This window comes from Triturus cristatus, chromosome 12 (assembly GCF_964204655.1).
Source record: "Triturus cristatus chromosome 12, aTriCri1.1, whole genome shotgun sequence".
Taxonomy (NCBI): Eukaryota; Metazoa; Chordata; class Amphibia; order Caudata; family Salamandridae; genus Triturus; species Triturus cristatus.
The window spans coordinates 629,275,134-629,347,222 of NC_140595.1; the positions used below are offsets into that span (position 1 = coordinate 629,275,134).

Sequence of the window (72,089 nt, forward strand, 5' to 3'; positions counted from 1 at the left end):
TTCATTAATTGGTACATATTACTATATACTAAGAAATATAGATACAGCATGCTACATTGATTAATCATATACTGATTGTTTACATTTGCATGTTCTTCGTCACAATCTCTCCGCAGAGTTATTCCAACATGTACGTATAGAGTACTGAGAGCGTTGCTTCGCCCCCGATCGGCACATTTAGCCACTGATATCTGACACTGACTCAACCAGAGGTGGATCGCAAATGTTACCCCTGAAAGTATTCCATTTTCCCCACACCCGTGACCATTTCTTGGGGCACCCTCTATTCACACATACCACTTTCTCTGCTATCATTGTGCCATACATATCACAGCACCACTGATGATAGTGGGAATTAACCTCGCTCCCCAGTGTTGAGCTATGTTTGGTTTAGCTATCATCATACCTAGTGTCGCCCAGCCTTGGGCCATTTGGTTAAGGTCCGTTGGCTCCCAGATATTTAGAAGACATCTCTTGGGTTCCAGTTCAACGGTAGCTCCACCCACCCATGAGATGGTGCACATGATAGCTTCCCAGTATGGTTTAAACTCCGGGCAGTCCCACAGTATGTGGTAAAAGGTACCCAGCCCCCCACATTGCCTCAGACAGAGTGGTGTGTCAGCGCGACTCATTCGATGAATAGTTGTTCATGTGTAATAGATTCGGTGGAGGATTTTCAGTTGCACTACCTTTAATTTAGAGGGTATTGCAACCTCTCGCGGGGACGCAAGTGCCTCCTGCAAGTCTGTCTCGTCCAGTTCCCCAACGTCAGTCTGCCATCTTTCCCTAAGTATTTTCGTGGGGTCTGGTTGGTTATTTATAATTTTACGATAGGTTTGGGAAATAGCTTTTTTGGTCAAGCGTCTGTCAACAGTCTATCCTCTAATGGTGAGGCCTCTGGGAGCTCATTTCCCGGTGAGATAGTTCTCATGAGTGCGTGTCTAATCTGCATGGAACGAAAAGTTTCCGTTGATGCCATTCTATATGTTTCTTGGATCTGAGCAAATGCGATGACCTTGCCCTTACTCCACAGAACCCCCACCGGGAGATACCTATTCGGTCCCATTGTTTAAATCCTTTGCTATTGCATAATTTGCCTAATCGCCAGGTTTCCCAGAATGGTGTGGCCTGTGTTAAAACCCCCTCCCAACCAAGTGTGCGGAGTGCAGTGAACCATATTCGTACAGTGTGTGCTACTGGTCCAATGAGGGTAGACCCCCAATACTTATTATAGAGTGCTCACATGACGCCCTCTGTACCAAGGACATATCTATCCATACGTAGCACCGGCTCCTCTTGCGGGGCGTGGAGCCATTGGTTTATCACGGATGGTAGTTTACCAATGCAAAGCTGAAATACTGTTTCTGGAGTATTAAAAGGCTTTCTGACATTTTTAAGCTCAGTGTGGATGACTCTGCTAATGCTATGCTTTACAACTCTGCTAGAAAAACAGACATTTGAGGATGAGCATATTTAGAGTGTTGATGGTGTTGTAGAGTGCTCCATATAAACGAGGTGCTCTCCACTTAGAGCTTGGGACCTACCCAGAGTTCCCTACTTCCTTTTTTGCATCATTTATGTGGCACTCTAAGCATAAAAAGGGATACCTCTATCCCGCTGTGTGCTTGTGTGTGTGTGTGTGTATATATACTATGAAGCAATTACAAGATAGGAAATGCTATTGTAAATGTGATCAACTAACCCTTAGAAATACCTATAACATCTATAGGATGAAATTAATTGCTTGGAAAAATGCAGGGTTATTGACACAAGAAGAATATCTGTACTTGCAATTAGGGGTGGGCGGAATTTGCGAAATCCACTTTCGCAAATTATCGCGAAAATGTTTAAAATTATTAGGCCTGGGCGAAAATTTCGTTTCGTTTGCGGAAATTGCGATAATTTGACATTTTCGCGTTCCGCAGAGAGCGCGAAAATGTCAAAATTTCCGCTTTCCGCAGCTTGGCGATAATTTGTTTCTTGCTCGCGCTGTAAAATAATACATTCGCCTTACCTGAATCGCTGTGTTCGCAGACAAGTTTTCTTGATCCGGTCGCGTTCTCCATGAGATGTTGGATTGTTTTTAGCCATTTGCGCTGTCTCGCGAAAGTTCGCGCCCGTAGTGACATCTTGCATCGCGCGATCATGTCTTTCTTCTCGCGATCATGCACCGCGAGACAACTCAAAACAAGATGGCCACGCCTGCGAGCAACCACATGGGTAAGTTGGCGACCCGCAACCATGCAGAAAATCTCGCGAACATGCGGGAAAAAAAAATACGGATCTTCGCGATATTTCCGCTTGTTTGCTATAATTTTAAAAATTTTCGCGATAATTTGCGAAAGTGGATTTCGCAAATTCCGCCCACCCCTAAGATGTGGAATTTTTTCAACATCTCATGGAGAACGCGACCGGATCAAGAAAACTTGTCGGCGAACGCAGGGTTTCAGGTAAGGCGATCGCGCTCGCGCGAGAATGTATTATTTTACAGCGCAAGCAAGAAACAAATTATCGCCAAGCTGCGGAAAGCGGAAATTTTGACATTTTCGCGCACTCCGCGGAACGCGAAAATGTCAAATTATCGCAATTTTAGCGAACGGAACGAAATTTTCACCCAGGCCTATTTGCAATATGATCATCCTGTAACACCCATTATGTATTTTATTCCCAAAATACACAACGATCCCAAAAATCCACCTGGAAGGCCAATCATTTCGGCAAGAAACAGTCTCCTAGAACGAACTTCAATATATGTGGACTATTTCCTTCAGGACTTTGTGCAACATCTACCATCCTATATTCGTAATACAGGAGACTTCTTATCAGAAATTAAGGACTGTAAATGGAACAAGGATTATCTCTTAATTACATTGGACATCTCCTCGCTATATACTTCAATCAATCACCAGGATGGAATGAAGGCATTGCAATATTACCTTGACCAGAGATCACCAGAATGTTTACACCACAACAAAATGCTTAGAGATATGATAGAGTTCTGTTTGAATAATAATATCTTTATGTATCGAAATATGTTGTATCAGCAATTACGAGGTGTTGGATGGGGGCCAGCTTCTCCCCCAGCTACGCATGTCTTCACATGGGCTGGTGGGAGGAGCTGGTCCTCCTCAAGGAATATGCAAGAATAGTCAATACACACATCAAAGTTTGGCTAAGATATATTGATGATCTTTTTATCATCTGACAGGGGACCCAGCCAGAGGCAGAAAGATTCAACAAAGACCTTAATTCCAACAACCTGAATTTAGAGTTCATGGCTAATATAAGCGATCAGGCACTCGAATTCCTAGATGTACAGGTTTATATTAAAGACAGAGAAATTGTCACAAGATTATACCGCAAGAAAACTGCCGGAAATGCTATCCTGCATGCTACCAGCGCTCACCCCCAACATCTTATACAAAGTATACCATATGGTGAGATGCTCAGACTAAAACGCATAAGTAGCAATGATGAAGACCTACAGATTGCTCAGGCAGCAAGTCAAAAAGGATTTCTTGAGAGAGGATACTCCAAGAAAACAATCGCTAAAGCTATATAAAGAAGTAACAAAATTAGCAGAGATAGCCTTCTAACCATACAGACAAGGGCCAACACTACCAATATTACGAATAACCAACAGAATCTACGCAAACTGCAGAAACGTTTAGATTCATCATAATTGGTTATAGTAAACAAGCCAAATTTATCAACAACATCATTAAGAAAAATTGGCCCCTCATACTGAGTGATCCTTTTATAGGCCATTCATTACCAGGCAGACCAGAAATTACATATAGTAAAGGACCTTCGATGAGGGACGGATTGGTCCATAATGACCCATGGGATTGCAAAAAAACTACCTGGTTAAACCAAAGAAAGAGTTTTTTCAAATGTACATCATGTAAAGCATGTCAACATGGGGAGAATAAATCTTCCTATAAAATACCTTTCAGTGATAAAGAAAAATTCATATACAGAAATTTGACATGCAAAACAGAATATGTAATTTATGTGCTGGAGTGTCCGTGTGGCCTACAATATGTTGGGAGCACAGTTCTCCAAGGCTACAAGAGGATACTCCAGCACATAAGAGCCATAAAAAACAAAGATCAGACTTACCCTGTGGCACGCCATTTTGAAGAGTCACACAATGGAGACTCAAAAGATCTAAAATATTTCCTAATTGACTGCGTACCTCACAACAAAAGAGGAGGCAATAGAGAAAAAGCCCTTAGGAAATTAGAAACCAGATATATTTTAGAACTGGATAGCAAACAACCAGCGGGTCTCAATGGAACGGAGGATCTGTATACATGCCTATAATAAATGTTGTACAATTAAAGAGTCTTAAACTAAAATAAATCAGTAATACATATCAGCAAAAAGAAATTTAAAATGCCAAGATTTCAGTAACTACCTCCCTTTTCCCTTTTTGTCACAGTCGTTTTTATGGGTTTTAGTCTTTTTTAGTGTTTATATACACATTGAAACACAGTCACAATCAAATAGACACATGTAATTTTATAAAAATATCGCAATTATTAGAATTAGGAGTTTAAGGCTTGGGCATTATAATCATGACCACTATTAGGCAATTTTAACCCAATAATAAGATCTATTGACAAAGCCTTGTTTGCACATACTCTATCCAACTAAGGAAGAAAAAGTGTATACATACCAATTGGTGTAAAAACGACACTTTGTCATGAATCAGGTCACAACATAATGCTTGTATTGTGATATTGCATTTTATGCATGTATTAATTTATTTATTATATTGAAATCAATTGTGTTTTTAATATATTTATATATTTATAACTATCAATGATTTTATTATAACTATTATTGTGGTTTTAAATATGTGACCAGTTGTAAGTATGTCTATTATGTCTACTCCCATCCTATTTGCGATACACTTAGACTTGTTTTGCACCTGTCACTTTAAAAATGAAAAAAACACTAGTTGAAAAAAATAGTTTAAAAGCCCTGCATTGACTGTGCATCGCGTCATGTGATCAAGGGCCTTTGGGCTCGAAACACATCACGGCTGTGCTTTGTTGGAGCAGACAATAAAATAACACTTACAGCACCAAATTGCGGTCCGAGCTCCTGTCTTCGGCGGTGAAGCAAGTGTGAGAGAGGAGTTTCAGTTATATATATATATATATATATATATATATATATATATATATATATATATATATATATATATATATATATATATATATATATATATATATATGTATATATATATATATATATATATATATCACAAGATTTTCCCTTTTTCCCAAAGAGAGGTTGCCGCACACCACAACGTTGATAAAATTAGTTTAATACCAGCACAGCATTGGCAGAAATCCTGACATGTTTTGGTCACCATTGACCTTTCTCAAAGGTTCGCCATTGACATCGAGGAGCTGAGCAGAAAACCAACAAGTCACTTGCACATATTTATAGTCGTTTGCCCCCTAATGGACATCCTGATGGGTTAGTATATATAAGTGTTGCTTATGACCTCACATATGGTATCGTTCTTGACATTTAATGACATAATTGATAACATCTCAAAAGACATCATTGATGACATCACTGATGATATCACTAATGATATTACTAATGCCATAATCCAAGCTTCATTTTCCTGCTTACTGCTGTATAAATTGCTATGGCTTTACATTTAGGATAGTTCACATTAACAATCAACCACAGATATATGGGAAACCCTCAATGAATATGGTGTTCAATCTGTAATACCAAAAGAGAAAGCCAAAATTGTGAATGACAATTCCAAAACAAATGCCCTTCTAAGGACAGCATTTATCTGTGTCAAACCCTTGAAACACATCGACCTTACATTAAGAAATGAAGTTGATATCTGTAGGGACCTGAGTACTGTTCCTTCTATACTACACTGATTGCAAACAATGAAACTCTCATGAGAAATACACCACAGAGTATTCAAAAGAATCCGACTCAGAACAGTGAACATTATATGCATCAGTTTTAAAAAAAGACACTATTTGCTAAAAATAACTAAGATCTGAAGGTGCTAAAGATTAGGGGTGGGCAATAAATTCCGTTCCACTGGGGGAGTTCGCTAAGTTTTGACCACACCGTGTTATGCTTGTAACTCAGAGTTCTAGCCAACCTCCGCCAACCACCGCTTGGTGAAATTTCTTTTTGTGCGTTGACGAGCGAGAACTGGTGTCCCCTAGTGCCATTTTCGGGTGCTAGGAGGGCATCCGGCAAGATTTTTCCAAAACGTTTGGTCACGACCGTTCGCGGTGAGAACGCTGCTGCGCTAGTTGGAAAACTGTAGCTGTAGCAAAGAAGCAACATCCTCTGGCACACCACACGCAAAAAACTCAGTGTGAGCAGCATAACATGCTGATTTCCGCCCATTCGTGAAACTCCACGGAATCTCACGGAGTCTTCATGTAACTCCGCAAGATTCCATGGAGTGAAACTCCATGTGTTCCACTGATCCCTACTAAAGATCATACTACCTGCACCCTTGATATTGTGGTGAAAACTTTACAGATAGCCCTTTCTCTGAAGCAAAACAAGCACGCATACATAGGTTAGTACCTGGTGCACACACTCTTCCATGTTAAGTATAAATTATCATGCTGACACAATTCTCTTTAATAACTTAAGGCTGCTTACAAAAGTTAGTATCTAATATGTAGGATCTTTCTCCTGTTGGAAACACTTTCTGCAGAACCAAAAAGTTGTGTGGAGCATAATGATTACAAGTCAACTGTCACTTGCACAAAGTGTTCCTCTTGAGTGCAAACATTTAAACATGTTGAATACACAGCTAAAGTGCATTAGGAGCACACACATTTTGTAAACATTCACACCCATTCGCTGTACCCAAGCTGTACAAAATTACAAAGAATTAATATAGTAGTTATTTGCCAGTATGTAAACTATAAAACGAGCTTGCACACTCATTGGATGATGACACCGGTGATGCCTTCAATGATGTCATTTGTGATGTCATCAGTGATGTCATCAATGATGTCATAGAACATGTCATGACTCATGTCATATGTGAGGTCATAAACAGTGCATGGCGTCAGCACAGGTTATAGTTAGCGCTGCTAACTATAACTCATACCTATTTGTGCTTTTTAGTTCAAAACATTAATGTTGCCACTGAGAAATTCATCTAGCTATAACCCTACTTTGACCTTTGTTTTTTTTCAGAGAATTTCTAAGGTTATCTTTAGCACAAAACCAGATCTTTTTTATCACACCTAACTATAAGGTTACTTTAACCTTTGTTTTTTTCAGTGAATTTCTAGGGTCTTTTTAGCATAATGCAACCCATGCTGGTGTGCGTAGTAGAGTGTGTGGAGGGTTTGGCCTCTATGCTGACACCTCTCTCTGTAATGATAGGTGTGTGTAGTGGGTTGTGGAAAGAGACTGGCCTTTCCTTTCAGATCCCTCTCTCAAATGACAGGTGTACATAATAGGGTGTGGAAAGGGAATGTCCTTACATTCAGATGTCTCCCGCATAGGACAAGTGTGTGTAGTAAGGTGTTTGTGGAGGGACTGACCTCTCTCGTGAGACCTCTCACTCTTTAATAATGGGTGTACATAGTAGGGTGTGGGGGGGAGGGACTGGCCTCTACGCTAATACCTCTCTTTGTAATGAAAGGTGTGTGTAGTAGGGTGTGTCGGAAGGGACTGGATTCTCCTTTCTGACCCCTCTCTCAGATGACAAGTGTGCTCTGTGGGGTTTGGGGAGGGACTGGCCTCTCTTCTGAGACCTCTCTCAGTGATGATAGGTGTGTGTAGTATGGTGCGGGAGGGACTGGCCTCTCCTTTCAGACCTGCCTCTCAGATGACGGGGGTGCATAGAAGAGTTTGGGAAGGGACGGGCCTCTCTGGTGAGACCTCTCTCTGTAATAATGGGTGTTCATAGTAGGGTGTTGAGAGGGACTGGCCTCTCCTTTCAGACATCTTTTTCCAATGATGGGTGTACATAGTAGGGTCGGTGGAGAGACTGGCCTCTCTGGTGAGACCACTCTCTGTAATGATGGGTGTACATCGTAGGGTGTGGGGAAGGACTGCCCTCTCCTTTCAGACCTGTCTCTCAGATGACAGGTGTGTGTAGTAAGGTGTGTGTTGGGGGTTGACCTCTCTGGTGAGGCCACTCTCTATAATGATGGGTGTAAATAGTAGGGTATGGGGAAGGACTGCCCTCTCCTTTCAGACCTTTCTTTTAGATGACAGGAGTGCTTAGTAAGAGACTGGTGTCTTTGCTGGACATCTCTCTGTAATGATAAGTGTGTGTAGTATGGTGTGGGGAGATACTGGCTTCTCATACCAGACTCCTCTCTCAGATAACGGGTGTTTATACTAGGGTGTGGGAAATGAATGGCCTCTACTTTCAGACCTCTCTCTCTCTCAGATGATGGGGTGCATAGTACGGTGTAAGGAGGGACTGCCCTTTCCTTTCAGATCTCTCTCTCAGATGGTGGGTGTGCATAGTAAGGTTTGTGGAAGGACTGGCCTCTCTGCTCAGACCTCTCTCTGTAATGTTGGCTGTGCGTAGTTCGGTGTGTGGAGGAATTCGCCTCTCTGCTGAGACCTCTTTTTGTAATGATAGGTGTGCGTAGTAGGGTGTGGGAAGGGACTGGGTTCTCCTTTCAGACCTCTATCTCAGATGATGGGTGTGCATAGTACGGTGTGTGAATGAGCTTTAATTCAACTCTTCTCAAACCGATGAACATAAATAGTAGAGTCTGATAAACAACATCTCCGGTAAGACTCCTTCATACAGTAACAACTGTACCTAGCAGAGTGTATTCAAACATCACCTACTCATTCCTACTTCTCACAATCCCCCCAAATTCTTGTGAGATTTCAACCTTAAAAAAAAAAAAGATTTAACCATCTAATCATCACAGTACTTATCTGTCACACACTTCCTCTAAAAAACAAGGACCACAATATGCATTCCTACTAATAGAGTTTTTTGGGAACTCATTTGTTCCTTTATATTATTCACGATCCCGCAAGAGTCCTGCAAGATCCTAAAAATTAATTAAAAACAATATACATTTATTATCTTCACAGTAGTAATCTCTTAGGCACCTCCTCTCTAAATCGAGGTGGGGTAGCATTCCTTTCTACTGTCCCCTTATATAGCTTTTTTATTTCATTTCCAGAACACCTCAAGTTTTTCATAGTAAACAGTAATGGCTGCCATTTCACTTCTAACATTCCAAAAGCCAGCCAACCAGAGTGCTCACTCTCACGAGACTCACGGGTGCCTCTCGCTCCCACGAGAGCATGAAGGCTCACAGGAAAAATGGGCCTCTCAAGCAATCATGGGGATTCATTTTTGATTTTGCACTCTCGCTGGATGTCCCCAGGACTCATGCGAGCCCAACTGCCAAAATATACAATTATTTTTTACCCTTAATATCTCAAAAACTGCTGAACAGATTTTCACCAAATAATAAAAAGCAATCTGCAGACCAAGATCTAGCTTTCTGACGAATTTAGTGTAATTCCGTTCATCAGTTTATGCTATAAACTGTCTTAAAGATGTCTATGGAAAATGCATGAGGACTTTACGTTTTGGGACCCCTCTTTTTTCTCGGCTCCTGCTTGATGGATCACTCTGAAACTTTCTGTGAAAATTTGTTAAATGGGGCCAAAGTTATTAGCAAACCAAAAAACACTTTGTCTATGGAAAAGCAGACCTAACTATAACTACCTAATGGTGACTGCCAATAGGTTTTATTTTTATATATATTGTAGAGGTCTCCAGTGAAGATACCAAAGATGTTTTCAGGTACCAAAGATGTTTTCTACCCATTGTGTATTGGGGTAAAAAAGCAGGACGTGGACTGTGTCTTCTTTGTTACTTCCTATGCACAAATAATCAAGGGCTAGCTTATTCCCTTCCAGTCTTTTTTCTTGCCAGAGATGTATCCGCTAGGGAAATTTTCCTAATATGGCCCTTGTTGCAGTCATGTGATCCATTTTAACATCGATTACTACTCTCTATGGTTCTATACTGTTCGATGTTATCAATAGTAAATATTGCACATATGATCAGTTCTTAGTTTGAGCCAGGGGTTTCAGCTGGGGTCCACCGGCATCTATTTTTGGGGGCCGGACCTATTTTTCCACATCAGACTTTGACCTAGAGAAAGAGGGAGAAAAACAAACAAGGGGGAAAGAAGGAGAAAAAAACAAGGAAAACTATGACAAAGTGAAAAAGCACAGGTCTGCAAAAGTGGTTAAATAAGAAGGGAGTGTCTGGGGGTGGATCAAAGAGGCATTATGTGGACTGTGCAGCCTTGTTATTTGGCAAGCCGACATTCAATTACACTGATCCCATGTCTCAATAGAAGACAGCTTGAACAGACCTTGGGAGGCTTTTCTTCACTGGCCAGTGCTTCTGAAAGACCATTATAGCCTTGGAATAGTCAGACACTGGTCAAGCGAGCATTCAGTGTAAGCAAAGAAAGCAGCCAGACTCAAAAAATCAGTGGTCTGATGTGTTTGTAAGAAGCCCTCATACCTTTTTTCGTGCACCCTTCACAAGTTTGGGGAAGAATGAAGAAAAATGTTTTCATTAAGCTTCCAGCATATCCGGATGTTTCTGAGGTACTGTGGTTTACAAAAACATACTACAGGAGTTTGTGGCATTGATAGGGGTTGTTTTTCTGTAATTTAGAGATGGGATACCCCTGTTGTGTTTTCACTTGATCTCCCTCATTTTAGCTTCTTCATGTTTTTTTTGTCTTCTCAAGGCTTTGTTTTAGCATTTTATACATATTTTGGCATACCTGATTTTTGTCTCATTATAGTGGTACCTTAACTACTCTTTTCTTGAGATGAAAGGAGCATAACAGAAGTAATCGATCTGAAATAGTTGTTGGTAGTGCACACATAAGGTTGATTCCTCTGAAAAAATGAAACAGGATGTAGGGCTCCAAGAACAATTTCTAATTAATGACATAATCTCTCATGGTGATCACTATATATCTTGAAAGATCACTATGAAGCCTTTCTCTAGTGCACCACAGGGATAAAATGTCCAAAGGTGGTTCTCTCACATGTTTTTGACTTTACAGGCAATGTCCATATGGAAGAACAAAAAGGTTGGAAATACGAATAGTTGCGAACCTGAGATTAAGAAAAAGCATAAATGGATCACGGCTCACAAGTTATAGACATTGGCTGAATGAAAGGTTAGAAATATTATATTAAGGTAATTATCTCAATTTATGTGTTTATTCACATTTGTAAGCCAATGGAAAAGGAGCATATTTATATTCAAAATTAACATAAATGTATCTTATATATTTATTTTAAGGGTAGAACGAAATAAAAAAATGCTACAGCAATATTAATTGAATTTTAAAATATATTATAGGTAATGGAAATATATTAAATCAAAACAAATGTTCTGAAGTTTAAAAAAGAAATTCCCACCTAAAGAAAAAATTAATTATACATTATTACTTGTTATAATTGACATACAGGATGAACTAAAATATATTTAGTTATATTTTAACAAAACCTGTTAAATTTTTAATTCAAAATGTGGCATGAAAAAGTTCATAATTGAATATTAAATAAGTTCTATCTTTATACATTTCATATTATATTTATTTAGGTTTTGAACTATTTTAAATAATGTGATTTAATTTAACATTATTTCCTATGGGGTTTTATTTTACCTCCATCATTTTCTGGTGGAGTTTGTTGCAAAACCAGTGGTTGGCCATATGTGGGGCAAGACGTTCTAATGTATTTTTTCTTGTGTGTTTTTGTAAGATACATTTGTGAATCAGGCTCTTTGTGTCCATGTTGCTTTTTGATAAATGCTACAAACGGTTCCGTCGGGTATAACGATTGCTCAGTTTTTAAACAAGAACTAATGTAGATTGGATAGATATCCTTGAGAATTCTGATAGGGTCCTGGCAGTTACTGAAGAGTGACCTTATCAGCGGTCGGCAGCTTGATGCTCGACGGTGGCTCAACAAAGTAAGGCCTTCATTTGTTGAGCCTTCGTCGAGCATCAAGCTGAATTCACAAGGATATCCATCCAATCTACTTAGGACCACACCGGCAATTACCAGAAGGGATAGTTTTCATTTTGGAACACACACGGGACATGATTGTACCCAACATTGTCCTCCCCAACCAACAAGGATCTAATTTTTCGGTTGCTTTATTCGCTCTCTCGGCTGTTAATAGGACACCACACAGTCCTGAAGAAAGCCCCTCTGATGTTTCTCCAATAACACGTACATCTTGGGTCAAAACATCGACGCTTTACACTATCATGTCCAGAACCACTATACCCTTGAAACTAATGTGAATAATAACACAGGGCTTAGTTGGCAACAATTGGACGGATAATCCTAGCAACGTCTTTGTGTATTTTGATTTCTGTGTCAGTTACGTGTTGTATACATATATGTTGCACTTCCACATTATATGTTCTGTCAGTTTGGTATTAGCATTACTTTTTGTCCCCGAAAATCACAGTACAAAAGCCTTATATTCCATGCAGCAATTAATGGATATATAAAGCCTTGAATGAACATGTTTTGTTTTGTTTTTGGTGTGTCTCTGATTGATTCATGATATTTAACTATATTTGAACTTTGAAAAATTTGCTAACGATTAGTTCTTGTGTAAAAGCTAAGCAATTATTACACCCAATGGAATCGTTTGTAGCATTTAGCAATTTCACCCAGGTTCTGAGGGACACTGGGTAGCCCCATTATACTTTACTTACAGGTTGCTTTTGAGCACAGCTAAAGAAATGGATACATTCCTTTAGGTTGCTAATCCTTGCACAGTGTGGGAGGCCGACCCTACGTTACATTCTCACTGGGCATGCTCGAAAGTCTTGCGCACCAGCAGTTGGATGCCCGGAGAGTGCGGGGTGCAGTGACTGGTCAGAGGTCAGTCTTTGCAGTCTAAACTTTGTGCTAAATCTCAGCCAGACTCACTGACATACAAACCAAACAACATACATTAAAATCTATTTTTGAACCGCAAAAGCAATTTGTTCTTCAAAAGAGATCATTGTTCATGAGACCAGGCAGTTCAAGATAATCTGACAGAGACAACACCCAGCTCATCCTCTATTTCTCTGACAAAACATTGAACAACCGACCTGTTCAATGCTTCATTCTCATTTCTCTCCTGTGGTAGTGAGACGTCGGGTGGGATGGAGTAGTGTAATCCAGCAGCAGATATATATATGCCCCCTCTTCAGTCACTCTTCTTCTTGGCTGCATTAAATTGCCTTTAATGCCAATCATTAAGATGAATGTCCATCAACGAAGTTCTGAGTAAATATTTCCCCTCACTTCCCCCGCTGAGTTTCTTGTCACAGCAGTGCACTTGTATTAGTCTAGGTTGGAGACCTGGTGCCTACTATAGAGTAGCTTGCTCTGGATTTGCCTTTTGCTGGTCATCCTGCAAAGAATCCAAACCTAAAGTTGGGAAAAGCTTTTTTGTCTCCCAAAAACAGAAATAACAGCACAAATCAATCAATCAATCAAACATTTGTAGAGCGCACTACATACACGTGAGCGTCTCAAGGCGCTGGGAGGTGGGGCGCTACTGTTCGAACAGCCAGGTCTTGAGTAGCCTCCTGAAGGTCAGCAGATCTTGGGTCTGTCGTAGGCTCAGTGGGAGGGTGTTCCAGGTCTTGGCGGCGAGGTGGGAGAAGGATCTTCTGCCGGCGGTTGTTCTACGGATGCGCGGGACGGTGGCGAGAGCGGAGCGGAGCTGGTGGTTGGGGATGTAGAAGGAAAGTCATTTGTTGAGGTGGGCTGGGCCGGTTTTGTGGAGTGCCTTGTGTGTGTGGATGAGGAGCTTGAAGGATATCCACTTGTTGACGGGCAGCCAGTGCAGGTTTCTCAGGTGTGGGGTGATGTGGCCGTGGCGTGGTACGTCAAGGATCAGTCGTGCCGAGGCGTTTTGGATGCGTTGCAGTCGTTTGATGAGCTTGGTCGGGGCTCCCGCGTACAGGGCATTTCCGTAGTCGAGTCTGCTGCTGATGAGGGCCTGGGTGACTGTTCTTCTTGTATTTGTCGGGATCCACTTGTAGATCTTGCGGAGCATGCAGAGGGTGTTGAAGCAGGAGGAGGAGACGGCGTTGACTTGATTGGTCATGGAGAGCGTTGAGTCGAGGATGATTCCCAGGTTGCATGCGTGGTCGGTGGGTGTCGGGGCTGCCCCCAGTGCCGTCGGCCACCAGGAGTCGTCCCAGGCTGAAGGGTTGGAGCCGAGGATGAGGACCTCTGTTTTGTCCATGTTTAGCTTCAGTCGGCTGATCTTCATCCTGTCGGCGACGGCCTTCATTCCTTCATGGAGGTTGGCTTTGGCGGTGATAGGGTCCTTGGTGAGGGAGAGGATCAGTTGTGTGTCGTCGGGGTAGGAGATTATGTTGAGGTCGTGCTGTCGGGCGACGTGTGCGAGCGGGGCCATGTAAATATTGAACAGTGTCGGGCTGAGGGAGGATCCCTGGGGTACACCGCAGATGATCTCGGAGGGTTCGGATCGGAATGGGGGAGGCGGACGCTCTTGGTTCTGCTGGAGAGGAAGGAGGTGGTCCATTCCAGGGCTTTGTCTCGGATCCCTACGGCATGGAGGCGTGCGTGTAGTGTGCGGTGGCAGATGGTGTCGAAGGCAGGGGAGAGGTCCAGGAGGATGAGGGCTGCGGTCTCACCGTTGTCCAGCAGGGTCCTGATGTCGTCGGTGGCGGCGATGAGGGCGGTCTCAGTGCTGTGGTTGCTGCGGAACCCTAACTGGGAAGGGTCCAGGATTCTGTCTTCTTCGAGGTATCGGGTTAGCTGTCTGTTGACGATCTTCTCGATGACCTTGGCCGAGAACGGGAGCAGCGAGATGGGCCGAAAGTTCTTGTGGTCTCTAGGGTTTGCCTTGGGTTTTTTGAGTAGGGCGTTAGTTAGTTAGTCTCATTGGCTGAGAATTTCTTGTAAAGAGGAGTAGTGCTATTTATTATAAGGACAATAACTATTTGCATGTGAAATAATAGTCACATGAGCCACTAAAATCTTTCCAATGGCCTCCAAGGGTGTGCAGATCCTGTGTGGTACCAACTATCAAGGCAATGCCTGGTCCAGCAATACTGGTTCCACGTACCCTGGTCCCAAAAAGGTTTCAAACATGGAAACTTTGCAAAGTACCAGTACAGTCCTGAGTTTTAAGTCGCTTTTTTCATATCCCTACATTCAACATGCTTACAGGATGTCAATGCAAGGTTCTGCGTTTCACACGATTAACAGAACTTTACATTAGAGGGATAAATGACCCGCTCTATCTCGCCGACAAAGAGAAAAACATCGCCACCACTTTATGCGATACACCCAAGGCATGAACAGTAGTCTGCTGCCTACTATAAGGGCACACTTTGTGTACTCCTCCAGGTTACAGAACAGGTTCTGGAACTCGCATGGTCAGGGATGGGTCTTAGTCACAGTGCATAAACTAGATTAGCATGACATTAGGGTCAAAATAAAAGTCAGAATGTCAATTCCACTTGCAGATGTGCACCTGGGGCAGTGGTATACATCTGTTAACCATAAATGGACATTCCTGTGCGAATGAGAGCCATCAACCTCCAGCAAGGGCTGGCCATTTTCACTCCTAAGTAAGGAGCAAAGGGTTCAATGGGGAAAGCCAGAACACCCTGATCCCACAGCAGCTGCTTTAGCCCCAGTAGGAGAGACCCAACTGGGGTATTAAAGCTGTAAGCTCCAAAGGATTTGCTAGGCAGTGAAGGCCCACCCCCTCTTAGTTTCAAGGGTTGCTACAGGACAGCAGAATTGAAAGTCCCAGTATGGTGGAAATTGACAACGCATCGTCCTAATGATGACTTCAACAACACAATGTGATACAAACCTGCTCTCCTAAAAGGTGTTGAGGGGACAAACTGGCCGTGAGCACTATACAAGATCCCTGAAGCAATTGCTAAGCTAATGACATGAGTCGGGAACTGCAAAAACCTCTTTTCTCAGAATGAGGATCCAATTGCGGGCCCTCCACTAGTTCATGTTATACTAACTGGCGATAAATGTCTCAGCCCAAAAGCACTGGAGAGGTCCTGCCCCTGGCTTGCTTTGTGACATGACATTAAGGAGAGGCATGCTCGCAAAGGAGCCATCAACAAAGAAACGTGCACAACAGCAACACCTGCTCCCAAGATAAGCGAGACCTCCCTGATGCCTGCTTAAGAGTCTTCTGTAGCGCTATCAACTGTTGACAAGTTTATTGCTCTATCTACCAAAGGAGATATCCACTTGCTGATCTTGCAGTTTAGAAAATAAATTAAGGGCTCTGTGTCAAGAGTACATCAAAACTGCCCAGGGGCGTAACACAGGCCCCCGCAGCCCCCGCGGTGCGGGGGGGCCCCCACGCTCCAGGGGCCCCCTCACTGTCACTGGGTCACCGTCTTTGGGAATGTGAAAAAAATGGTTAGAATAAGTTATATGGTGCTTGGACTTGGTGCTCAAAACTGCGCGCTCGCTGCACGCACGGTCTGCCTCCTCGGGGCCGGGCAAAACTGAGAGCATGGCACGCACGGTCAGCCTCCTCGTGGTCCTGCCCTGCCCCCACGCTCCAGGGGCCCCCGACCCCTCACTCTCTGGGCTGGCAGACTCACTGGCGGCGCGCAGAAGTTGTTGTTACGTCTGCGCCTGCGCCGTGCGCGGTTCCGCGATTTTCCGGGTGGGTGCAGGGCTTGTGCCATTGTCATGCGCATTGTAATTTTAAAGTGCGCGTGACTTTGGGTGCGGCCGCCGACTCGAGGTGCCTCTCCACTGCCAGGACTGTAGGACAGGTCACCTAGAGGAATTAATTTATAGAAAGACAATAGACGAGCAGAGCAGTACTACTAGCCCCCCCTGCCCTGCCTGGTGGCTAGACACTGGACTCTCTCGCCGACGCCAACGCCAAGTGAACTAGTGAAGTCGCCCTGTGTCTTCTGCTGCCCGCCCCGCCGCTCGCCTCCTCTGAAGCTGCACTGCAGGCCAGCCAGGCCTAAGGAGCAGGGGCGTAACACAGGCCCCCGCAGCCCCCGCGGTGCGGGGGGGCCCCCACGCTCCAGGGGCCCCCTCACTGTCACTGGGTCACCGTCTTTGGGAATGTGAAAAAAATGGTTAGAATAAGTTATATGGTGCTTGGACTTGGTGCTCAAAACTGCGCGCTCGCTGCACGCACGGTCTGCCTCCTCGGGGCCCCCACCAGTCACACGCTCCATTCAGGGGCCCCCTCACTCTCGGAGACGGGCAAAACTGAGAGCATGGCACGCACGGTCAGCCTCCTCGTGGCCCTGCCCCCACGCTCCAGGGGCCCCCGACCCCTCACTCTCTGGGCTGGCAGACTCACTGGCGGCGCGCAGAAGTTGTTGTTACGTCTGCGCCGTGCGCGGTTCCGCGGTTTTCCGGGTGGGTGCGGGGCTTGTGCCATTGTCATGCGCATTGTAATTTTAAAGTGCGCGTGACTTTGGGTGCGGCCGCTGACTCGAGGTGCCACTCCACTGCCAGGACTGTAGGACAGGTCACCTAGAGGAATTAATTTATAGAAAGACAATAGACGAGCAGAGCAGTACTACTAGCCCCCCCTGCCCTGCCTGGTGGCTAGACACTGGACTCTCTCGCCGACGCCAACGCCAAGTGAACTAGTGAAATCGCCCTGTGTCTTCTGCTGCCCGCCCCGCCGCTCGCCTCCTCTGAAGCTGCACTGCAGGCCAGCCAGGCCTAAGGAGGTGAGAAATAAAGAGGGAGGAGGGAGGGATAAAAAAAGAGAGAGAGCGCGGCCCTATATACGGCGCTAGTTTGAAGGGCCACACACTCCATGGGCTGCGGGCCGGGCCCTTCAGATATAGAGAGACGGAGAGGTGGAAAGAACGAGAAAACAGAACCCTCCCTAGAACGGTGCCCATAAGGGGCACACATTAGTATGTGATTCCTTACAGGAATACAGCGAGAAGGCAGGAACCTACCGGACCTGGACAGCAGGTCCGGTCACGCGTTACAGGGCCGCGGTGATGGTGATCTTTAAAAGTAATACGCAGAGAGGCCTGCGCTGCAGGCAGAGGGGCCGTGCGCTGCAAGCAGAGGGGCCTGGCCTGCGCTGCAGACTGAGGGGTTGTGCGCTGCAGGTAGAGGGGCCTGCGCTGCAGGCAGAGAGACCGTGTGCTGGTGGGAGCCCAGAGCCTTCCACAGACCGTGCACAGAGCAGAGGGGCCTCAGAAAGTGCCCTGAACTGTCTGAACTAACGAGATGGGCCGGCCCCGACCCCGTCGAAGTCAGCAAACTCAGAGCAGCAGGGCGGGGCCCTGGGGGCCTATATGGTCAGTGCACTGAGGCCCAGAGAGGAGCCTCGGCGCTATGGCAATGCGGATCTTAGTTTCTTGCCAGTCTCCTAGCTCGGTGGTAAAGGCTGGCACATTCTGATGGTTGCACGCGACTGTCTTGCTCGGCTGTGACCACTGGGCCGGAGGAATTTTCCCACTTGCCCTTCCCGTGTAATATTCATTTCCCAATTCCCACGCACTAACGCATGTCTAAACTAAAGTACCACGATCTTGGCAGAGACGCGACAGGCAGCGGACTGGAAAAAACAGCTATTGGCTCCATATCATTGATTAATTTGTTGCTTTTAAATATCGAGCATTCTTTAGATGATGTCAAGTCCCCTACATTAACAACAGAAAGTGAAACAGAATAAATCTGCAGTGGAGTGGCAGGGGGGCATGGGGCCCTGCCACTCCACTGCAGATTTATTCTGTTTCACTTTATGTAATGTTAGTTATACATTTGTGCTAGGATGCGCTTTCCTTCTATGCTCAATCTGTCAATCATGCTTAATTGAAGGTCGTACAGCCAGGGCCGGCTCTAGGGCAGTGCGATCGGTGCCACCGCACCGGGCGTTGACTTGGGGTGGGGGCGCCCTGTTTGCAAATATATTATGGCTTCGCCTTCCGTGCCTCCAGTATTTTTCAGACCTCATTACAAATTTCAGGATAACTACGGTGATTAATGCTCTTCCTGGAGAAGAGAGAGCAAGAGGAGTTTTGTCTAGTGGAAGTTCGACTCCTCCTAAGGTAGCTCAGCAGGTTAATATTCCTGCTGCTAAGAACGTCTGCAATGCAGATCACGAAGTGCATATAATGTCAATAGGTCAATGGGTTACTGCTTTTGTCAGAGAGATCTTCTTGATACTTGCAGTTTACAAGTTAAAATCCTAAAATGGAACAATGAGCTATTAACTGTCTTTAAAGAGGTGTAGCAAACTGCAAGGTGTGTATATTAGACCTACATGTTTTTTTGCCCTGTCTTTCCTTAACCTAATCTTGCAAAATGGGTTCAGTTGGGTAGAAATGAATTATTATTATTATTAAAGAGAAACCCTAACAATTAGTGCTATGTTTTTAAATTCTGAATTTGTGCTTTTCCAGTCCAAGGACTCCTAAGCTATACTACCTACCAGCATGGATGACATTTGACTCCCACATCTTGTAATCCTCTATCTTATTTAACATTTCCTATACACTGATTGATATGTGTGATTGTCTCTGTTAAATGTGCGTAAAATGTAAAGTGCTCTGATAATTCACACTGGTATGAGTGGCGCTATAAAACTAAATGAATCTGAGAGACTGGTGTTGGAGACTTGAGGAGCACTGTTAAAGGGTGGTTGTGAGGGAATCTTTAGCAGCGGCGGTCATTGGGGGGGGGGGGCGCCAACAAACATTTTGCACAGGGTGCCACCAGTGCTTAAGCCGGCCGTGCGTACAGCAGGCCTGGTTCTAGAGGGTGTGCCGGGTGGGCCAGGCTCACCCAAAATGAGCCTGGCCCCGCCGCCCACCCGAACATGAGCCTTGCCCCTCGCAGTGAATCTGCCAACGATGCACAACAACAATAAAACAAATTCAGATAACTTGAGATTTACGATCCTGCTGCAGAGCAACCATGTGTCTGTTGGTAGTTTTTAAATGCTGATAAACTGAATTTTATGAGAATAGCTCAGTGGGTGACTGCGTTTGTCACAGAGATCCTCGTGTTACAGCAGTTCAGAAGTTACAATCCTAACATAGGACAGTGACCAATGAACTGTCATCAAAGAGCTGCATACAAACTTCGCTTTTTTGTGTTGTGATATAGTTAGAACTTCTCCAGTCTTTCATCATTTTAATGTTACTAAAAGGAGTTTGTTTGGGCAGTTATACATTTTTATCAGTAAAGCCAACCCCCAACCACTGGAGTACTCTTTAGTTTGTGTTTGTGCTTCTCCAGACCAAACCCTCGTAAAATATATTGCCCACCAGGCATCAGTATGGATGACATGTGATTCCTACACCCTGTAATCCTCATTGGCTTATAAAACATTCCCCGTAGACTGATTTATTGTCTCTGTATAATGTGTGCTGTTATGTAAAGCACTGTGACACCCTACACTGATATGAGTAGCGCTATACAACAAATGAAATGGATATGAGAGAGGGGCAACGGAGAGATGAGGGGCACTGGTGGAGGGTGACAGTGAGGAAAGCAGAGGAGGATGTCATGGGGCATGGGGAAACTACAGAGAGATGAGGGCACTAGAGGAGGGTTGCAGTGAGAGAATCCAAGAAGGAGGTCATGGGGTGGGTGGGGGGAGCTATGGAGAGATGAGGGGTGCTGCGTGCTGGTGGAAGGTGGCAGTGAGGGAATCTGGGGGGGACGTGGGGGGACTACAGAGAGATGAGGGGCACTGGTGGAGAATGGCAGTGAGGGAAGCCGAGGAGGAGGCCATGAGGGGGAGGGGCTACAGAGAGATGAAGGGCAATGTTGGAGGGTGGTAGTTAAGTTATCTACAGATAAAGAGGTCATTGGTGGTGAGCCAAAAAAGAGCACTAAAGCCGGCCCTGTCATGGCCTTTCTGTTTTCCTTTATTTAATTAACAGTCAGGTGATTAGGACAACCTTGGAGCATACTTTAAAGTGCGTGCTAATTACATTCACTGCTGTATTCAATTTTTTAAGTTTGAAGATGATTTTATTATTGTTTTGTACTGGGAATAATGAAAGTGGAACTGTATGATGGCTGATATTGGTCTGGGGCCCAAGGTCAGCTGTGAGATAAGGTGCAATGGAGAGGGGTGGTAGAAAAGTGGATAATCAAGCCTGTAAGAGAGCGTGCTACAGAATCAGGGGTCAGGTGGAGGTAGTAATGAAGAGGGATTCTGCCTGAAGGCTCGCACAGAGGGAGCCTGAGTAGTGTCACTTGCCTCATACTCCCACCTTAGAAACCTCCTCTTCCCATCAAAGGGACATTACATGGAAAAAAACACTTTTTGAGAGTGATTTTTTGTTGTTGTTTCAACTGTTGTCCTGCCTGGCATTGAATCCTCTTGTTCCAGCCTGAACAGCCGCCTCAGTTCACGTCACAGAGCGCTCAGAAATGGAGGTAGACGTGTATTTACAGTCACTCAGGGCAGCTTGTAAAATTCCGAGCCCAGTTTGCTGCTGCTAGGGCGTGCTTGATGGACTCTGGCATTTGTGTCTGTTCCTTCAGGCTCCCGAGATTTCAGCAAGAGTTTGGCCACTTTCCCTTCCTATACACATTCTGCATAAGTCTGACAGGCCTGCCCTTGATGAATTGGGGCATTTAATGTGGTGAGAACAGGGGGCCTCTGCATGCAGACATTCAGGCCAGCGAGGAATCCAGAGTAAGATGGGGTAACACAGGCAAGGTGATACCATGAAAGCAGAGAGAGAGGGGGGTGGCGAGAGAGAGAGAGAGATGGGGAGAGAGAGAGGAGGGGTGAGAGAGAGAGGGGGAAGAGAGAGAGAGAGAATAGACATGTTGATTTCTGGGACATATATAGGGTAATGGCGTGGACGAACATGAAAGATGCAGTATCTGTACAACCAGGATATCCCCCAACAAGTGTAGGTAGGTGGGAATAGGACAGCATAGGCAAGGCATAACTAGAGAATGCAAGCAGCACAAACCATGGGCCTGAGGCAGGATGACAGCCGAAAGCCTAGGCATGCTGTGACCAAAAAAAGAGGGCCCCCACTCTGCCTATTCCTTACATTTGAAACTTGCATTTAGTGCTGTAGAAGTGTGGAAATGCTTTTCATGAAAAGGAATATAAAGTAGGGTTCCCAAAGAAAAATGCCAGCCATGTGTTGTTTAAAGACACTCAAAGACCTCGTCTTGACAGTAAATAGGGTTATCGATAAAAATGTATGTATTCATTTGAAATGGACTTTTCTGTATTTGTTCCCGTTAATTAGCAGTCATGGATCATTCAGGCAGCCCTAGAACACAATTAAAAGTGTTTTCTATTTTATATTTGCTGTTCGAAGTATGTCCAGATAAGTGCTGAAAATACAGCTTTAGGTGACTGCTTATTTTTGTCCTGTGTGGGGCATCAAAATAATGAACAGGCAACCCTAACCATAGGAGTAGACTGGAAGTTTGTTGCAGGGTCAGCACATTATTTCCTTCACTCTCGATCCCTATCAGTGCCAGAATAACAATAGTTTAACTTGTACCTGAAACCTTACGCTGCCGTCAATAACATGCTGAGTTACTTCAAGTGTCCAGGAATGAACCCTGCATTCAGACAACTCACTCCTCATTTTCGCCCTTCATTTTTACGCTCACCTGCACTCACAGTAATCACAATGCACTCACACTGGCCACTATGCACTCACACCATTCACCCGCTCACCCTGCACTCAGTCATTACTCTGCACTCGCAATGCACTTGCGCTGTTCACCCTGTACCTCACCCTGCAGTCACACAAGCACACTACTCACCCTGCACTCATGTCACACTTCACTCACCTGTCCCCCACACTGCTCAATCTGTAATCTCACTCAAATAAGCCCATTACTAACAATGCATTCTTTCGTCCAAATCTGCAATTGCATATGGTCACCTCACTCACCCTGCAGTCACTCCTATTACCCTACTCTCACACTGTTGCATCACTCACCGTGTACTCTTTAATCTATGGCTACTCAGGACCATTAACTTTAAACACTAGGCATAGTATTTTCAGAATGGACGACTCCGTGGAGTAATCACCAAGGTGGGATTATGAACAAAATATACATCATAAAGGGACCTACATTGATGAGAAACAAAATAGTGTGCATATCTCTCACCTCTTAAGCCATCGCTAAGCCCTGCATCCTATTGCACAATAAGCTGCAGGCAGCCCAGTCAGTGGTCCCCATGCACAACATGGACTGGGAACACTTCTAACATAGCATCAAATTCAAAACAAATACAGCGCCCTTCCAACCACACACCCTACGCATATAGTAGCTTGCTACTCATGTAGGCAAGCGCTTCAGTGCTCCCCATGGGGGTAGTAAGCCCTCTATAAATATAACAATACAATGCATTCAAGACTGCTCCATCCCCTGTCTTCTTGGCTCTGTCCTTTAGCTCCTGCCTCCTTGCAGCCGTCCATTCAGTTCATGCCTTCTTGCATCTGCCTTCAACTCCTGCATTCTTCGCTCTCACCATCCTCATCCAACTGTTGAGTGATTACCTCCTCAATCCCATCCCTTCTGCTATTTCCTTCTTGGTTTTTGTTCTGTTTTTTTTACGGAGTTTTATATAGCACAAACTTGTCCCAAAGGTATTGGGGATCAGAGCGCTTTACATAGCACCAGTTGCGTTACATGAGGACACATTCATTTTTGTTAGGCACGGGGACATTAAGCGATTTGCCCAGAATCACAGGATGTTCAGCGTCATTGCCGAGACACAAACCGATTTTTGAGGTCGACCACCCTAGCCGTTAGGCAAACTCCTCTCCTCTCCTCTCTTGTATCTCTCCCTTGAGTAATCACCTTCTTGCATCCATTCCTCCAGTGCCTGCCTTCAAGTATCCCTTACTCCAACTCTCTACATCAATAGTTGGTATGGTTAAGCTACCGTAGTGTTTAATAATAATGCTTTGTATTTTCCTTCCTTTTAGGCAGAATTTGAGGAACAAAACCCACAATTACAATCTTTGTGGTGTACACAAAATATTCGTACTGCTGCCTTCATATTCGTGCTCTCTACTACTACATTGACTTTCTACAATTACATTTTAATCAAAGAAATGAGCAAACATCCAAGAAAGTATTTAAGCGGTGCTCAAAAGCGGCAAATTAAATCAAAACAAGAGCAGTTTAAAGGCAAATTTATGAAAATTGACTCTATGTTTAGGTGTCCAGGTGATCATGGCGCATCATCATCTCATGCATCATTAGCGGAAGGCGATGCAGCTGCATCATCAACAGGAGACAAAGCAGCATTGCCACATTCCCAATTGGTCCCACCACATGACAAAACATTACAGAGCTGTGATCAAACCACAGATGTACCTTTTAGCATTGAAGCACCAGTAATGCAGGTAACAACAACTACTGTAGGAAACAGAGAAAGTAAAACAGCTGTGTCAGCAGTGCCTCCATCTATTACAGGAGTCAGAGAAATTGCAGGTACAGCAGCTAGGCCGACACTGCTACCAGTGACTGAAGGAAGCTCAGAAACTGAGAATACACCATCAGCAGATGTATCTCTGAGTCTAATATTACAAACAAGTGAAGGAAGTGCTGAAATTGTAAGTGCACCAGATGGATCACTGCTGCTACCAGTAGCTAAAGAAAGTGAAGAACCTACACATGTGCTACTTGTGTCTGAAGTATTGCCAAACATTGAAGAAGAAACTCAAGACATTATGAGTAAGGATGTGGAATTACATTTAGAAGAACTAGAATCAAGCAATACCCAGTTTTGCCAGGATTTGTACCAGAGTGATAGAGGGAACTTTTTAGACAAACCTTGGCATGATGCAGAGTTACGAAGGTTTGTCATTAGAAGTGGCCCATGCAAGCCTAGAGGACCCTTCCCACGAGATAATAAAAATAGGTGCTTTTCCACAAAGTACTATTACAAGGAAAATAGGACTGGAGATAAGACTCCAAGACTGTGGTTGTGCTACTCTTTAAAAATGGACAGTGCATACTGTGAACCTTGTTGGCTTTTTTGAGATAGAAAACTTTCATCCTATCAGCAAGCATGGGCTAATGGTATAAAAGATTGGCAAGGCATGTCTCGAAAAATTAAAGAACATGAAATGACGCGCTCACATTTAGCTGCTTGTGCTGTACATGGAAGATGGAGGCAAGACGAGACGATTGATACACAACTAGAATCAGACTACAAAGAGCAGGTGAACTATTGGACACAAATTCTGAGTAGGATCATCGATGTTACACTTCTGTTGTCAACTTGCAATTTACCTTTCAGAGGACATAGAGAAAAACTGAAAGAAAAAGATGGTGGGAACTTTCTGGCAGTCATTGAACTTTTGGCCAAATATGATCCTGTTTTAAACCATTTGATTACAACAGAGAGTAGAGTTAAATACTTCAGTCCTGCTATTCAAAATGAGCTGATTGAAATGCTTTCGAATAAAGTGCAAAGTGAGATAGTAAGTGAAATAAAAAAAGCACCATTTTACTCTGTTATAATGGACACAACACAAGACATTAAAAAAGAAGACCAATTAAGCCTGGTTATCCGATATGTAACACTGTGCCTTAATACTGATGAAATTCCAACTGAAATCAAAATTAATGAAAGCTTTGGTGGTTTCTATAAAATTACAGACCAAAGTGCTGAGGGGATAGCAACAGAACTTGTAAACCTTATAAAGGACAAAGGCCTAGTCCTTAATAAATGTAGAGGTCAGGGATATGATGGTGCCAGCACAATGAGTGGTATATATCGTGGAGTGCAAACCAGAATACGACAGAAAGAACCCAATGCAGTCTATGTACACTGTGCTGCTCATAATCTAAATTTAGTGTTGAATGATGCCTGCATGCACATTCCTGAAATTGCAGAATTTTATGACATTATACAGAAATTATATTTATTTTTCAGCCAAAGCATCAAACGGTGGGAACTTCTTACCATTACAAAAGAGAGCACAACTCATTCAAAGCCAACACTGAAGAGACTCTGTCCAACACGTTGGGCATCCAGGCATGATGCTCTCCATGCTGTACGCTATCGGTTTATGGACATCATGAAAGCACTCACTACCATTTTACTGCAGTCTAAAAAGGTTGAGGAGCGCGCAGAAGCTCAGGGTCTTAGGAAGTGCATGGAGACTTTTGAGTTTGTGGTAATGGTTGTAATCCAGTCCAAAGTGCTGCAGACAATAAATATTGTGTCCAAACTGCTTCAGTCTACAGATCTGGACCTTTTACTAGCATCAAATATGTTAAGTAGCGCAGCGAATACGTTTGCCAGTTTCAGAGAACAGTTTGAAGATGTTAAAAGCTCAGCGTCTTCACTTGCAGCCGCATGGGGAATTCAATTGCATTTTACACAAAAACGACCACGACGCAAAAAAAAGCACTTCGATGAACTCTGTGAAGACCAAAGACTGTGCAATCCTGAAGACAATTTTAAGGTGTCTGTGTTTTATGCTAACATAGATATTGTTGTGAATCAGATACAAACTCGATTTGCGGGTATGAACACCATAATCCAATGCTTTAATTTCATGATGCCCTCAGAAATGCTCAGAGCTAGTGAGGAGGAGTTGTTTGAAGCAGCCATGACCCTGGCAGCTCATTACGAAAAAGACTTGTCCCTAGAGTTTCCACAACAACTCATCGCTTTCAAAGCAGTGTTGAAAGAACAAATACAACTTATCTCAGGTGGCACAATAAAGGATCTGGCTGACCTTTTATTTTTGAGAAACCATGCAATTCTGCCCAGTGTTTTGGATGTTGCAACAGCACTGAAACTTTTTCGAACAATTCCAGTTACTGTAGCCAGTGCAGAAAGGTCCTTTTCAAAGTTAAAATTAATCAAAAACTACCTCCGAAGCACAATGACGCAGGAAAGGCTGTCGGGGCTTGCAACCTTAAGCATTGAAAGTGATCGAGCAAAAAAAATAAATGTGAAAGCTTTAACAGAAGAGTTTGCACGAAGAAAGGCAAAGAGGCAAACATTCTTTCAGTCAAGTACATCTCTCCAATTCAGTGAACCAAGCAGTAGTAGCCTTCAGCCACCAGTCTAATTTGCCAGTCACTCTTCCTGGTGTAAGCAGTCTTCGGCCTTGTGTTCACTCTTTAAGTATTGTTTTCTGCTGTACCAGCCTTCAAACTCTGCAATACATTTCATCAGGCTCCTGCAAGTACGGTTCTTACTTCAAGTCTGATTTTCTAAATATATCTGGTTTGAGTTCCATGAGGAAGCAGTAAGTAATATGGTATTCTGCCAGTATATCATACTTTAAATATTGTTTGCTTATATATAGGCTACCTCAATATTCTGAACATACGTTTATAGAGGCAAGAAGAAATGCATTCAGTTTAACCTGACAAATATACACCCCCTTGACACTTTCTTTTGCACAGACAAAAGGGCATTATTTGAGTAAACAGCTTTGTTTATTTTGCTGCTGAGTTTGTTATTGTTTTGTGGGCCACTTAAATATTTGTGCCTTTATGCACAAACTAAAGGGGCATACTTTGTCGAAACTGGTTTAATGTTTATGCTCCTAAACTTATTGTTTTTATCACTCACGTTGAAATATTTGCACCTTTATGCACAAATAAAAGGGGCATTGTTTGACTGGACGGGTTTGATATTTATGCTGCTAAATTGTTATTACTTTACCAGGCACTTTGAAATACTTATGACTTCATGCACAAACAAAAGGGGAATTAGTCTGACTAAATAGGTTTAATTTATATATGCTGCTAGCTGCTGTACTTGTTACTGTTTTGCTAGTCACTTTGAAATATTTGAGCATTCAAAAAGGGAATTGTTAGTTTAAACTGGTTTGATTGTTGGATGGTGCTGTAGTTATCAGTCACTTTGAAATATGTGTGCCTTTATGCACACACCAAACAGGGAATTGTTTAACTAACCTGGCTTCATTTTTGCATATTGCTAGACTTGTTTTTACCATGCACTGTGAACATATTTTCACCTTGATGCAAGAAGAAAGTTGGATTGTTTTACAAAACATGCTTGATTTTTGTATATTGCTGGACTGGTGATTGCTTTATTGTGCACTTTGAAAGTATTTGCACTTTTTCTTTTGCTTTACCAACTACAGTTTGTATATAGATTGTCATTAGGTACTTGCTGATAGGGTTTGTTTTTATTCTACATGCAGTGTTATTTATGGTGTTGCTTGCACTTGTCTGTAATACGTCTACCTTAAATCTTGTATTTAGCATTGTTTACACTACAGAAATGATAAATCAAAGCAAACAAACATCTGCATCAATGTTCTGAAGCATCCAATCAGTTTTCTTCCTCAGCATTGTGTGCCTGCCCGTTTTGCAGTGCTTACTAATAAAGTCATTATGATTGAAATTGCTTCCTCAGTACACGTTATTATCATTCACACCCCTTGACAGTCGCTAGTGTGTGGCATGCAGATAATTCACCAGTCTACTTCTCTTGACTTTCGCAGTATACTGAGTTATTGCTTGTGTACTTCTCATGTATATTGTCACTTGAGTTTTTATGGAATTTTATGTTTAGGTTGGTCTTTCAAAGTTTCACGGTATTGTCAATTCTATTTGAGACCCTTCATAGTTGTTCTTTGTTCTTCAGCCATAGTCATTTCCTGAGATAATAGGATCGCTCCTTGGCATTGTTCTGATTACTGCCTCAGTTAAATAATCTGCTTTTGACAGTATTGTTACAAATGGCGTAGCTTGTATGCAAAGAGTGTTTCCCACTTTCTCATTAGAACTTAGAGAAAGACAATATGGAGGCATTTCATTTAAATGTTGGAGGTTTCAAATAAAAAATGCCCGATTTGTGGGTGGTAGGGCAAAGTGGTAGATGATGGGCCGCGCCGCCGGGGGGGGGGGCCCCCTCCAAGTGCTTTGCAGGGGGGCCCCCTCAAGTTTCGTTACGCCACTGAAACTGCCTGAGGCCTTGACCATAAGATCCTAGAGGTGAACGGTGGGACATAGCAACCACAGAAGGGGACCATGAAAGAGATGAGCCTGAGACCGGAATGGAGGAACTTGAAAAGTACCGCAAGACCTCCTGGATAAACTGGATGATATTGAAAACAGACACAAATAAAATACTCGACATATTCATGGCATCCTGTGAAGATTCAGAACATAGACGTTGAAGACCATGTTCAAGGTTTCTTTCACAGTCTGGCAATGTCCCAACTTTGCACCAAAATGAAGAATAAATTGTTCCCAGATGTGTTAGTCTGTGTTCACATCTCTAGGATGAAAGAGGAGATTCTGAGGCAGGCCCAAAAAGTCAAGCTGATTGTGTACAAAGAAGCCTCCATCTTGCTGTTCCAGGTATTTCATCTACATGTGAAATGTAGGTCATTCAAGATTGCTACTGACGATCTGAAATATAAACAGGTTCCTTATTGAGGGGGCTTCTCATTTCACCTATGGTTTCATTTGAATGAAAAACACCTGTATGTATCATCACATGCTAAAGCAGTCAAATTGTTCAATATTGAACCAGACCACAAGACAGAGGGTGATTCCTCAGAACACCTGAGACTCAAACTCGGTCATTCTCACTACTTGCCACTAACTCTTACGAAGTTTCACGTGTACACTCAAACATGTGCTCGCACAAACATATGGACACTCACTCTCACCCGCATCCCCAGAACATACATTGAAAAGCATTTTATTTTACTTACCTCAACTGCCAGGGTAGGTACGTCCTGCTCCAGCTGCCGCTGTGGATTTTTTATTGAGCCAATAATGAGTCAAACACTATTGTTCACTATTAGCTTAATAAAAATGGAGCAAAAAGGAGTGTGGAGCCCAACATGTACAAAGACGAGCCATCCCCATGTTCTTGCCACTGATTTTGCCACCTCTGATGCCAGGGGTCATAAAAGCAGTACCAGTGTTCACAGAGTGACCCCCTGATAACCTCAAAATGAGATCCAAGCCGTGCTCCCTCAAGAAGTTAGAGGAAGGTTTACTCCAACAGAGTAAATGTTACTCTGTCAGCAGAAACCTAGAGATCTGCCCGAATCAAAATTGGGCAAGCGCTTGGTGAGTTTGGCGGACAGGGTATTCCATTGCCATTGAGACGAAGTACCCATCCACTAAACTCAAAATCAGGCCCTTAAAGGGGATTTGTATGTTACTATCATGACTACTTTCTTGCCTCTGGATGCACATGGCTTGTATCCTCCCATTCAGACTCAAGCGCTACTGAAATGGTTGTGCTCCAAGGGCGCTGAAGTAGTTCTACACCAAGAAACAACACTCTTAGTTGCTATAGATGTCCATAGATTAAGATCAAGATTCTACCCCTTACAATTTTATTCCATAGAACATTCCAAGACCAAATGGCTTGAGCAGGATTAGAGCAGGAGCATAATGAATGCTTCACATAAAGGCATAGGAGGGAGGATTGTTGCTGAATTATGGCAGGCTCAGTGATAGAACTTGTACAGCCTTTTCAATTTAAGGCCCTAGTAACAATAAAGATATTATTTTACATGTACAGTAATTGGTCTCGATTTCAATGTAGTCCTGGACCCTACTTCTTTATTGTGGCAATACATGTTACTTCCACCGCCACTTCGCAGAGCCATAGATAATCTTACTGATACAGGGATATGGTGAATGAAACACCCTATGGAAGAAGATTATACATTTTTTCAGGCATTCACAGATCCCAATTCAGCTTGAACTCGTTCTTGAAATTGTCTTGCTTGGATTCACTATTGTGGTAGACATAGTCACTTGTGTCTTGTCAGACCATGGCCATGTATTATTACATTTATCCCTGGCTAGATACCTTCCCCACAGGTTTGGAGCATGAATATAATAGTTTTTAGTGACCAAGAAGCTTTTTACAATTTTCTGCCTGAGAACATTAGAAAGGGATACCATGGGCTATGACTTGAGGTGCTGGCAAGGCAGTCTTAAGAGAAGAACCTATAGCCCATGCAGCTGCTTACGTAAGATTAATGAAACAGAGGAAAACTGACTTTGAAGCAGAGGTTGCTAAGTTAGAATTGGAACATAAAACCATTTGCTCCAGTAGAGTATAGAGACCTGCATAAAGCTATAGAAGAATTTGAAGTTTTCCTTACCAAAGAAGCTGCCAAGAGTTGTTTGACACAAAACAGAAATATTACGAAAAAAGATGATAAAGTGGCTAGGCTATTGACATGCAAAATCAGGACTGCCAGACACCAGAATTATGTGAAATCCATCAGAGAGAGTGATGGGTCGATCCTTGTCACTGACTGAGATATAATGGACTCCTCTGTACGTTATGACTTCAGCCTCACTTGCACTGCACCACATGGTCTAACTTTACACGATGCATATCACTAAGGTTTTATTTTTCTGGTGATAATGATGTATTTATTGGAAGGGCTAGATGACCCTTTCACCAAAGAGGAGATCTGCATGGCTATTAAATGTTTTTCAAATAATTAAGTCCACAGGACCCAGTGGACTCCGCTCTCCTTTTATAGGGCTTTTTGATATCTTTTGGCTTCCGATCTGAAGAAGGTCTTTAAATCTTTTTATGATACTGGGCCGGTTGAGTGCTCTATGATAGAATCCACTTTGACTCTGATTCTAAAACTCATTTCATTTCAAATTTCTTTATTTGGCACAGAAATCAGCCATAAAAGATCCACAAATAAAAACATTACAAGATTCATATATATAAATACAGGGATCAGTTTAAGGACAACAGAAAAAGAGGTTTCTTCAGATACACTTAAACAGATTTCTTCTCCAGCCCTCAACCCCCACCAAAAATTAGCATAGCCAACCTATTGCATCCGTGGACTTTTTGCATCTCGCCGCTGCTCTAAAAAATGCACAAACACTATAACAGACATCATGACCATTTAAAAGTTAAAGAAAAAACACAGTGTCCCTGCATTTGTGTATCCTCAGTAATTTTAAAATAGGCTTATTAAATAAGATAAAATACATCACCCTTCGTTATGTGGCTCTTATCGACGAATGGCCGTATTGAGCTGCGATTCCAAACTCTTCACTGAAATCTGTATTAAAGGAAACATAATTCATGCCTGATGTTCGTCCCTCATTATGAAGCTGATTTGGGTAACAACATACAGACAGGAGAAAATAGCAGATTACATTTTAATCTGATGGATAAAGCAACCTGTGAAATACCTTTCAAATACTCCTCTTGTTGATGTGGATAAGACATTCGACAGAGTGGGTTATAAATCAATTTTTAAGATTTTCGAAATAAAAATCTGGTTTAGGTTGAAGAATGATTTAATTTGTAAAAAAATTCATTTCTAGCACCAGTCCACTAACTTTGGGCCAGATTCACAAAGATAAACTTAGACATTTGGTCTAAACTTAGACCAAACGTCTAAGTTTACAACTTTAGGAATTCACAAAGGGCATTTACGAGTACTATCTTTATGTCGGCACTCAGGGCGGAGATCCGGCCCAAGTGCAGACATAAAGATAGAACTCGTTAATGTCCTTGTTGAATTCCTAAAGTCATAAACTTAGACATTTGGTCTAAGTTGAGACCAAATGTCTAAGTTTACCTTTGTGAATCGGGCCCTTAGAGTACTTTATCACCTAGAGCAGAGGTTTGTAACCTGTGGTCAGTGGCCGCCTAGGTGTCCACTATGCCTTCCCAGGGGATCCTTGACCATTGAAAAAATTAAACAACATTAGGAGTTTAATAAAATCCATGCACACAAAAAAGCAAAAGGTAAACCGTAACCTTTTAAAACGCTCTGTAAACGTGAATGAATATGAAATTGGAGGCTAAAATTAAGTTGGTATCCTAAGCTTGATTTGTGGGAACAGAACAAACACAGCAAACTGTAGCATGGATGATTAGTGGCCTCAATTGAAGCACTGGTATGCGTCAATAAAAGAGGATGAGTTAGGAGCAAAAAATGGTAGAGACGAAGAAATCGCTTTGTCATTTAGAAATAAACTTGTATTTGTCACTTGTTTGATTGAAAAGAATGCTTGGAAGCTCTGATGTCTGCTGGGGGAATGGATGGAATGTGGTTTTGATTTTCATTGATTAATGCACACATTTAGGGGCATATTTACAAGCCTATATCGCCACAGGAAAGTCCCTTTAAAAAGTTCCTGTGACGAGAGGGGCTTCACCTTATTTACAAGGCAGCGTTAAGCCACTTAACATGGCTTAACACTGTCCTTAACGTGCCTTAACGCCGCCTTTAACGCTATACTAAGAGTGAAAGGGGTGGGCAATGGGTGTTGTGGTGGAAGTTCCACCACAACCCCCATTGATTTTGACACTGCCCCCTATTTACAAGGGTGGCATAAATAGGAGGCAGCAATAAATTAAGACCAGGTAAAACCTGACCTTAACATGGTGAAATGAGGAGAAATGCTTTATTTCTCCTCGTTTTTGCTGTTTCTATGTGTGCTAACAATGCAGCACACATAGAAACAGCAAAACATCATGAATGATTGTTTATGTGCAGTAAGGTGTCCCTTCCGCCACATAAACAATCATTAAAAGAATAACGCTTTGCAACTTCTATATGTGCTGCACGATGCAGCACACATAGAAGTTACAAATTACCATTCTGGATTGTTTATGAGCAGGAAGGGACACCTTTCTGCATATAAACAATCACTGCCTCAATGGAGGCGCTCTTGCACTATGGTGCATGGGTGCCTGCATTGGTGCTAGGCAACTGAGTTCAGCACCAGCGCTAGGGAAGACGCAGGGAGGCACCATAGCATTGTAAATGCGGCGCATCCCTGCGTTTTCGTATGTCGGAGTGTGACATTAGCTATTTTGGCTTAATGCGCACTCCACCATTCTTTTGTAAATATGCTCCTTTGCGTTTTTGGAGGGCAGTATTGTCCTTACTTAAAGATATCGCCAACATCTGATTACATTTGGATCCACTTTTAGTACTGTTGGGAGATGTAGATGAAGAGGGTTTATATGCATTTTCCTCCCCTAGAGGCAAGTTGGTACCCCATTTGCTATTGGCTGATTATCAATAGCCCAGAAATGGAAAGCGTCAGATCTTCCGCTCATAGGGTTATGGTGGGCCAAAGATTGACATTTATTTAAATTTGAAAAATGAATAATGATTAGTTGAGACTGCTTGGTCCAATACATAAAGGTGTGGACTCCCACATTTAAGTAAAAAGACAATCATCAGTTATACACTCACTCCCACCACCACAGCTGATTATCAGTTTGGAGGAGAGACTGTTACGTTTACTTATCTACTTCATGACCTCCTTATCACACCAAATGAAGTCCTTGTGGTGGTCTCGAAATTTGTCGTCAGGGATGCTGGTGGCTTTTCTTATTGCTCTAGATAAAATCAACATGCATATTAAACAATGTTTACAGGAACTTTGAATTCTATGTTATATAGCACCCAATATGTCTGGGGATGATAGTGTTGTTAAATAGGTACCTTTAATTTGTGTGACAGTCTAGGGGCTTGTTTTAGTGGCCAGTCAACCAGATTTAGAGATCCACAATGAAGTAGAATCAAGTCACCTTTCTGAAATCACTGGTTTCTTCAGATTATTTGTTTGTTTTTTGCATTGTAATAATCTTTAGTGACACATTGAAAAAGTTCCATTTAGTAGCATGGGACTCACTTGTGCTTGATGGTCTTCAACATACCATATTCCTGTAAGAAGCTTTGCTTTTGGTCTTTTGGTAGTAGGTAGTCTTGGCCCCTCAGATTAGCTTCCTTCAATTGAGACAAAGATTCTTTAAGGGTGTAAAGTAGATGCAATCACTGCCACCTAGTCCCCTCTTATCTAATGGCGCATTTACTATTGGTGAGCTTCTTCCTGTTACATGATGCAGAGGGACTTACCTTCATGGTATGAGACTGGAACAGGACAGTAGCATCTGCCATCATCTGGAGGCTATGATTGAGGCTGCGGAGCACAGACATTATGTTGTTTTTGGGTTTGTTGGTGACTGCCAGGGAAGTCATGTTCTTGTGGAGTAACCAATCAGGGACAAGCTTCATTAATTTGAGCAGATGCTTTGATGTATTTTGCTGCCCTGTATGGATTGGTGAGGAGTGGATCAGGTCAAATGTGATTTTTGAATGGTTGATCCTATCCAGTCACGTTTTATTGAGGAGGTGGCAAGTGAGGTTGGCCACTGTGGGCAACTTATGTTGAGGGTGCTGCTCTTGCAGCGGTTAGGTTCTGTGATGAGTGTAGTGATGTTCAACAGGTTGAAGAAGCCATCCTTCATGGTTTTGGTCATTTTATTGCAGGGAGAAAGAAATGGATCATGTAGCCAGTTGAAGACAAACGTATGAAGCCAGAATTTAATCCTAGGCTAGTTACAGTGTTTGGTTGGTCAGCTGGAAGTCTGTGTTACTGACCAAGAGAAGAGGCATGAGAGGAGCTCAATGAGTTGACGGACAACTGTTGCTGTGGAGTTCATGGCACCAGTGATCAGCTAACATCCACAATAACACCTCCATTAGTTAGATACAGAAGCATTGTTTGACCAGGGCATTGAAGATGAATGCTGAGTGGGAGAAGAATGCTTGTATGATAAAAATGGCATCAAAGTTAACTGGTGATGATGTTTCAAAATTTGCTTTGTGGGTGATGATCTGTGAGCATTTACCTGTGTGAATATGATAGTGTGCAGTGAGAGGTTGTTTTATTTGCACTTTTGAAAGATGGTGAAGATGGTGCATGACTGAAGGGCAGCATGAACATGGCATGAGATAACTGGTGCTAAGGTACTTTGTGATGAGATGAGCAAGATGGTGAGGTTCTGACCCTTGACATCTACCAGAGGGAGGGTCAGGTGATATGACATAGGCAAAATAAGGTGCAGCCTGGCAAACTCTGGCCAAGAGCTGCCTTGGTTGGGCAGTTTGAGATGGTCTTCTGGTTGAGATACTTTTTTCTCTAGTCTTCTGGTTTGCATTTGGTAACGTGCACCAATAAATTACCTGATGCGTCTGGCCAAAAGTGGCCTGTATTGGACAATTTGAGATGTTCTTTTGGTTGGAAATGTTTGTCTCCTTGTTTGTCATCTACTGTGTATGTGTGAATCATGTGACCTGCCAGAACGGAGTGACGGAATGAAGGGTTCTGGCTAAGGACCTGGATTTAAACATTTGAGCTGGTCTTGCATCAAGAAAGGGGGTTCTGCCTTCCACGTTTCCTGTTAGCTAATGCACGTAGTAAGCCACTTGACCTCCAAGAACATCAGAGCAAACTTAAGTATAAAACTTAAATTAAAACTTGAAGTAAAATGTTGGGGGGTGGTCAGTCAATCTGAATGCTTGCTTTCCTGATCATATTTAACATTGCAGGCCTGTAAATAGAATAGTCTGTGGATGGCCAGCTCCCAACCCCACAATGTGGGTTAAGATGGAGCACTGAAAGAAAATGAGCCGTTGCTCACCTCAATGTCTGGGTAATAACATTGATATAATCTTCCTACAGCCCTCCTTGTTCTTCTTCTAACCACGTGGCCTGTACACAGATTGCTGTCTAGACACCTCCCTTTGCTTCTGGTGAAGAGAAGCCCAATAAACCAAAGAAAAGTAGACAACAATTAAACAAACTTTTCTTACTTTTTCTAGACTAATTGGACTTTCCTTACTAAATGCAAGGGGAGGAGCCCAGACAGTCATATGTGTACCAGCAGCTTGATTTAAAAAGGCACAGGGAGCTCCACAGGAGGTTGGAGCTTATTGAGGTGAGAGGCTGGTCATGCTCCTGCAGTGCTCCTTATCTTGTCCGTGTGTATGGGGTGGGCTGCTATTAGCATTATTGCTACAGGGCAATAACAGCTGTTAAGTATCCTCACCTCATCATTACATGTCCTCACCTCCGGCTGGAACCCATAATTATGGAGAGACTAAATAACTGCCATCAGTGCCTATATGTGCGGCAATAACCCTTAACCCCTTCACTGCCAGGCCTTTTCCCACTGTACTAAGCCTTTTTTTTTGCAATTTCGGTTAGTTAGCGCTTAGGCCTCCATAACATTTGATCCACATAATATTTCCATTTCCATTTCCAACATCCTGTGGATTCTAAATGTAACCGGGGTTTGTGGTTTCCCCTGGAGTGGACCTGGACATTTTCCAAAATACAGCTAAATTTGTTTTTTGGGGGGGAAAAGCGTGCTGCAGAAGAAAGCGTCTGCTTTTTGTCCTGCAAATGGCATCAATGAAGGGGTTTGTGGTGCTACAATCACCATCTCCCAGCTTTTGGGAACAGGCAGACTTGAATCAGAAAACAATATTTTTCAACACAGTTTGGCATTTTACTGGGACATAGCCCACTTTTCCTATTTTTCGCTCTTTCGACCAATGATGGATCCCAGAAAACTATACATTTCTGAAAAGTAGACAAACGTCTGAATTCAGCAAGGGGTCATTTGTGTAAATCCTTTAAGGTTTTCCTATAGAAAGTAACCGTTGAAATGAAAAAATATTGAAATTGAGTTGAGAAAAAAAGCCTTGTGTGTGTTCGTTTTTTGTCGTTAACTTCTAACTATGGCAGATTTTAAAAATCAATATACTGTTATGTCCGCTGGACCCTTCTGATTGCAGAGATTTATAGGGCTTGTAGGTTCACCTAGAACCTGAGGTACCCAGAGGCAATAACTAAGCTCCACCTTGCAATGATTTTTCATTGTGTTCCGGGTATACAGCAATTCATTCGGTAAAATATAAAGAGTGAAAAATAGCTATCAAGGAAACCTATGTATTTCCGAAATGGGCGCAAGATTTGGAGTGTAGAAGCAGAGGTTATTTGCACATCTCTGAATATGTGGGTACCCCTCCTAGCATGTAAATTAGAAGGCATTTCTCTAAGTGACTTATTTCGTACACACTGACCTACCTTTGGAAGGCACAAATGCAGAGAACGACAATTGGGGATAACACTTGTTGTACTATTCTGTGTTCTCCTAAATCTCCCAATAAAAATGACACTTCACTTGTGTGGGTAGGCCTAGTGCTCACAACAGGAAATGAACTAAAAGGCAACATGGACACATCACATTTTTTCAATGCAAACTGACCCTTTTTTTTGCAATGTGCCTAGCTGTGGATTTTGGGTCCTAGCTCAGTTAGAAACTAAGGAAACCTAGCAAACCTGTACATTTTTAAAACTAGACACCCAGGGGGATCTAGGATGTGGTGACTTGTGTGGCTCTCAACAGGTTCTGTTACCCAGAATCCCTTGCAAACCTCAAAAGTTGTCTAAAAACATATTTTCCTTACATATCTGTGATGAGAAGTTCTGGAATCTGAGGGGAGCCACAAAATTCCTTCCTCTCAGCATTTTCCCAAGTCTTCTGGTAAATATGGGACCTCACGTGTGTGGGTCGGCCTAGTGCCCACAACAGGAAATGGCCCAAAAAGCAGTGTGGACACATAACATTTTTCCAGTGAAACCTCATTTACAAGGGATTCTGGGTACTAAAATGTTGGAGGATCCATGCAAGCCGCACCTCCCTGGACTCCCCCAGGTGTCTAGTTTTCAGAAATGTCTGGGTCTAGTTGTTTTCCCTAGATGTCCGCTGAACCCGGGGCCAAAAACGCAGGTGTCCCATTTGGAAAAACCAAGTCGTTTTGTGATCGTTAATTTGGATACCTCCACAATATGTTTTTAGACCCTTCCCTGTCGGAGGCTCTTGGCCTACCCCCACAAGTGAGGTAGCAGTTTTATCGGCAGAACTTGGGGAATGCTGGGTGATAGGGAATTTGAGCTGGCCGGGTGACCCCACATCTTTCTCACACAGAAACCTGAGGAAAATATGATTTGTTTAGATAGATTTGAGGTTTGCAGGGGATTCTGGGTAAGTAAACATTAAGTTATCCAAGAAATCCACACCTCCCTGGACTCCCCCAGGTATCTAGTTTTCAGAAATTTCTGGGTTTGGTAGGTTTCCCTAGATGGCCGCCAAGCCTGGGACCAAAAACCCTGGTGCCCTCCTTGCAAAACCAGGTAGTTTTGTGCTAGATAATTTTGTTGTCTCCACAATATGCTTTGGGCCCTTCCCTGCTGCAGGCACTTGGCCCACCCTCACAAGTGAGGTAGCCTTTTTTTCAGGAGACCTGGAAAAACACTGGCTGGTAGGAAATTTGCTCCAGCCCATGATCCCACAACTTTCCAGCGCTGAAATGTGAGGAAACTATGTGTTCGTCAATGAATCAAATTTACAAGGGGATCTGGGTAAGTAAAGCTTGTGGGATCCACTCAAAACATACCACATGTTATTCATTTAGTGGCCAGTTCACCCAAGGATCACCAGGCAGAAGGTGTTCACTACAGAGAGAGTATGCACTGATGGTAAAAAGTAAAAAAGCACCAAAACATTATTTCACACCTATGCACTAGTCAATCACAGGCATACTGGTCGGATTTGGGATGAGAGTTAGTAAATGGTTCATTAAAAAAAACTTTAACAAATGACTTTACGAAATAAAATCTGCAAAAGTGATTGTTAATAATTTCAACATTAGAGAACTTACAGCCATAGAGCTGTAAAGCCACGGCGAGGTACCAACCTCTCTACAGTCCATTCACATGTCTTTTTCTGTGTTACACATAGCAAACCATTCACACTGACAGTTGCAGGCCCACCACAATACAACACTTACATTTACAAACAGCACTATTCAAAGGCCCATCACCCTCATATGCCAACAGGACAAACACACCAATCACACCATCAAGCACCTAAACATCAGAAAACTGACAAACACACTTCAAGCAAGTCAATACAGATACTTTCTACCAGCCACCAACACACCTCCAGTCCACACACACTGCCAGCCATGCACCTGTCCTGGCATACCATCAGCCAAACACCAGTCTACACATACCACCAGCCAAGCGCTAGTCCACACACACCGCCAGTCACACATACCATCAGCCAAACGCCAGTCAACTTACACCACCAGCCACTCACCAGTCCACACACCAGAAAGGTAAAAAAATGCATTATACATATCACAAGGCAGTCAAGGACATGCACAAAACAATACGATACTTAGAAAGACAATCACACAAAAAGCTAAATATTCCAACATTAGCACAGCAGTCAAAAACATTATACAAACAGGTCCAGGATGCACATTAGATTAAAAGATTACAAAATGAGTTGCTTACCAATTACAGCTTAACAAACGACAGATCTGCCAAATCTGCACCCGGAAACAGGATTTTCCAAAAAGACAAAGGAAACTATTGGCTCTACAATAAAAAGAAAAGAAAATGACAACACGAATAAAAGAATAACAAAATATCAATAAAAAGACACTGATATTCCCCCAAAAGCAGGCGTGACAAAGGCAAAAAAAGACACCAGATGGAAGTAAAGCTTACCTCAGAAGTTGATTCCCCACCACATACCTAACCTTATTCCCGGGTGACTCAACTATTACCACCCACCATAAGACCCAACTACTGGAAAAAATAATCAACATGGCCCCCAAGGGGAGCGGCCATTACCAAAGGGGTCGTTCTTCCTCCAAACATAATCCCTGGTGTCTAAGGCAAAATAAAAACAATGGCCCCCAAAGGGTTTGCTCCCCTTCAAAAAAAGTATTCCCTAATTTCTAGAGGGCTTCCACCCCCTCTCCCCAGAGGACAGATCAGCCTAAAAACGGCCGATTTGCCAGCCAGGGGTGTAGGTGGAATACAAGAAAAACACAAGGAGAGTGACCCTGACTTCTAGTGGGTTTGGCCCCTCTCCAGGACGTAGATCGGACAAAAAAAGGTCCAAACTAGCCACCGAGGGGGCGAAACATAGATAAACTATATTGCCCCCCAGGGGTGGAACCCTTACCAAGGGGGACGTTCCCCACCATTTCTAAATGATAATCCCTGACATCTATTGGGTTCTGACCCGCCGGGGGACAGATCGACAGAGAAAAGGGCCAAACTAGCCCCTTGTGGCCCAAACACAGATACAAAGTATTGCTACCCAGGGAAGCAACCCTTGACCAAGAGGTAGGTCCCCGCAATTTCAAAATAATAATCCCTGTCATCTAGTGGGTTTTGAACCCCCCCCCCCCCCCCCAGAGGACAGATCAGCAAAAAAAAGGGCCAAACTACCCCCGGGGAGCCTAAAATGCAGATAAAAACTATTAACCTCCAAGGGAGTGACCCTTGCCCAAGAGGTCACTCTTCGCAATTCCAAAATAATAATCCCTGGCATATAGTGGGTTTTGACCCCTGGAGGGGCATATCACTCTAAAAAAGGGCCGAATTAGCCTGGGGGGGGGGTCATTGAATATATATCCCCTCTAGGGAGCGACCCTTGCCTAAGGGATCCCCAAACATGCAAAAGAAATAACCCTGGTGGTCTAGTGGATGAGATTCCTGCTCTGCGATCGTGACCCTACCTGCGATCGTGGAGCAGGTATCCACTCCAAGCAGGTACGGGGAAAGGAAAAACTCTTCCCTTTCCCCCTGTTTCTCTTTTTCTGAATAACAAACACCCCAGGAGAAGGACTCTTCTTTGGGAGTTCCTTTCTCCCGACTCACTAGAAACTGTTTTCTTCGAGTGCGTCCCCGACCTGCTCTGATGACATTGGTGTGCCGTGCGCATGCCTACATCATCAGATCATCGAGGGGGGGCTCAGGTGTGACAGCAGTAGGTCTTCCGCTGTCAATCCCAATGGGGGCTTGAAGTTGGAGAGCGAAGGAGGAGTGCCGGCGTTTCCCCCGTGGATAGGTGTGAGGACGGAACAGTTCTGTCCTCAGCACACGCCCACCGTGGCTAAGGACAGAACCGTTCCGCCGTCAGCACTGAAGGGGTTGATTAAAACACGGCGTTCCACTGAACACAAAGAAGTGGGATTGATGCAATAATGACTGGTTCAGACCTTCTTCTCCAACATTCCAATGATTGTCTTTCTGTTTTGCCCTGCTTAATTTAGAACCTTCTACTCTCAGTGGGTGGCATGTTATACTAGCGTTATAGCCCTTTTCCACAGGCTGCACTCGTCAGCAACAGGCTACTGTGATATTATCTAGCATAACATTAAAATCAAGACATAACATAACACAATGAAATGCAACAACGTATGACGAAACAAAAGTAACCAATGAAAACACAAGATCATTTCTATACCCAGCAATAAACATAAGGACTTCGCGGTAACTGTTATTTAAGAACCACACAGTTATGAAAAGAAAAACTTCTTTGTAATCCTGAACACTTTAAACTATAAATATAGCTTTAAAGTCACCACTCTTCCTTCCACTATCGGCCTATATTAAGAATGCAATTGCATTAAAGGATTTCAAAAACACCATAAACCACAAGGTCAAAGGTAAAATGGATATGGAATGTTGCCTGCAGTCGACCTTACATAACGTGTTCTCGGTAATTAGATTTTGGGGACAGCCATATATTTTACAATTTTTGAGAATGGTTTACACTAAAAAGCTTGTTATCAGTAGACCAATGTGCAAAGGCGCCGCTAATTGTGCAGCCGTCTGTGTCCAGGTTGTCACAGGCTGAACATGTGGTGCGCATTTGACTATTGATATAACTCTGCTTGAGCAATTTCCCGCGCTCTTTCTCTGTTCTGAGTCATTGACTAGAGCTTCCTAGGTAGCAAACTGGCAACTGTAGTAATTCATGGTTCACTTCTGGAACCTCCTCTTTTCAGGAACAATGTTTCATTTGATCAATATATGGAAAGCTTTGGGGCCAGAAAAGTTCCAAATCCGAGAAAAAGACGGTCTCTGATAGGCTGATTATGCTCACCTCGATGAACTTCTGTGTACCAGACCTGGCAACTTATGAACATTTTACACAGTATGAGAGGACGAGGCGGGGCTTAGTGCTGGGCACTCTGCATGTGTTTGCAGCCCACATTTTGATACTCAGGGCCGGATTAGTAAGGCGGGCAGTCGGGCATTGGGAGATGGGTTGTTGGCTCAGGGTCACCTGTGCCGCTTTCTTAGGACCCCTGTCAACAGTCCCCGCCAGGCCCACTCTCCTACCATGCGATAAATTGAGGCTGGAGGGCAGGTGTTGCTTTGGCCTTTGGGCATCCTCGCCTCGGCGCCCAGCCTCATGTGGCCTGCCCTGCCAGAAGCAGTGTTATTCCCTGCGTGGGCCATCTTGTTTAGGCCATGGTGGGTGTGGGAATGATGCAGGGACCACGCTGGGGGACCAGATGATATTGTGCCATTGGGCCATTCTGACCTAAGGCCCAATGGAGCAGCAGCAGCAGTGTGCTTTTCTTGACCCCTCCCCTGCCAGGTGATCTCCCTGGAGCTATTCCATGCAGGGGAGGGGGTGAGTAAAAGAAGTGGCCTCCCTAGGGGAAGGTGTTGTCATCTCTGCCCCAGTTTCTTTTAGACCTTGTTGGAGGGAGAGGGGGAGTTGCATAAAATTGGTTGTTGCATTATGATCAGAGCTGCTGACGTTGGAACTAGGTTAGAGTCCCAGCGTCAGCTCAACATCCTGTGATTCTGGGCAAATCACTTAATCTCCATACCTAAAATAGAAATGAATTGTGTAAGGTAAGTGGTGCTCATGTACACTGCTCCAATGCCTTTGGGCTGAGTTCACACCATATAAAACTGTAAATAATTGTTTTTTGAAAAGATACCCAGCCAGATTCCAATGAGACTAACCAGATGTTGATCCATGAAAGGGACGATCCACAAAAGTGGACCGCTTTTTTGGGGAGTGCCTGGACTTAATTGGGATCCCAGTCCGACCCTGTTGATACACCCTGTGACATCATCTCCTCATCAGGTGACAGTGTGAAAGCTGCCGATGTCATGTGACATTAGGTTGCACATTGTGTGTTAGCAGGTCAGGTTTACATGGTGTACCACTGTGATTATCTGTGTTCACAAATGTGCTCATTTATCTGCAGTGTGTGATTGTGTGTGATATTTACCATGTGCATGATGTAAGATGGTGTGAAAAAAAACTGTTGCATATGTGTGTGTTTTTGTGACTATGTCTTTGAGAGAGTGTGTGAATATGCATGTGTGCTTGTCAGTATGAGTGAGTGTCAGACCACATTCGGTGGACCTCTAGGCAGACAGGGGCTACTGGGCCACAACTGTGGTGGTTGAGGTCATTTGCCACTGATGTCTAGTTTCTGGTCTGACTATGGCTCAACAAACTGGGCCGCGGGCAACCCTTTCCGAACTTCACTTTCAGGGTAGCGAGGGCAAGCAGTCAAAGGCTTCCTGGGGAGGTAGAGTGAGGGACAAGAGCTCAGAGCTCAATCGACAACCAACAAACACAATAACTTTTTTTCCAGATCAGTGCTTATCTATTTATAAATGAAAATACTTTAATGTCACAGCAAAACGAAAAACTACACATCTCAATATCAGTCACGAGTACAGGGCTGTGATTTCTGTAAGAATATTCAGTAGAGTGTTACACCCCCTCTAGATAATTTCTCTGCATTCTAGGCGATCTCTAATGACGCTCCCACCTCTGCGAAAAGTCTTAAATCCTCACACCAGATTAATGTGTGGAAAGTTAGTCCTGTGTCCCATTCGCAGGCTAAGCTCTGCTTATCAGCTCAATGGTTCTTTGCAAGCATGGTGATGTGGTGGGTGCAGCTTGCATCACAGCTCTTCACAGTGGCAGCTTCTTACTGTGAGGTCCTCAATTGCGACCTTCCTTCAGAACAGGAATCTGTGGATGAAGTCAATGTGGCAGATCCGGTGTGGCATCACAACATCTCTAGCAGTTGTGGTCCACCAGAGTGAGTACATATTTGTACCAAAGCATGGCAGTTCTTTCCTGTGGGCCAATTTGTCATGGGTCTTGTGTCTTCAGCAGTTGTAGCATCTCAGGCTGATTTGCTTTTGCTTAAGCGGTGAGGTGGTGTACTCTCCTTTGTCGTCCTTAACCAACAATGGGGTTTGATCCTGTCAAACCTGCGTGGGAGAGGGATCAATTAAATATTAAGCACACAACAACAAGACCCCCACCAGCTATTGATTAATTAATTGAGGTACACAAAAAAGTACATTAATCCTGTGTGTAAATATGTATTATTCATTTTCTTCTTTTCCATTTATACCGTCCTTTTACACACAATTGCTTCATCTTACACTTCCATAGACATAAAGAAAACTTTTTAAAGTACAAAAAAGCAATGACACAAACAAGATGATTCCTTACACCCAAAAGAAATTTTTAACACCATAATTCATGTTACATTCAGTGACATATGCAAGTAGACACTGTTCAGAGCAGTTTCCCTATATGTGCCTTCACACTTCCCCATTCTGTGGAATGGCCTATTTAACATCTAAAAAGTTCCAGTTTAAACATCAGCTCATCGTCCCCACATTTTCTTCAACTTTTGTGTCTGGAGATGCAAAATAAGAAATATGAGTGAAACTGGTGTCAGCGCATATGGGTGATGCTTATATGCAGCCATGCTTTGTCACTTCCGGGACAGCATCACCGCGGAGTAACATAACACTCCCTACCGACATACTGGAGCACAGCTAAGATAAATCTCTTGGTCCAGTAAGGTGCTTGGGGATATTATGAAGACGAGGTATCTTCTAGTTTCTGCAGATAAGTAACGTACTCATTAGCCAATTCAGTACTATTCAGTTAGCTGACCTCAGAAGGATGGAATACTATGTGGGCCTTGCTTGGAATTGTATTCTTCTCTGTCGTCGGCAGAAGTATACAAGTTCTTGGCCCCATGATGGGCTGTCATATAAAGCTGTGCTGCTCATACTTACAATGCCTTGTTGCAGTTCACAGAGGAACTTCTCAGAGAGACCAGAGGGGGTCCCCTCATAGCACAGGTCACCACAGCTTTGCTCTCTAGGGCAGTCAGCTTTCTCTGGGTGTTACACGCGCTGGGAACATGCTGAATTTCTCCTCTTGGATAGTCCCTTCCCCTGGAGAACGAGCATTGTCCTACCCTCTGGCAGGTAGGAGGCAGGCTTCTAGACACTTAACAGATCCTCAGCTCCTCTAATAGAAGGTGAAGACTTCAGGTGATGTTCTCTCACCTCTGGGAGGGTGGGTGTCATGTAGACACCAGCCCTGCTGGCACAGTAATTCTTTGAGTACAGTCCAGAGCACCCCCTCCCTTGCGCATGAAGTAAGTCAAACTGGAATATAGTGGGCTGGTTTCAAACCTACACCTACACCCCATTTGCTATGTGGATCCACTAACGAAGACTTCAGAACCTGTTTGTGGGGATTCTTTTTCAAATGTGATTTTCTGGCTGCCCCTCTGACACAGTCCTTGTGTGAAATGATGGCTCTGACATCAGGTAGCTATAAGACTGGCTCCAAGCAAGAGATCTCACAACAAGGGTACAATAGGGTGTTAGATCTCTGCACCTAGCTATCATCAGCTTTTCTGAAGCAGTAATCAGGAACAAAGAAAACATTACAGGCCCTGAATAGAAATCCCTCACCTTGAACAACGGAAACTATAGTCTCATCCTACCATCTACCAAATGGCAGTGCTCAGGAAGAACTAATTAGCAACCCTTTGCTAACAAGGTCCTAGTGGCATTTCGGAACGCAGCCCTGTAGCCATCCTCCTCATTTCAGTGTCTGGGTTTCCAACCTCCAGAAACAGCAATGTAAGCACTGCCCTTCCACTGCCTGGAAGAGCTGTTCTCATCCTCCACTTTGTGCCTTGCTGGAGCAGGGGCTTCCAAAACGAAGCTCAATGTCCCCAGAACACAGACGCTCACATCACAAAAGTACTGCTGCCATACATGCACTACACACTCATTGCCCACATACACACTCGACGTACACAGTTTCTATCAGATAGGCCACAATGGGTATGCAGCCTATGAAGGAACACCAGTGTTGCAACCGCCATCTACCGTCCCCAGTGTAAAATGACGGTGTTAGTTATATTTTCATTCTTGTGGTGCATCAGTGTATTCCCCTTGCGAGTTGTTGGAAAGGTCTTTTACAGGGCTCGCCACTTGAAGGTACTCTTCTCAAACTCCAGATTTAAGTAATTATTCTCCCCTGTCCATTCTGCTCTTCTAGCCATAGATGTCGCACCAGCATGATTATGGGCATGTGAACATCTCTCACAATGTCTGCCTGGTACTGCCTCCTAGGAACTTTTGGGACGATGCACAAATTGATTTTATGGTTGCGTAAGTTCAATTAGGCCTTTACAACTACAAAATGTTTTTTTTAAATGTACAAACCCCAGATTGTGATTCAGTTAACATTACAGAATCGCAATATGGATTTCAGGCTAAATACTGCATCGGTATTTGGAAGGGGCATGTAAAAGCATCCCTTCCAAATGCTGATTCCTTAATTTATGTATTAACGTTTTAGGACTGAAATCTGGTTGCAAAACATTAATATTTTACCCCCAAATACAAATTGGTGGTAACCATTAAAAAACAGGAAGGGGTCCCTGAGGAATGCCTTTGTGGACAAAAAATGTTTAAGAGTAGGCAGTGGTCCATGGGGACAATGCATGGTCCTAAAAAAGTCTGTAAAATTATGAATTTTCTTTTTTAAATGCATCCCTTTCCAGGAAAAAAAATGCCTTATTTAAAAGCAGTCAGAGACACAGTGGTCGGCTGACCCCAGCAGGCCACCATACCTGTGATTCTAACCAATCGTAGTGTGTCTCAATTCTCGACCTACCTCACGCATAATTATGAGGTAGGTCGCACTGCGATCTACTACGAATCAGTATTTTGTAAACCAACCAATAGATACATAGGTTGGCTCACAAAAAACGAATGCATTTGTTAGCATTTGGTGTGCAAATTGCACTCACTTCTACTGAATACATTTTAGCAGATTCCAAAAAAGAAATCGCAAAACAAATTACAAATCATTATATGATGCAATTTATATGATTTCTTCTTATGAACCTTTGTACATCATGCCTTTTATTTCTACATGCCTGTTTCTGGGAATGTCCTGGTTTGAGCCTATCCTGTACATGATTCCCTCTCACTGCAAATGTTTTTGGAATGAAATAAAGCTCAAATTGCACGGGATAACACTAAGGAATTGTATTTGCCCTTTTAGTCAGCCTTTCTTCCATGGATACATCATTGCAGGGATCCGAGCTTTGTAAACTTAGACCTCTACAAAAAAGGCAACATTTAGGGATAGCTAAGGATTTTCCAACTTCTCCTTACCAACAGGGGTTGTGACAACCTCGCCGAAGCACTTCAGCATCACCCTGATTTTAAAATGCCTTCATTTCACCCATCAGTCCTAACCATGTTTTGCCGAATATATAGGGGTTTCCATGGTCCTGCAAGATTATAGAGAAGACTGTGGTGGTCTTCTAACTTTGCTGATCGTTTCCTTGAATATACTTGTGTGTGCCACAATGTCACCCTTGTTGTTTAACATCTCCTAGATGGGACATTTTAAGATACTGTAGACTCTGCTACCATCCCTGAGGCAAACACAATCATGTTTTTGGTAGAGATTTGCTTCAATGGTAAAGGTGCCTGGACATAGTGGCGGGCTGAATGGGAACTAGCGGCGTGCAAATTAACAATAGAAGAATAGAAGTGCTGCCCCTGGGTCTGCTTAATTTGCAAAACAATATACAAAATAAATAATTACCAGAAGTCAAAAATGTTTAGGAGGCAGCCACTGTTGCTAACCATTGCCCCCATTTGTTTCCTCCAAATCATCACTGCCACTACCAAAGCTGATCTCTGGCAGCATCGCTGCTAACTACTGCCATCTCCGGTCACCATGATCCTCTGCATCCTTTGTAATCACCGCTATCTTTGTTAATGTCCACCAAATGATAAGCTTAATCTGCAGAGATCACAAAATCCAACCGCATTTTGGTTTGGTCATCGCTGGTTTACTCAATGATGATCTGGTCAGACTTGGGCTGGCTCTTAGAAGAATCAGGCAATGCCCAATGGGTTGGTCTGACAGGTCAGTTTAAGGGTGGTGTTTTTTGGCTGTTTATGGGCCTGTTTCATGTATTGACGGCTGGGTTTTACTGCTGATTTCTCTGATATTAGCACAAACATTGCCTGCCGCAAGCATGCAGTCTCCCATACCTTGCAAGACATCTTGTCTTTACAAGTTTAAAACTCCCCTAACACTTCCACTATAATGCTGCCAAACTGTGGAATGCTCTCCCCCTCCATCTGCATTCTGAATCCAACCTCCTGTCCTTCCGTTAACTCTTTAAAACATGTTTTTTTTTAAAACTCCACTTCTTAAGCTATTGTCAACTGTCTGATGCCTCCGCTAGCGCTGGGACGCCTACGGGTAGCTAGGCGCTCTATAAAAATTCCTAACATTTTCAAACATGGGCCATTTAATGATCTGATGAACTAATGGGGTCCACTTTTAACTTGGTGCTTGGGCCTAATCTCTGTTGCAGTGGGATCCTGGCTCTGGTCTGCACTTTAAGCACAAACAGGCCATCGTAACTCCATGGGTAGGAAAAATCAAGCCCATTACAAGTTGGATCAAGAGGATCCGGGAAGAAATCATGAATTCACTGGAGGATTGGTAATTCCAGGTCTGATTCCACCAGCAATTCTTAAGTCTGGTAATTCCGGGTCTGAATCGCCCAGTAATTCTTAATTCTGGGCCAGACTTTTACCCAGAATTTTCGTCTGCTGAAAGTAAAAAACTGCTGTTATTGCTCACATTGGAATCACAATATTACACATTACGACAGTTAAATAGAAGACAAAATATATAGTTTCCACTGCAAGTACTGGGTGTCTTGAAAGCATAAAAAGTGATTCATGGTGAGTTAAAGTCGTTACCAGTAATATATAATGAGTATAGGGTAAGAATTTCAATCTCACCAGTCACCACATTTAAAGATAGTCACCTATTGAACCACAGATGAATATTTTAATGTGGAATGGTGTCATAAGTAGCATTCCCACATGCAGCAACAGAAGTCGAACCAGGGGTGCACATGCAATTAAACATTTCAAAATTGTGTGAAAACATTTTCACATGCACTTCATCTGACAGTGCACTTCAGCACTGCATTTGTAAAATCTTCACGTAACGCATGATTATCACACAACCACCAAGCCACACAGGTAGATGGCACAGCACCACCAATGTTTTGCCAAGCAGTGCAAACCCTTTATTATTGGTGGGCTATTAGCAGCAGAGTGACACAGAAACACCTTGCTGCAGTAAGTGTGGTCAGAATAGACAATGTAATTAAAAGAAAATCAAATCTATGGCACAAACTAATGGGAGCAATCAGGGGGGCAGATTTACAATAACTGGCGCATCCCTGCTTATCAGCAGGGATGCGCCAGTTATTGTGCGTCACGGCTCCGCCACCATGGATGCGCCGCATTTATAATGCGGCGCACCATGGGGCAAAAATGGACAGATGCGTGACGCGTCTGCTGCCGTAAAGGCGGCGCATTGCTGGAGTTGCGTCGCAAGCGCGACGCAGCTCCAGCAAGGCTCGGGGGTGCCCTATCTTTAAAATGCTACGTCAATCCTTACGCCTGCTTCAAGCAGTTTTTGTTTGTTTTGCAGTGTTGAGTTTTGTCGCAGCATGGGCTTAAAAGTGGCTGAGTTAAATCTTGTCGATTTCACTCAGCCACTTTTAGGAGGCGTTCCTGCACCGGAATGCCCCCCCCTGAGCCGGAACACCTACATGTGGCGCAGGGCTTTACAACGGGACGCATCTCCCAGATGCGTCACGTTGTAAGTACCCCGCACCATGTCGCTGGCTTTGCGCCGCCGCTGCGTCACAAAAGTGATGCAACGACAGCGTAAAAGAGGCGCAAGGGCTTGTAAATCTGCCCCTTAGAGTTTGTACAAAGATGAAGCTGAAGTCTAATTAGAAACAGTAGTATGGAGAATACTACTTTGTCATCAATTCGAAAATTTCCAACATAGAAAGAGCAAAAAGAGGCAGGATTTTTCATATTTCAAAAACACTAATTGATATATTGATAATACATTTGAAAATGATATCACATGATATCAGAACTGATGATAACATCAAACGACATCAAAAGTTGAGCGAATGAGAATTAAATGACAATGTAAGTAAATTATTTTTGTGCCTCTGTGGCCAGCATTCACCTCGCTAGTACAAGAAAACAAAGTGTTCTCTAGAGGGCTAAAATTAAACCTAGGATAGTTAATCAAAAATAACAATGTCACTTATTATTTCATTTAGAACTTACTCTGTTTCAGTTCTTTAGCCCTTCATATAACAATTTAACAGTTGAGGTTGTAGTATTCTCATGTTGTGTTATTATATACTATGTTATCTCCATGTTACTACAGAGGCAAAGCAGCAAATAGGAGAATTTAAAACCTGCAAAGTTAACCGGAAGGCCACCAGGCTAGCTCGTGACATAACAAATTACAATAATGAGGTAAAATGCCCATACTTGTAAGCAGACTTTTTTTAAGACCAGTAACCCCAGTAACTCTAATTTTCAATACTAAAGGCGCTCAGGAAGGTGTTTTATCACTTTTTTTGACACATCATCTGACTCCAGTCAGGAAAATTCTAGTACACCCAGCTCCAATTTATCCCACCCTGGTCTACGCCCTTCTAGATGGGGGGAGGCAGAGGTGGAGGAGGTTGTGGCAAGGCACAGCAATCAGGAAATGAGAAAGAGTAGAAGAACGTTCAGATAGTAACCCCTGATACAAATTCTATCAATAATGTATCCCAACATCAGTTGTCAAATTCAGAAAAGGCTATTCTGAATAAAGGCCTTCATTTGGTCCATCCACATTGCAAGGCCCGGTAGGTACAAACATTTAAGTTTGCAATCCCCATGCAAAATGTGGTTTATGGTATTTTTTTTAGTAATCAAGTATCCTGCAGAAACTAATATGACTGCTACAGAAACCACACTATACAAAATTGACAATTTATATAAAAAGAAGTTAAACTATTGAAGCAGTCATACACAGATGGCATTGCAAGCCTTACAAAATATATCCAAGAATACATCTATTGTAACCAAAACTTCCCGTGCAGGGGGTGGCACTGTGGTAATGGATAGTGACTCATATGATAATGAAATATTGAGACAACTTAAAATTACTACTCATTATTGCAACATTACTACAGAACTGTGTTAGAAATGGGGTCTCTAGTTGACAGAGGTTTGCACCCTGTCAAAGTAGAGACCACCACACTAGACAGGGTAGGTCAGATTCACACCTCAAATTAACCTGTGCTCACTCTCTGGTAGCTTGGCACAGAGCATTCAAGCTTAACTTAAGAGGCAATGTGTAAAGTATTTGTGCAACACTTAAAATACAGTAACTCAATGAAAACATCACAAGAAACTTCACACAGGTTTAGAACAATAGAAGAATATTTATCTGATTAAAACAAGACCAAAACGACACAAATCCAATCAGTAGAAGTCGAGATATGAATTTGTAAAGATTAAATGAGAAAAAATGCTTAGAAGTCACTAGTGGTCAAACGGTTTCTTGAGGTCACAAGCGACTGGTTCAAAGTCAAAGTTCAGATAAACTGCAACAGACGGCAGGCAGTTTCAAGACCCAGACAGGTCCTGGTGAAGAAATACCTTGAGTGGAGCTTTGGTCAACATCGAAGACTTGAGGCAAGGAGTCGATGAGGCACCACATCATTGTCAATCCGTAGATGGAGGTAAGCGTCGGCGCCAATCCGCACTGTCATTGGAAAGTTCGGCGTTCAACCCCTTTATGATGCATCCCAGCTCTTCACAGTGGCAGCTTCTTACTGTGAGGTCCTCAATGAAGACCTTCCTTCAGAACAAGAATCTTGGGATGAAGTCAATGTGGCAGATCCCGGTGTGGCAACACAACATCTCTAGCAGTTGTGGTCCCCCAGAGTGAGTCCATATTTGTACCAAAGCATGGCAGTTCTTTCCTGTGGGCCAATTTGTCATGGGTGTTGTGTCTTCAGCAGTTGTGGCATCTCAGGCTCATTGGCTTTTGCTTAAGAGGTGAGGTGGTGTACTCTCCTTTGTTGTCCATAAACAACAATGGGGTTTGATCCTGTCAAGCCTGAGTGTAAGAGGGATCAATTAAATATAAAGCACACAGCAATAAGACCTCCACCAGCTATTGATTAACTAATTGAGGTACACAAAACAGTACATTAATCCTGTGTGTAAATGTGTATTATTCATTTTCTTATTTTCCATTGATATCGTCCTTTTACACACAATTGCTTCATCTTACACTTAAATAGACATAAAGAAACACTTTTTAAAGTACAAAAAAGCAATAACACAAACAAGATGATTCCTTACACTCAAAAGAAATTTTTTAACACCATAATTTTTTTTTTTTTTTATCACATTATTTTTCCAATAAAGAATAAGAGTCACATAGCATTGCAAATAATCACTTAACAATCAAAGCAAATCGTGCCTGACAGTTTCTTCACAATAGTGGTTACGATAGTAGTCTGTACAGTGGTCTAGTATAGTACTTCGGCCAGCCCCCAGCACATCCCCCCCACTCCCTCCCACACTCCCATTCCCAGTTATTGGACATCATGGCCAGCAGTGCCTCCCAAGTAAAGCTAATCGACTGCGTCTCACCCAGATCATGATGCACTGAAGAGAATCTCCGGGGCACCGAAATTACCCCCTCAGCCCACTCCCTCTGGTACTATTCCGTTGTCTGCCTGTGTGTTGGAGGCCTGCTTAGTGGCATCGAAATAGGCCCTCAGCGGTCCTCATATGTCTTTGGGTCATGATGTCATGGCATAAGACTGGCATATATCTCAGCATTGGTGTTGCAGTACACTAAACTCCTCAGCCAATCTTGTAGCTTAGGAGCGGTTTTCCTGCCCCAGTGAATGGCAACGTCCCTGTTAGCTAGCAGTAGACCCAATGACGCTAGTTTCCTAACTTTTTTGGGGATCTGAACTGTGTACCCTGACAGAGTGATTTCAGGGAGGGGAACCAGTGGAAAACCGATCATCTTCCCTAGTGTCTCATGTACCTCTGACCAGTAGGTCTGCAAGCGGGGACAGGACCATGCCAGATTCAGAAAATCAGCATGCGGGGCAATGCATTTCAAACAGGTGTGAGGCCTGCCAGTGTCTATCCTATGTGTCACAGCTGGTGTAAAGTAAGCGCGGCAGAGAAATTTAAAATGCAGCAACTTGTGTCGGCTGTTGAGTGAAATGTCCTTGGTGCCCTCACAACATTTTACCCATTGCTCATCCGTTATAGTGCAACCCGTGTCCACCTCCCAGGCCTGTCTGAGTTTGGAGTTGTCCGCAGGTAGCATCTTAGCGCAGGCTTTGTACATTTTAGAAATGAGGCGTGTGCCGTTTGGGGTTTCTAACACCAAAGTGAGTGGGGGAAAAGATTCAGGCTCGACAGGGTACGTGGGGAGCGCAGCACGCAGTGCGGATTTCATTCGGCTCATAAGGAAACGTGTCATGAAGTTGCAATCGGTGAACCTGACGTCTTCACCTATCGAGAATATATGACCCCCGGGAAGAGATCGCCTACTTTTACAATGTCTAGTGCAGACAGTGTACGCTGCACTGGCCTTTCACCAGTGATTGGGAACCATCTGGCATTGGGTTAAGGCAAGGCAGAGGAATATAGGAGCGCAGCTCCTGTGCGTTTTTTCAATTTACCCCACGCCCAGGCGGTTGTGGACACTGTCTGTATGTCGCATCTGTCTCACGGGAAACCTCCCAGTAGTACCTCGCACAATTTATCAGGAAGAACCAGGTCCGCCTCCAGCCGCAGAAATGGAATGCGTGCATCTGGGTGAAACCAAGCAAACGCGTAGCGGCATTGCACTACCAAATAATACAGTTGGAAGTCCGGGACATTGAACCCGCCTCTGTCATACGGTAGGGTAATTGTAGACCAACGGACACGCGGTCTTTTTTCGCCCCAAACCAGGTGAGTCATGAGTGTTTGCAAAGTGCGAAAGAAGCTGTCCGAGAGGGGTATTAGAATAATATTAAAGAGATATAAAATTTTGGGAAGGACAACCATTTTCAATATAGCCACCCGGCCCGCCAGGGACAAGGGTAATCTCAGCCATCTGTCAACTTGCTCCTCTAGCTTTTGGAAAGTCTGTCCATAATTTAAGCGAATGATTTGAGTGGTGTCCAGATGGATATGTATACCAAGATACTTCACCAAGTCTTGGCACCATTCGAGAGGAAATTCGCAGTCCCATTGGATTGTGCACGCCGTTAGCGGGAATATGATCGATTTGTGCCAGTTTATACCCAGACCCAAGAATCTACCAAAACTGATGATTTCCCGGATAAGAGGCGACAGATTGAGGTGCGGTTCCCGGATGTAAAGGATGGTATCGTCGAGAAGCTAGGAGTGGGCCCGTGTTGAACTGCAGCCCTCTATGCAGATGGCGTTCCTGGAAATGCCTGACCAACGGGTCCATGGCTAGGATGAATAAAAGTGGGGATAAGGGGCAGCCTTGTCTAGTCCCCCTTAACACCATAATTAATGCTACATTCAGTGACATATGCAAGTAGACACTGTTCAGAGCAGTTTTCCTATATGTGCCTTCACACTTCTCCATTCTGTGGAATGGCCTCTTTTACATCTAAAAAGTTCCAGTTTAAACATCAGCTCATCGTCCCCACATTTTCTTCAACTTTTGTGTCTGGAGACGCAAAATGAGAAATATGAGTGAAACTGGTGTCAGAGCATATGGGTGATGCTTATATGCAGCCATGCTTTGTCACTTCCGGGACAGCATCACCGCGGAGTAACATAACACTCCCTACCGACATACTGGAGCACAGCTAAGATAAATCTCTTGGTCCAGTTAGGTGCTTGGGGATATTATGAAGACAAGGATTCTTCTAGTTTCTTGAAGATAAGTAACGTACTCATTAGCCAATTCAGTACTATTCAGTTAGCTGACCTCAGAAGGATGGAAAACTATGTGGGCCTTGCTTGGAGTTCTATTCTTCTCTGTCGTCGGCAGCAGTATACAAAATCTTGGCCCCATGATGGGCTGCCATACAAAACTGTGCTGCTCATACTTACAATGCCTTGTTGCAGTTCACAGAGGAACTTCTCAGAGAGACCAGAGGGGGTCCCCTCATAGCACAGGTCACCACAGCTTTGCTCTCTAGGGCAGTCAGCTTTCTCTGGGTGTTACACGCGCTGGGAACATGCTGAATTTCTCCTCTTGGATAGTCCCTTCCCCTGGAGAACGAGCATTGTCCTACCCTCTGCCAGGTAGGAGGCAGGCTTCTAGACACTTAACAGATCCTCAGCTCCTCTAATAGAAGGTGAAGACTTCAGGTGATGTTCTCTCACCTCTGGGAGGGTAGGTGTCATGTAGACACCAGCCCTGCAGACACAGTAATTCTTTGAGTGCAGTACAGAGCACTCCCTCCCTTGCGCATGAAGTAAGTTAAACTGGAATATAGTGGGCTGGTTTCAAACCTACTCCAACACCTGATTTGCAATGTGGATCCACTAACTAAGACTTCAGAACCTGTTTGGGGGGATTCGTTTTCAAATGTGATTTTCTGGCTGCCCCTCTGACACAGTCCTTGTGTGAAATGATGGCTCTGACAGCAGGTAGCAATGAGACTGGCTCCAAGCAAGAGTTCTCACAACAATAGGGTGTTAGATCTCTGCACCTAGCTATCATCAGCATTTCTGAAGCAGTAATCAGGGACAAAGAAAACATTATAGGCCCTGAATAGAAATTCCTCACCTTGAACAACAGAAACTGTAGTCTCATCCTACCATCCACCAAATGGCAGTGCTCAGGAAGAAGTAATTAGCAACCATTTGCTAACAAGGTCCTAGTTGCATTTCGGAATGCAGCCCTGTAGCCATCCTCCTCATTTCAGTGTCTGGGTTTCCAACCTCCAGAAACAGCAATGTAAGCACTGCCCTTCCACTGCCTGGAAGAGCTGTTCTCAGCCTCCATTTTGTGCCTTGCTGGAGCAGGGGCTTCCAAACCGAAGCTCAATGTCCCCAGAACACAGACTCTCACATCACAAAAGTACTGCTGCCATACATGCACTACACACTCATTGCGCACATACACATTCGACGTACACAGTTTCTATTAGATGGGCCACCATGGGTATGCAGCCTATGAAGGAACACCAGTGTTGCAACCGCCATGTACCGTCCCCAGTGTAAAATGATGGTGTTAGTTATATTTTCATTCTTGTGGTGCATCAGTGTATTCCCCTTGCAGAGTTGTTGGAAAGATCTTTCACAGGGCTCGCCACTTGAAGGTACTCTTCTCAAACTGCAGATTTAAGTAATTATTCTCCCCTGTCCATTCTGCTCTTCTAGCCATAGATGTCGCACCAGCATGATTATGGGCATGTGAACATCTCTCACAATGTCTGCCTGGTACTGCCTCCTAGGAACTTTGGGATGATGCACAAATTGATTTGATGGTTGCATAAGTTCAATTAGGCCTTTACAACTACAAAATGTTTTTTTAAAATGTACAAACCCCAGATTGAGATTCAGTTAACGTTACAGAATCGCAATATGGATTTCAGGCTAAATACAGCATCGGTATTTGGAAGGGGCATGTAAGAGCATCCCTTCCAAATACTGATTCCTTAATTTATGTATTAATGTTTTAGGACTGAAATCTGGTTGCAAAACATTAATATTTTACCCCCAAATACAAACTGGTGGTAACCATTAAAAAACAGGAAGGGGTCCCTGAGGAATACCTTTGTGGACAAAAACATTTTTAAGAGTAGGCAGTGGTCCATGGGGACAATGCATGCGCCTAATAAAGTCTGTAAAATTATGAAATTCTTTATTAAACGCATCCCTTTCCAGGAAAAAAATGGCTTTATTTAAAAGCAGTCAGAGACACAGTGGTCGGCTGACCCCAGTAGGCCACCATACCTGTGATTCTAACCAATCGTAGTGTGTCTCAATTCTCGACCTACCTCACGCATAATTATGAGGTAGGTCGCACTGCGATCTACTACGAATCAGTATTTTGTAAACCAACCAATAGATACATAGGTTGGCTCACAAAAAACGAATGCATTTGTTAGCATTTGGTGTGCAAATTGCACTCACTTCTACTGAATACATTTGAGCAGATTCCAAAAAAGAAATCACAAAACAAATTCCAAATCATTATATGATGCAATTTATGATTTCTTCTTAGGAACCTTTGTACATCATGCCTTGTATTTCTACATGCCTGTTTCTGGGAATGTCCTGGTTTGAGCTTATCCTGTACATAATTCCCTCTCACTGCAAATGTTTTTGGTATGAAACAAAACTCAAATTGCACTGGATAACACTAAGGAAGTGTATTTGCCCTTTTAGTCAGCCTTTCTTCCATGGATGCATCATTGCAGGAATCCGAGCTTTCTAAACTTAGACCTCTACAAAAAAGGCAACATTTAGGGATAGCTAAGGATTTTCCAACTTCTCCTTACCAACAGGGGTTGTGACAACCTCGCTGAAGTACTACAGCATCACCCTAATTTTAAAATGCCTTCATTTCACCCATCAGTCCTGACCATGTTTTGCCGAATATATAGGGGTTTCCATGGTCCTGCAAGATTATAGAGAAGACTGTGGTGGTCTTCTAACTTTGCTGATCCCTTTCCTTGAATATACTTGTGTGTGCCACAATGTCACCCTTGTTGTTTAACATCTCCTAGATGGGACATTTTAAGATACTGTAGAATCTGCTACCATCCCTGAGGCAAACGCAATCATGTATCAATGGTTTTTGGTAGAGATTTGCTTCAATGGTAAAGGTGCCAGGACATAGTGGCGGGCTGGATGGGAACTAGCGGCGTTCAAATTAACAATAAAAGAATAGAAGTGCTGCCCCTGGGTCTGCCTAATTTGCAAAAAAATATACAAAATAATTAATTACCAGAAGTCAAAAATGTTTAGGAGGCAGCCACTGTTGCTAACCATTGCCCCCATTTGTTTCCTCCAAAGCATAACGGCCACTACCAAAGGTGGTCTCTGGCAGCATCGCTGCTAACCACTACCATCTGCGGTCACCATGATCCTCTGCATCCTTTGTAATCACCGCTATCTTAGTTAATGCCCACCAAATGATAAGCTTAATCTGCAGAGATCACAAAATCCAACAGCATTCAGGTTTGATCATTGCTGGTCCACTAAATGATGTTCTGGTCAGACTTGTACTGGCCCGTAGGAGAATCAGGCAATGCCCAATGGGTTGGTCTGACATGTCAGTTTAAGGGTTGTGTTTTTTTGGCTGTTTATGGTCCTGTTTCATGATATGACAGGCAGGGGTTTACTGCTGATTTATCTGATATTAGCACAAACATTGCCTGCAGCAAGCATGCAGTCTCCCATACCTTGCAAGACATCTTGTCTTTACAAGTTTAAAACTGCCCTTGTTTTCAAACATGGGCCATTTAACTATCTTATTCACTAATGGGGTCCACTTTTAATTTGGTGCCTGGGCCTATTTTCTGTTGCAGTCGGATCCTGGCTCTGGTCTGCACTTTAAGCACATACAGGCCATTGTAACTTCATGGGTGGGGAAAATCCATCCCATTACGAGTTGGATCAAGAGGATCTGGGCAGTGGCGTAACAATAACTGAGGGGGCCACCCTGCAAGGTACGTGGAGGGGCCCCCTCCGGACTCTATCAGGAGCTCCCCGGCCGAAGTGCAGTGCTGAGGGGGCCCCCTGGAGCTTGGAGGCCCCCCGCACTGCGGAAGATGTGGGGGCTTGTGTTACGCCCCTGGATCTGGGAAGAAATGATGAATTCACTTGAAAAGTCAAAATTTCTGGTCAGATTCCACCAGCAATTGTTTATTTTGGGGCAGATTTTTACCCAGAATTTTCGGCTGCTGAAACTAAAAAAATGATGTTATTGCTCACATTGGAATCACAATATTACACATTACGACAGTTAAATAGAAGACAAAATATACAGTTTCCAATAAAAAGTAGTGTGTGTCTCGAAAGCATAAAAAGTGATTCATGGTGAGTTAAAGTCATTACCAGAAAATATAATATATAATGAGTATAGGGTCAGAATTTCAATCTCACCTCATTTAAAAATAGTCACCTATTGAACCACAGATGAATATTTTAATTTGGAATGGTGTCATAAATAGTATTCCCACATGCAGCAACAGAAGTTGAACTAGGGGTGCACATGCAATTACACATTTCAAAATTGTGTGTAAAGCTTTGCACATGCACTTCATCTGACAGTGCACTTCAGCACTGCATTTGTAAAATCTTCACGTAACGCATGATTATCACACAACCACCAAACCACACAGGTGGATGACACAGCACCACCAATCTTTTGCAAAGCAGTGGAAACCCTTTATTATTGGTGGGTTATTAGCAGCACAGTGAACAGAAACACCTTTCTGCAGTGAGTGTGGTCAGAATAGAAAATGTAATTTCAAAAAATCAAATCTATGGCACAAACTAATGGGAGCAATCTTAGAGTTTATACAAAGATGAAGCTGAAGTCTAATTAGAAACAGTAGTATGGAGAAAACTACTTTGATTCAGGCGCGTCATCAATTCGATAATTTCCAACATAAGAAGAGCAAAAAGAGGCAGGATTTTTCATGTTTCAAAAACACTAATTGATATATTGATAATACATTTGAAAATGATATCACATGATATCAGACCTGATGATAACATCAAACAACATCAAAAGTTGATTGAATGAGAATTAAATGACAATGTAAGTTAATGATTTTTGTGCCTCTGTGGCCAGCATTCACCTCGCAAGTACAGGAAAACAAAGTGTTCTCTAGAGGGCTAAAATTAAACCTAGGATACTTAATCAAAAATAACAGTATCACTTATTATTTCATTTACAACTTACTCAGTTTCAGTTCTTTAGCCATTCATATAACAATCTAACAGTTGAGGTTGTAGTATTCTCATGTTGTGTTATTATATACTATGTTATCTCCATGTTACTACAGAGGCAAAGCAGCAAATAGGAGAATTTAAAACCTGCAAAGTTAACCGGAAGGCCACCAGGCTAGCTCGTGACATAACAAATTACAATTATTATTTATTATTATTTAAAACATTTATAGAGCGCGGCTGTCACCTGGCAGGTATCCTGGCGCTGGTAGCTTACTCCTGGGTTAGACGCGATGGGAATTGATTAAGGGGGGGCGGGGGTGGAAGGCTGGGGGAAGAGCCATGTTTTTGATGAGGTAAAGTGCCCATACTTGTAAGCAGACTTTTTTTTAGACCAATAACCCCAGTAACTCTAATTTTCAATACCAAAGGCGCTCAGGAAGGTGTTTTATCACTTTTTATGACACATCATCTGACTCCAGTCAGGAAAATTCTAGTACACCCAGCTCCAATTTATCCCACCCTGGTCTACGCCCTTCTAGATGGGGGGGAGGCAGAGGAGGAGGAGGTTGTGGCAAAGCACAGCAATCAGGAAATGAGAACGAGTAGAAGAACGTTCAGATAGTAACCCCTGATACAAATTCTATCAATAATGTATCCCAACATCAGTTGTCAAATTCAGAAAAGGCTATTCTGAATAAAGGCCTTCATTTGGTCCATCCACATTGCAAGGCCCGGTAGGTACAAACATTTAAGTTTGCAATCCCCATGCAAAATGCGGTTTATGGTATTTTTTTTAGTAATCAAGTATCCTGCAGAAACTAATATGACCTCTACAGAAACCACACTATACAAAATTGACAATTTATATAAAAAGAAGTTACACTATTGAAGCAGTCATACACAGATGGAATTGCAAGCCTTACTAAATATATCCAAGAATACATCTATTGTAACCAAAACTTCACGTGCCGGGGGTGGCACTGTGGTAATGGATAGTGACTCATATGATAATGAAATATTGAGACAACTTAAAATCACTACCCATTATTGCAACATTACTACAGACCTGTGTTAGAAATGGGGTCTCTAGTTGGCAGAGGTTTGCACCCTGTCAAAGTAGAGACTACCACACTAGTCAGGATAGGTCAGATTCACACCCTAAATTAACCTGTGCTCACTCTCTGGTAGCTTGGCACAGAGCATTCAAGCTTAACTTAAGAGGCAATGTGTAAAGTATTTGTGCAACACTTAAAATACAGTAACTCAATGAAAACATCACAAAAAACTTCACACAGGTTTAGAACAATAGAAGAATATTTATCTGATTAAAACAAGACCAAAACGACAAACATCCAATCAGTAGAAGTCGAGATATGAATTTTTAAAGATTAAATGAGAAACAATGCTTAGAAGTCACTAGCGGTCAAAAGGTTTCTTGAGACCACAAGTGACTTGTTCAAAGTCAAAGTTCGGATAAACTGCAACAGACGGCAGGCAGTTTCAAGACCCAGACAGGTCCTGGTGAAGAAATACCTTGGGTGGAACTTTGCTCGACATCGAAGACTTGAGGCAAGGAGTCGACGAGGCACCACATCATTGTCAATCCGTAGATGGAGGTACGCATCGGCGCCAATCCGCACTGTCATTGGAAACTTCGGCGTTGAACCCCTTTGTGATGCAGGCGATGCATTGATGTCGAGCCTCACTGTCCGTCGGTGTCTAACTGCGCCGGCTGTCAAATCGATGTTGTCGAGCGGTCGCTGCTTCAGCCGTGAAGGTGATACGGTGGTTCCGATCAGCACAAAGTCACCGCTGCATCAATGTCAATGTAGGAAAAAGCCACAGAAACCCAGTTTTGAGGCCCAGAACTGCTGGGGAACTTCAGGAAAGGGTAGGACTCATTGATGGTAGAGCTCAGCAGCACCAGCAGGATTACAGGAAGTCTTTTGTGTCCCTGAGACTTCAGAAAACAGGAGGAAAACCAGCAAGCCCTTATATTCACTCTGAGTTCAAGTGAGATTGGTCCAGTCCTTGTCCTTGGACGTGGGTCCTGTGCTCTCCATGCCACTGGAGTCAAGCTATCCTGGCTGATGAGGGGTGAAACTCCGAAACCGGTCCTAGGATACTTGTTTGCAGTCCAGGGAGAACCTGGCCTGGCAGTTCGGGCTGGACTGTTCCCATGAGGCACAGGGTCAAGACTGATTTGCATATGTCTGGGTTCAAACTGGAATGGCATGGTGAGCAAAAAAACAATGGATTTAGGCCCAGATCTCTGTACTGTGGTGAATGTATGACATTGTTCTGCATTCTGTCCATCAATTGTTCTTTTTGCATTTGTCACCCCGAGTGGGACGGGCATACCCAGACGTGGGTCCCGTGCTCTCCATGCCACTGGAGTCAAGCTATCCTGGCTAATGAGGGGTAAAACGCTGAAACTGGTCCAAGGACGCTTGTTTCCAGTCCAGGGAGGACCTTGCCTGGCAGTTCGGGCTGGACTGTTCCCATGAGGGACAGGGTCAAGGCTGATTTGCATATGGCTGGGTTCAAACTGGAATGGCATGGTGAGCAACAAAACGATGAATTTAGGCCCAGATCTCTGTACTAGGGGAATGTATGACAATGTTCTGCATTCTGTCCATCAATTGTTCTTTTTGCACTTGTCCTCAGCAGAGCAGAGATCAGCAGGCAGCAGCGCAGCTCATCAAAGCAATAAAGCAGTTCCTCGGTACAGTCAGTCACAGCAAAGTGGCAATCCTTTCAGCACAACAGACTTTACTCCAGCAAAGTTATTCCCAGGTCCAGTAGTGTACTGATTTGGTAGGGCCAGAACCCTGGTACTTATACCCAAAAGCGCCTTTGATGCTGGGTGACTTCAAAGGGACTCTCTGAAATGCACAATGATTTCTTCCAGTCCAGCCCTTGCCTCAGACTACCAGTAGGGGGTAAGTCAGCCCTTTGTATGAAGGCAGGACACAGCCTATTCAGATGTAAGAGTGAGCCACCTCTTCCCCTTCCTACCTATGAAGGCTATCAGTATGGAGATGAATGCGCAGATGAATCTTCTGTTAGACTCAACACTTCCTGTGTTGTGGCTGTCTAAAGGGGCTGCATAAAGTGTAGCTGTCACCCAGCCCAGGCATCTATTGGAGAAAGGCTGCAAGGCACACAGAGCAGTAAAAGCAGAGAAATGCCCACTTTCTAAAAGTAAACAAGAAAAGCCCTGAAGAATGTCCAGGAACTCAAGGTGCACTACTTACAGTGTCACTTAATCCAAAGTGTACAATATTGATAATGAAAATACAATAAAAATGTATTCAAACAAGTAATCAATGGATCATTGGTCTTTCAACACTGGTTTTCAATTCATTTCCAAAATATACGATATCCAAAATCTGCTTTTATTCAGTCCATAGCAGAATTTCTTCAAAAGAAATGTGATGATGCTTTACTCAGCATATGAAATCAGGTAACAATAGTTGTTTCCTTTCCCAATGTATTTCGGGCGGAAATCTGCCCTTCGTCAGGGGAAACTACAACATCAACAATTGTTATGAGTATTAAAAAGATATGAGGCTTCAGACAAAATTAATAGTGCTTTAAAGTTATGACGCTCATACAGACAAGCAAACAGGGCTCTAAGAGTAACATGTTTTATATAGGGTTATATATAAGGCTTGCTTAAGAGGTAAACCTGACCAGAAAGTGTACGAAGGAAACGGGAAGAGGAGTGAAAAACAATCCAGTCCACAGTGTTGAAAAGGACACCCAATGTGTAGTGCATGAATCAAAAAAGAGATACTATACGAGCGTGGCGAGTATACAACGTAACAAAGACTATTAACTGATGATAATCGTGAAGTACAAAGTATAACTGTGTGTACCCATCATGATGTGCATAAATAGCGAGTCTATCTCAAGAGGAATACCTGCGAGGCATGCCGAGTGTAAAACGAGTCAATGACTCACAACAAAAAACAGGTACTGGCTAAAAAAATAATATGAGAAATGGTATAGTGGGATACCAAAATTGGTAATAGAATGTCTTGCAGGCTTTAAAGAGAAAATAAGAGTGATTACCTTGATTAAGGTGACAGTTAGCCGATAAGCGGTATATAGCATCTGTGAGAAAAGCGAAGTAACTAAAGTGAATACAACATTGTGCAAGTCGATAAAAAAAGCTTGCAAATAGATATCAAATTAAGGCTTACTGAATAGTACCTCCTGCAGTAAGCTCTTCGCCCAAAGTAACGAACATGAACGTGGTCTCAGTATCCTAGATATCAGGGGTGACCGCTAGTGTGCATGCATTGTGTTATAAACATGATCATTATAACAGGACTATTCCAAAATAGCCAGGAATGTGTGGCATTTTAAACATGATCATAAAAACGGGACTATTACGAGATAGCCTGGAGTGCACTCAAAGCGAGACCAATAAAGTGTTGTGGGACTTGGGAAAAACTCTAGAGAAAAGAGAAACCAATAAAGTATCATAAACCTGGTAGAAAATTCTAAAAAACTAGAAAGCACGAACTTATATATATAGCGTGGTGATAGAGACATTTCTAAAATAGTAATGTTAAATCCAGAGTTACTATTAAAGAGGATTTATCACCACCATTCCAAAGATATTAAGCATGAAGTAGCTACTCCTTTTCAATCAGGAATTACAGTTTAAAAGGTGTTTCAAGCAATTCCCAATACTAGCCTACGGAAGGAGTAGGCCTCATAGCAGTGAAAAATGAATTCAGCTGTTTGTTACTGCCAGGACATGTCAAACCTAAAAGTACATGTCCTGCCTTTTATTTACACAGCACCCTGCCCTTAGGGTCACTTAGGGCTTACCCTAGGGGTGTCTGTGTGTAATAAAAGTGGAGTTTAAGGCTTGGCAAGGGGTTTTAAATGCTAAGTCAAAGTGGCAATAGACTGCACACACAGGCCCTGCAATGGCAAGCCTTAGACAGGTTTGAAAGGGTACTTGTGTAGGTGCACAACCAGTGCTGCAGGCCCACTAGTTGCATTTTGATTACATGCCCTGAGTATATGGTATACCACTTGACAAGGGATATACAGGTACACTAAGTATGCCAATCAGGCATAGACCAATGTAAACATGTTTAGGAAGAATCACATACCCTTTAGCACTGGTTAGCAGTGGTAAGGCGTTCAGAGTCCTAAGGCCAGCAAAAAGATCCAGCAAAATTTTTCCACTAGTACATAGCAGGTATTGTGACAAAACTTGAATTAGTTCTAAGTCATTTTTAATTCCTTAACAAATAATCCTCTCATTCCGGTACTGTACATACTCCCAAAAATACATAAACCTTTTACAGATCCTTCCGGCAGTCCAATAATCTCTAGATGCAGGTCTAGAACCACTGTCCCACTATATCAATTTTGGTCTTAAACCCTTTTTTTCACCAAAATTAAAGGTCTCTATCAAGAATTGATTAATTTCATCTATACATGTGAAATCCATTCTTTTGACTCTAAACAAGAAATGTCGGTATGCTATAACTTAGAGTGACTCATTCTGAACATTCCCCAAAATGAGGCAATATCTGTTATTAGGGAAGTTGTTAACAAAACAGTATTTCCACATGATGTTTCAACTACATTTCCTATGGAGCCACATGCCTGAAAAGTACATTCTTCATTTTTAAAAACCAGTTTGTTTCTACAAATCAGAAGAGTGGATGTGGAATGCAGCTTCACTTTGGAAGTAGCCAGATTTACATTTAAATAGCCAGTCTTATTTAAAAAGGCACTTTTATTTCGAAGAGAAATGGATCTACAGGGAACTGAATCCATTCAAGCACTGTATCATAAACTCGAATAGTTATTTAGACAATGTATTTATGATTTGGCAAGGCTATTTCACAGTTCACACAGAATTCCCTGATTGGCTCAATCATTGATCAGGGGACCTTAACTTTACTGTGTTTACTGTATTTTCAAAATGCTGACAGTGTAACAAATTACTGAACAGAGGCTACCCCAAAATATTGGTCAAAACAGCAATGAAAAGGGCAAGGTTTATACCACAGGAGACGTTACTGGAATAAAAAGCGAAAAATCAATCTCCTCCAGCTGTACTGACTTAGTGGGAAACCGGGCCAAAAACAAGGTCAAGGAGACTTTCCATATAAATGTTTCGCAATGATGATTATCAGTGATCAAGAAAAGAAGAAAGGTAGAGATGTGGGTGGATGAGAAAGGACTTGAAGTCTTCCAGGTTCTTCACTAAATACCTTTTGTTGACTCTTCTGGGTCTTCTGGATAGAACAGCCATCATCGTTCCCTCAAAAGAAGAGACGGGAATCAGATAAGTAAAAGAAGAATGAATAAACAAAATGAATTCCTAATGTTAACTCTCTATATCTTTCAGGGGTGTCTTAACTCTTCTCCTGAAGGCATAGTGAGACCTTTCAGAAAATGTATGTGCCTTAAATTTATCACTGTCTTCCAATCTTAGCCCAAGGCTTTTTTATTTAAGCAATGCCTCTTTATTCGAGTTTGATGTCTCAATCGGCCAGAGTAAGCCTTTTTTCCCTCTCAATGTTCTTTTTCCCTTCCCTTTTCTTTTCCTCAACAGTTATCCTAGCCTTTTGAGAGATAGAAATACGGCTAGTTGTTGTAAAGCTAAATAAACATCCCTTCTATATAGGTTGACCTTGCCCGTCTAGTTCAGTCATTTTCCTTAGGCAATTGTAGCTTTGGGTACCCATCCAAAACAGACAATAAAACAGCAGAAGGTAACAACAATAAAACTCCCCAACTTAAATACTATTAACAGTCCTTCCTTACGTCCTCCCTGTTACTCGCTCAATAAATTAGAATGCTGTCACTCCCCGGGGTGTCACAGCCCTCCAAGACTGTGTAGATTCCTCAGTATGTCCGACGGCAAGGCACACCACTCCTCACACCAGGCATCAACATTCAGGTCCTCCTCCTCCTACTCAGTACCTCTGTCTACTTTCACCTTCCTCTGGTCCACACAGTCTGTGCAAATTACTTCTTGGCAATGCTTCTGTTCTGCTCCTTTGATCTTTTCTGTTCTTTTGCCTTCGTCTCCCTGTTTAAAATGTGAATCCTCTTTTACTTTTCCTGACTGTGACTCTGCCCTTTCCACTTCCATCCCCCTCTTTGCCTATCCTCTTTTAGCACCCTTTTACACTGTTGAAATTGTCTTTTCTTTCTTTCCTTCTTTCTTTCAAATAGTCGATTCTATTTGTTGCAACAGAGGATGGATATGAGAGGTGGGTTACCTTGTGGCTTCTGTGAACACGATGAACTATGGTCGCTGATTAGAGCTTAATGGTATATAACCTCACTGCACAAATGGGCCTACAATATCCTGTGCTGTACACCTGCTTGGCAACATCTATGCCAATTTGTCCATACGTGTGTGTGTGTGTGTGTGTGTGTGTGTGTGTGCGCGCGTGTGTGCGCGCGCGTGTGTGTGTGTGTGTGTGTAATGTATATTATAGATATGTTACACAGTGGCAAATACCAAGTTTTCAAAGGAAATTGATTTTTTGGTTTGTTAATACCTTTGGCGCTGTTTGACGAAGCTTCATGAAACCTTCCAAAGAAAGGTTCATCCACCTCAGCTCCTTTCTGGGTTGATCCTTCATGTGGAGGCAGAGAAAAAGGGGGGTCTGCAAAATGTGTTTTCTCCATGCATGGTCGGCGCATCATTATATTTAGGGGAGGGTGGCATGTGCCCCCTCCTTGAGCCATTTAATTGCCCAAGGATCCCATCCACTAGGGCCTGATATATTATTCATTCTGAGAGGTGGTGTGAGGCCTTATCCTGAGCCTTATAATGGCCCTGGGGACGCTATCCCCCCGGGTCGATATATTATTCGATATATTATTCTCTTGGGTGACAACATGTGCCCCCTCTTCAGGAGCCATATAATAATAATCATGGGAACCACATCCCTGAGGCCTGATATATTAATTGGGGAGAGGGTCAAGACACCTAATGGCCACAGGAATCAAAACCTCCATGTCCCAATATCAGTTAGGGTTCCAGGGATCCCATCCCCAGAGACACTGTGTTCTGTGTATGGGAGGTGCGGGCAGGGAAAATAAAGCTAACTCTCTGCCTGAGCAGGGAACATAGGTTTGCTTCTGCCCAGTGGGAGAAGAAACAAAGGATGCCTGATGGAACAACAACCGCCAGGACAATGTCAGTCTTTACAGCGACACCTTAACAATTAATGAGTCTTAACCACAAACGTTTTAAGAACTATTTTTTACAACGAATATACCTTTACCACGAATGCCTTTACCACAATACCACAAAAAAGTATCTATTTTACAGGCAAGTATATCTATATATCTATATCTATATCTATATTCACTGAAAAAAACATAGGTTTCACACACGTTATAGTTAGGAATTAGCATTTAAAAAACCTTGCAAATTCACTGAAAAAACCATAGGTTTCACACAAGTTATAGTTAGCGGACATTTTACTGATAAAAAACCATTGAAATTCCCCCGTTATAGTTAGTGCAGGCAACTATAACTCACGCGACCGCAATCCTCTGCTGATGCTAATACTGTATTTAGACACTTATTTACCCATGTCTTCTTCCATAAACTTTTAGCTATACATATATTACAAATATTTTTTTTTCATAAAGACACATATGTCATCAGCAGAGGATTGCGGTCGCGTGAGTTATAGTTGCCTGCACTAACTATAACGGGGGAATTTCAATGGTTTTTTTATCAGTAAAATGTCCGCTAACTATAACTTGTGTGAAACCTATGGTTTTTTCAGTGAATTTGCAAGGTTTTTTAAATGCTAATTCCTAACTATAACGTGTGTGAAACCTATGGTTTTTTCAGTGAATATGTACGGTTTTTTAAATGCTAAGTTACTTTACGCCGTTCATGGCGTACGCGCCCACTTTACGCAGTTCGTTCCGTGCGCGCACGGTGCGCTTGGCGCACCGTGTGCGCACAGTGAGCACGAGTGCCGTGCACGCACGGTGGGCACGCGGTGCGCGTAGCGCACCGCGTGCCCACGTTACGCTAAATGGGCCATGTACGCACGATGCGCTTCGCGCACCGTCCGCACACGGAGGCCGTATTAGGCACATCGTTGTTAATGGTTATCTACAGATTGTCTTCAGGAAATTTATGCAATGCACTAAAGGTGCCCTTCGGGCACCTTTTGCACACGGGGTGTGGAAAACGTGAATATTTTTTTTTTTTTTAGTTTTTTTTACCGTACGCGTACGGTAAGCGTAATCGGCGATTTTTCGAAAATAAAAAAATTTACATTTTTTCCCTTTTGGGTTCTTTGGGGACACCATAACAATGACTGGGTGGTTGGGAGCTGTCTATCGAGCCGCTTTTACTGTTTTCGGACTTTGTTTTTCCTCCACTCCCCTCAGAGTGCGAGAGAGAAAATGGCGGCTGACACTTCCTGGTTTCGACCGATTCGAATGTTTACTAAGATCTAACAGCCAATCAGAATCGCGCTCGCGCACGTCACCGTACGCGTACGGTAAGCTCACCGTAAGCGCACGGTAAGCGCACCGTAAGCTGGCTCAGATATATATATTTATTTAAATGCTATTTTCTCAGGAACTACTGAACAGATTTACACCAGACCTACAAAAGGCACTTCCTTGACCTGAGGACTACCTCTCTGCCAAATTTCAAGTAACTCTGTTCAGCCGTTCGGGCTGTAGCTCTGTCTAAAGGTCCTATGGAAAAATGCATGGGAAAAACGCGTTTTGGGACCCCCCTTTTTTCTCAGCCCCCGCTTGACGAATCCCCCCGAGACTTTCAGGGTAGGAGCGGAGCGTAGCGCCCCACCTATTTTGAAAATTTTGCGAGGATTCGTCGACCGGCGCCAAAGTTATTCAAAATAGAATGTTGCGGATTTCCTATGGAAACGTGGTCCTAACTATAACTATATCTATCTATATATATATATATATATATATATATATATATATATATATATATATATATATATATATATTCACTTAATAACCCATAGGTATCACACATGTTATAGTTAGCTGGACATTTCCCTCGTAAAAAACCAATGAGATTCCCCTGTTATAGTTAGTGCAGGCAACTATAACTCACGCGACCGCAATCCTCTGCTGATGACGTCAGATATTACATCACTGTATTTAGACACCTATTTATCCATGTCTTCTTCCATTAATCTTTAGCTATACATATATTACAAATATTTATTTTTCAGAAAGACACATATGTAATCAGTGATGTAATATCTGACGTCATCAGCAGAGGATTGCTGTCGCGTGAGTTATAGTTGCCTGCACTAACTATAACGGGGGAATTTCATTGGTTTTTTACGAGGGAAATGTCCAGCTAACTATAACATGTGTGATACCTATGGTTTTTAAAGTGAATTTGCAAGGTTTTTTAAATGCTAATTCCTAACTATAACGTGTGTGAAACCTATGGTTTTTTAAGTGAATTTGTACGTTTTTTTAAATGCTAAGTTATGTATTTATTAATATATATATTTTTTCAGGTTTTTCACCGTGCGCGCACTGTGGGCGCTCAGTGCGCTTCGCGCACCGCGCACCCACGATGCGATGAGCGTGCCGTGCGCGCACGGTGCGCGCACCCCGCGCGTTTTCGAAAAAAAAAATTATGTTTTTTTCACCCTTGGGGGTCCTTCAATGACCCCCCTGACAAAGGCTAGGGGGTCAGGAACTGTCCACCCTGCCCCCTTTTCACGTTCTCCACCTGTGTTTTTCACTGCCTCAGACTGCGAGAGACAAAATGGCGGCCGACACTTCCTGATTTCGACCGATTAGAATGTTTACTGACATCTAACAACCAATCAGGATTGCGCTCGCGCACGTCACCGTGCGCGCACGGTGCGCGCCTATAGATATGTATGTACTTTTAACTGCAATTTTCTCAGGAACTAATGAACAGATTGACTCCAGATATGCAAAAGGCACATCCCTGACGTGAGGACTACCTCTTTGCCAAATTTAAAGTAATTCTGTTCAGCCGTTTGGGCTGTACCTTGGACTAAAGGTCCCTATGGAAAATTGCATGGGAAAAACGCGTTTTGGGACCCCCCTTTTTTCTCAGCCCCCGCTTGACGAATCCCCCCGAGACTTTCAGGGTAGGAACGGAGCGGAGCGCCCCACCTATTTTGCAAATTTCGCGAGGATTCATC

At 43.1% G+C, this 72,089-nt stretch overlaps 1 protein-coding gene across 1 annotated transcript; it reads left to right on the forward strand.

The window, feature by feature from the left end:
- The first annotated feature begins 25,139 nt into the window (after positions 1-25,139).
- LOC146776439 (zinc finger MYM-type protein 1-like) lies at positions 25,140-27,128 on the forward strand. The gene has a single exon (XM_085637112.1). It carries the CDS (start codon positions 25,140-25,142, stop codon positions 27,126-27,128), a length of 1,989 nt encoding a protein of 662 aa, XP_085493238.1.
- Positions 27,129-72,089: the final 44,961 nt, after the last annotated feature.

Coding starts and splice junctions, on each gene's coding strand:
- LOC146776439 (XM_085637112.1), top strand. CDS start 25,140: ATGTCTCGAAAAATTAAAGAACATGAAATGACGCGCTCACATTTAGCT.